Source organism: Brienomyrus brachyistius, chromosome 5, assembly GCF_023856365.1.
Source record: "Brienomyrus brachyistius isolate T26 chromosome 5, BBRACH_0.4, whole genome shotgun sequence".
NCBI lineage: Eukaryota > Metazoa > Chordata > Actinopteri > Osteoglossiformes > Mormyridae > Brienomyrus > Brienomyrus brachyistius.
In genome coordinates this window covers 19,537,320-19,609,408 of record NC_064537.1, presented here as the reverse complement: position 1 = coordinate 19,609,408, position 72,089 = coordinate 19,537,320, and the positions used below count along the sequence as shown (strand labels likewise).

Below are 72,089 nucleotides of genomic sequence, written 5' to 3'. Positions count from 1 at the left end.
AGTTAAGAGGAAGAGAACCAACAGCAATCAATCTTCACAACAATGAAGGTGCGACTGGGAAACCTGAAGGCCAGGGGAGCAGACAGAAAGTTCTGGGGGAGCGCCGCCTAGCTTGCTGCCAAGAGTCTACGTCAGCTTAACAGTACTGAAAGGTAATAACAGAGTAGGAAGGTGCTCTCTGGCTCACCTCGTTTTCCTTGCTCTCATACTTGGACGCGTTCTTTCCTTGGCTTTTCCTCCGCAGTTTCTTCAAGTCCGTCTGCGACCTCTCTAGAGAGTCCTGTTTCACTTTGTGTTCTGTCTGATATCTCTTGAAAGTGGCCTGCATGAGTTATTTTGGAGGCAAGAAATGAGGCTGAGGCATGTATGCGAATAAACGCACTCATACACCGGCACAACCATTTCAAAGGGGGAATACAAGAGACAGCAGCGTTACTTACATTCATGTATTTCACGTCCAGTTCCGTTTTCCGTTCCAGCTCGGCGATGATCTCCTTGTGGAACCTTTTGAACTGCGAATGGGAAACATAAGTTTTAGTTTTGAAGAGATGCTTTACAGTTACTCAAAACCATGAGGTAGGGAGTCTCAGATAAGACAAAGGGAATACCGCCCCGACTTACTGGTAAGAACTAGTCTTAAAGAAGGATTAAGAAATGTGTCACAGGCAGGCTTTTCCCAGAGCTAGGCCGAACCCCGACGCTCCAAGTATGGTGATCAAATTTCTGAAAGTACTGCCTTCATGAAGATTATCGTACACCTTTATACTAATTAATCTCACTTTGACAAGTGCCAAAACAAACATCCACAATGCGCCAGCCTTTTAGGCCCGCTTGTGATATTTTTTGTTGTTCTAAGTGGCAAAAATAGCACAATGCACAAAATCACACACGCTGGAATTCTGTGAAAATGTGTGCTGGATAAATATATAATGCGTTCTTTGATGACGGAAAGCTTTCGCAATCGAGTTCACTCCATCATTCAGATTAGAGTTTCGATTGCCACTGCTGATTAAACCCTGGTGTGTCATAGCAGCTGTGCAGGAAAAACCCAAGAGAAACTAAGTCCAAAAGGACAGAACACTGGGGGGGGGGGGGGGGGGGGGTCGGTTAGTCAAACCTTGCTTAAATAGGAATTAGGCCTCACTTTCTTGTACTGACCTGTCTGTAGCAAGAACCAGAGCCTGGAATGGTATGTCTCTGCTAGGGAGATTTTAATAGTACTAACTGTTGTAATGATCTCCAAGACCAGTGCATATATCTCCAGCTATTTCAAACTACATTCCACAGATAGACCGATGTATCGGTTGGCTGATCAAAACGGCTCATATTAAGGTTCCGCGAATTGTATCAGCATCGGCGGAACACCTTCTTATAAAACACCAGTAACGTCTCTTAAAAATTTATGATGCGAACAGGAGCCGTTTCACCAGAGAAAATGCTGAGATGCTATAATTCCTGCGTTATAACTCACCACTCTTAGCCTGGGAGCATTAGCACCTTTGGCCAAAGAGTTGTTAGTGATCATCTGGGAATGGGAATACATGTCTCACAAAAACGATACGACCCAAGGGATTTTCTTTTCATGTGTGTAAATGCAGTTCATTTATAAGGTGCTTTTGTAGTAAAAGAGGCAATTTACTTCAAACTTTGCACTTTTTGAGCAGCCCATGTTATTTATTGTAAGGCTGCTGTTTTATATTTAAGACTGAGCTTCAGCTATTTGAGTTTGACAAACTGATAGCCGTCAGTGAGTAAAGCAACGCAGCTGAAACTATCAGAGTTCACTTTTGAGCATACAAAATGATATCTGGTGATATTTTAGCTACTTAAAATCTGTAAAAAGTTTCACATGGGAGCCTCCAGTGTATGGACCTATTGGGGGAACAATACATGTTTCACTTAACTGTAAATGCAGGCACTCTTTGGAATATGTGTCTGGGCTGCCACACATGTACGCTGCACACATTAGATACTTAAGTACATGCCTCTTGCTGTTCCACCCTGCTAAAGTGCTAAGCGACGTGAGCGCGCGTAATGGCCACGCTGCAGCGTGCATGCGCTGACGTGCTCGGCGAGAGCATTGCGCTATTGAAATCCCCACAGGGCGACCGCTAAGGGCATGCCCGGGCACTCCCCTGCGTTCTAGACAGGAAAAACAGCCGTCACGCTTCCCATGAGACACAAGGAGGCAGGATGTGTACCTTAAGTCAACACTACTGCCCCTAATGAAACTGCACAGGAATGAATCAGAAGCACCACTTGGCAGCCGATTGCTTGGCTGGGGCTGTTTTTCTTTAATGACCAGCATCATGGGGAACACAGGATCCGCAGCAGCATGACAGAAAACGCAGAGTCGGGACACTTACGTTGTCCTCCAGCTCAAGGTGGAGCTTCTTGTGAACCTCGGAAACCTCCATGAGCACCACACCTGACGGGATAGGAAATGAAGCATAGTCATCCTAGGATGTGGCTGAAGGGCACGAGTCACTCCAGGTGTGACCCGGCGTCATGCATTAGCAGCCTCGGGTTGCAGAGGTTCTCGCGTCCCGGCCCGCTCACACGGGGAAACGCATTCGCCTGCAGAGACGCCACCGGCTCAATGAGACACTGTCATCGGCCACCTGCACTCTGCCGTCAGTCACGCTTTCGATGGGTGTAATTTGGGCCCAGGCCGCACAGGAGCCGACCTTTTCTCTGACCTTTTCCTTTTATGCAGCATATTCTTCTGAAGAAAAACGGTACCTTTCCAGTTCATTGCAGACCCTGCTGTGGATTGCATGCAACTCGTCAAGGCAGATTTCAGCATTAAGATAAAGAAAGGCAGTGATTAAGAAGAGCTGGGCCAAGAAGCAGCCAAGCGATGACCTTATCAGCTGGAACACGCAGCCTGTTTTACTGAGCTTGTATGTGGAAAAAACCAATCAAGTCTCAGGAACCAACAACTAACCAGGGTTAATTTGAGAGTTAAAATCTTCTTTTCCCCACTTTTTTTTTTTATACACAGCAACCAGTTTCTATGTGTATTTTTGAAGTATGAAATGACATTTCAGTCTCGCTTAATATTTCTGCAAAGCCATTATGATAACCAAACGCAGCCTGAAAAACAGGAGAGCAGCGCTTTCACATCTCATTAGCATCGCTGCAACAGCAAGTATCAAAGCTACTTGGTACATCTTTGAAGATACATGACAGAGCAAACACATGATATGCTAGATTTTTTTCACCCTGATCAAATTATGCTGTGGGAGCCTTTGAGTGAAAAGCGGTAGATACTGGAGTAAAGAATGCATACATTTCACTTAAGTCAGAATATTATATAAACATATATACATACACACACATAATCTAATAGATACGTGCAACACTGGCAATAAAAAGCTAAACAGCCATTCTAACCAGCATACTTCAAAGTCTGTGAGATATGTATATTAAAAACCTGTTTGCAATCCCAGCTTCCAAACAGATAATCGTGTGCAACATCATTTTCAGCAATTCCCAATGACAACCACAAACATTCGGGCCAAACACTGTAAACGAGGTAAAGCATGATGCATCATTGGCGATAAACATCTGCTGTTATGGACCCAACAGGTGGGACCAGTACAGGGGCAGCACCGGAGGTGGGCTGAGCCGGGCCGGGCTGAGCCGGCTGAAACTACATATATTCACAGCTTCCCCTCTCCTGGTACTATGCGGGGCAGATATATATGACAATCCAGTCTTTTTGGTATTATTGGTTCATATGAACATTGAACCAAAACCTTTACCCAGAAGCTATCAGGATTTGAAGGATGTTTCAGTCTAGATCCCTCTTCCCATTGAGACCATGGAGTCAGCAGAATGCATCTCAACATTCGCTACTCTTTTATGTGGTGAAGAATAGACTGCTTTTTGGCAGAGACGACCCGGAGCAGTAAGTACATGCATGTTAAGGTTGCTCTCCGGGGCTGGCATTTCACACGGCAAGGCTAGCACAGCCCCGCTATCTAAAGGTCAGCAGAACATCCTGCTAAATGCAGCCTTTGTACAGAAAGGGAGCACAGTGCACCGGCAGCTTTCACTGCATCGGGAAAAATCCAGAGGGCGTGGACCACAAAGGTTACAGTGTGCAAAAAGTCAACTGTAGGGCTAAGAAAACCCTGATGATTATTACAGCCAGATGAAATGTACATCTATATATACACATCGAAGGGGGCAGTTATAATCACCTTTGTGTGTAGGGGGGGGCAACTGAAGATCTGCTTTAAACACTAAAATATAGCAAAAGGTTACTTCCGTAACAGATTCCCTTTTTGTGCACCTGTCAATGTACAATGTACAATGTCACGAGCTTCGGATACGCATATAGTCCAGGTTAGGCGTATAATTCCTATTCTATAGCTATATTTTTTTCTGAGAAAGTTCTGAGAAAGACGGTAGCATCAGAACCATGCACCTAGGTCGAAAGTTACCTGCATCATTGTGCAACGCAAATGATTGTGCAAGTTCCCTCAGATTTTTTCATCATTACTAAATGTTGAAAATATTTCCCACTCTCGCCTTTGCTTGAATACATAACTTGGTAAAAACGGGCTTTTGAGATGCTTTGTGATGAACGTATATAGTTCCGTCAGTGTCTTGCTGTATATTTCTTCTTTATATGCACTATTTACTATATCAGTGTCTAAATCGATACATGTGGGTTTCAGAAACCCGCTTCCTTGTTTTCCAAAGGTGTTTAATGTTGCATTCATTTGCACACAAGGAGTTTCTACAGGAACACACCCAACTCCAGCAGGTCCCACCTACAGCAGCACTGTGAAGCTGAACTCCGGGAGAACCTCTGTTAGGTTGCTATGGATTAGTTGTTTCTTCTGGTTAATTTTACATCGGCGTGACTCAGAAAGGCAGTGTCCCAATACACAGTCTCGAGCCAAAGCACACATTCAATACCTGCCTGCTGTAACAAAACACCAAAATAACAGTAACAGCAACCAGGCAGAGCTTTGTTAGCGGTACGTCAGTACAGCGTCAGTGCGATGTCGGGAACCAAGCAGGCCGTGCTTCACGGTGCCTCTCTTACAGGAGCAGCCTGTGATAAATGGCATTCAGGTTTGAAACTAATGAGTATATCATATCTCTCTCTCTCTCTCACACACACACACACACACACACACACACACACACGCAGACCGGATACACCAAATGTGTGTAGTGAGTGACACACATCTAGGTCACTGGAAAAAGGGTATTGGTCAGAGAGAATAGGATTGTGCTATGCTCATGTCATCAGTGGGCTGATGACTGTTTGCCTAAACCATCCCCCACCCTCCCAACCTTCAGGACCATCTCAGCAAGTGCAGATTCACCAGTCAACACCCAGTAAGTGTGACAGCCGACTGCCGAAGCCATTGGTAATGCGCCTGTGCTTACTTGACCTGATCGAGTCTGAGGGGCATGGATATCTTACGTCATGCCTATAAAAGGATGAGTAATTCAGAGCTCAGATGGTCCAAGTCAACCATGGGGAGCAGATCTGAAGAGGAGGATCCTCGGCAGCTGGCCTGTGTTTAAGTGGCAAATTGTTAGCAAGTGGGCATCCAAGTGAGAGTGGGAAAAAAAAAAAAAAAAAACTAACAATCTTAATGTCAAGGTCAGCCATGTTTATGGTGAAATGTCTACGGTGACTGTAAATAAACATTAAACACTGAGGGGCAGGGTAGGGAGTGGAGAAGAGCTTCCTGCCATACTTTCAGCCACGGATAATAGTGAACCTGAAAACCACTGTAAATCACACATGAAAATGTGGATGATAATGAATATGGGCCTGTGTCACACTGCAGTTCGGGTTAAGCCAGCAGGACTGCAAGCAGTTTGGGATCATTGCTTTCCATGGTGTGGCAAAAATGTAAGGGGTATGAATGACCAAATGAGGGAGATGACAGAGAGAGCAAGGGGCCACACCCTGTATGCTTTATTAACGTAATATATGGCAGAACATACCGGCATGTTAATGGGTCGTATCCTACGCATAGGAAAGCTGTGTAATACCTTTACTTTACACCTTGGCCCTTGACAGTCCCCTTGAGGCTAGAAACTCAGCACTTTCTCAAGAGCAACCGCATGACAAAATGGTTCCTTTGACTAAAATAGAGGCACAATCAAAGGAAACACTATTCCTATTTAGGGCACAGTATGGAGTACAATAAAAAAAAAATACAGTTATTGTTTAGGATTATTTGCCATGGCTGACGGATCATAAATAGCCATAGGAAAATGTGGATGGATGGAAAACAACAATGGGGTTTAACCCAAATTTATCACAGCCATGCAGTGAAGTCTGATAACCACTTATCTTCTACCTTGTCTTCTGTCCACATCAAAAACTCAGCTAATCTCATAAGACTAAAAAGCTCTGGTTGTACACAGAAGTAATGAGGATTTGGGGCATAAGGTGACTGGAATATGGATAAGCAGAGCAGAAGCAGGGCAGGGTCTTGTAGCACATGTAAAGAGAGGCGTGTCACACCATATACTCACAATGGTGCTTTCAAGGTCACTGAATGACAGGAAGGAGACTGGCAGTCTGGGCCCAGCTTTGCCATTTCTTTCCAGCTTGTACGCTCGTTGTGTTCCATTGCTGCATACTAAATTGGCATTTGGTTGGTTTTGTTGACAACAGAAGGCTAGGGCTGAATGCATCATTACGACTGAAAATGCCACAGCATGATACTTGTACTCAATACCTCTAGTAAGTCTCAATGTTGTTTTCCTACCAATGATGGCCAGAGAACTTCTCAATGTTTGGATGGGCTTTGCCCAAATGTCTACTTTTATTGCTGACTCAGTGAATATATCCAGCATTTGCTGAATCCGGAAATACTATGACAAATTTGTTTTACAGCGGGTTTTGGAAAGGGGTTCATGTAAATCAGAGATAGGTACATTCAGCATGTACATTTGTGTCTGTCAGTGGTATGGATTGATTCTCAGTCAAAGCAAAAAATGAGATTTCAATCAGAAGAGTAACTCCTTAATGTGGGTGAAGCACAAACCTGAACCTTATCCATAACAGAAAGGTGACACCAGCAACAAACCGCCAGGACTCTAGAGGCAACGCCAACAAAACGTTCATCTCCAGTGACAAGACTGGTCTTTCTTCATGCTTTTCATGATCAGTCTTATGCACCCACAATATTCACTGAGCAAAGGAATGAGATATTCCCAAGCACAGGACCATATTCTGTAGCCAGAGACAAAAGGCTTGGCATAAAGTTAAAATGCACATCCCTGAATTCCATTAGCTATGATGTCAGCAAACACGCATAAAATGCTACATTGAAGCTGCACCCTCGCAGCATGCTGAAGGTTGCTTGATTTATTTAGGTACTGCTCACAAATACCACTGTGTCACTATTGCATGCATCTTTGTCATAATGCCATGTCCTGTTTCACGCCCCCCCCCCTCCCTGAAGGAAAGGGAAAGTACAAATTGCATGCTAAGTAACACTGACATTAAGCTTCAGAACTACACAGGCATTTACCTATAACTGGGAACAGTATCAAGAGCTCAATACTCAATACATTTAAAAGTGAAATTACAGGCAGTGGCGTACTGTGTCTACACTGTCAAATCATACATGCAACCAAAGCATTCTGATTACCTTTAACATACCATTTTCCTCAGCTATTGCCATTGCTATTTTGTCTCATCACAAACAGCTGCTCGGAGTGACCAGGGTTACATACCACTAAATGTTGCATGTGTACAACTGTGTATGTGACAAATAAACCTCTTGAATCATTGAGACACTTTCGCAAACTGTCTACAGTACTACACACGAAAACAGATACCTATTGTGGAACCTAACATTTCTGCTTAACAAATATCAACCAGAGACGTGAAAAGGCTGTACGGCTCAAACATTAAACGCTGCCATAACTTAAAAATGCTGAAAGCCTGACAACCACAGGCATGTCGTAATCAGCGCAACCCAGTACAGCATCACCTCGGTGCTGTACCAAGCCTGGGTGAGTCATGAGTTCACAGGCCTTCCTGTAAAGATGATTAGAAAGCTACAATCATGCCTGTCCTGACAACAACAGGGTGTGACCAGGATGATGGTAGGACACACAAGGAAAGAGAGTGAGGGAAAAAAAGGGATTTTGCCCTTTGGTTCCCATACAGTTAGTGTCTTTGCCAAGGGTAGAAAGAAAAGCACTAGCCAGTCTCGTTCGGCCAAATTACAAAGCAGTCCTGCTCTACACTAGCACAGTATGCATCCTAAGCCAGTTACTTCAGGATCAATCCCACATGCAAACATCCTCATGATTAATTCATAATGTTGTGGAGGTTTTTATTTAGGTTATCAATGTAGATGTGTTTGCGGCTCAGGAGGCGGTGTGAGGCTCTGTGGGTGAGGATTCGGTGTCTGCGAACAAAAGGTTGCTGGTTTAAATCCCATGGCTGGCATAGTGATTTCACTTAATCTCAATTGCTCCAGGGACTGACGGACCCTGCTCTCTCGATTGTATGTGGCATCTACCGAGTACCGGGGGGGGGGAACGTTATAAAATTACAAGGAATATAATTAGCCATTATATTTAAAAGAACGTTCACTTTAAAAGGTGATACACCAGACACACTATATGGCCAAAAGTATGCATACGCCAGCTTGTCCAGCATCTCAATCTGAAGTCAAAGGGTTTCTACTTCGCCATCGCTTCACTTAACCAGGGAAACTATAGCAGTTCAGAAATATAGCAAACTGACTTGTTGAAGAGATGGCATCCCGTGATGGTGCTGAAGATCACTAACCTCTTCCGTATGGCCACCCATTCGGCTGCCAGCATTGTTACTGGTGATTGGATGGCTGTGGTTAATTATACAGGTGTGTCAGCAAAGGGCGTGGCTTAATTAGTGAATTCCTCTAACTAATAAGGGTGTCCACATGCTATGCTGTATAGTCAAAAGTATCACAAGAATACAACTGGCAGTGTGCTGTGTGAATCACAAGAGGATGGGCACATTGTTATTTTGAAGACCACAATTCCTGGGCTGTAGCTAAGCCTGCAAGCCGGCCATTCCTGTGGGAACATTACACTAAGACTGCAGCGTGTGGATAGAGGGATAATGATTAGATCTTGTGCTCAAAGACCTGACAGAAGTTTATCCTTATTGTGGCAATAATTTATCACGGTGGATTTACAATGTCGCACTTGTATAATCAGCTGGAATACATAAACAAATGAACAAATAGCACATCTTTGCATCAAACCATATAAACAATGAAATATTACACCTAGATGAGTTAAATAATGTGCTACTTTTGGACAGCAGAATCTTTTTTCCTAATGCAAAAAAATATAGCTGTTGCTCAAAAAAAGCTGAACAATCTTAATTGCCTGGTTTTGACACAATAAGACCCTGGAAAAATCTAGTACAAGTTCCGAGTTCGGATAAATGTTATGCTGACAGAAACATTAAAATTTCCTTATAACAGGGCAAAGAGTACCCCAGGACAGCTTCGCAATAGGCCACAGGATATACCAGACCAACAGATTCATAATATTCCACAGTGAACACCTAACGTGATTCAGAGGTTCTGTCCACAAAGAGAAATGGATAACTTGTAACATGAATAAAGTTCCTCCAGACAAGAATCCACTCATTCTGCTTTCAAGAGCCAGCTGTGTCTAGACAAGCTGACTTTTGCACCAGTGCCTTCAAACGAGGGCCTGCGGTATACTTAAAGTGGCAGATGGTGGGGGGGGGAAGGAAAGCAGCCTCTCTGTCTGGCTGTTTGCTCTGCTTGTTTGCTGCTGCCTGCTGTGCAGCGTATGAGAGAATTCACACTGCTGCGTGGGGCGGCCAGGGAGACGAGGACTCGCACACATGGCCACACAAAGCCAGCGCAGATCTGCAGTGATTTCACCTGGCGAGTCGGCAGTAATGGAGGACAATCAGAAGCCGACAAGCTTAACAAGCCAAATTAGCAGGTGCTACTTCAGAGGAATTGGGATAAGGTCATTGATTTGCTCATTTGCTTGTCTGTGGTCAACAAGACCGATGCTCAGTGTGTTATAATAGGGAAGTTATCTGCAGTTGTGTTATGTGATTAAGATCTTCATGATTGGAAAACAGCTGGGAATTCTCTATGCCACTCATTTCTACTAATACCAGGGAAACAGAAAAAGACAAAATAAAATCAGGCATTAAGATGCATTTTAATAAAGCATGCATCACTTAAACGAAAAACTTCACTTCACTATATTGCAGTTCATCGATGGCGAACCAGACTGGGACATCCATTGTCTTGAAGATGCAAACATTTCAAAAATAAATTAACGACTGTTAGCACCCATAATCAACATACAGCATCAACACTGCAGTGAATAGTGGAAACTTGTGGTAAGATTAAACTGAAATTTTCATTCACTGCATACTACATTTCCATTAAGACGTTGACCAAATGCTTATGAATGATGCACTACCTCACAGCAAGGCAAGTCCAATAGATATTCAAAGATACGTTTCAACTGTTTTCAAAAGAGTTTTGGAATTTAGTTTCCTTTAACAGGTATGGGTCAAAACAGTTACCAATCTAATAAACAAAGCAGAATGTTTTCTGACCATCTACTTATACATAATATGGATAATATCAAGTTTCAGCCAGAGTGAACTCATCCGGGACACATCGGAATTCATTAATCACTTTGAAGCATTTGGCAATTGATGTGTAAGCAGAAAACTGAGCTCACATTGAAGTCAGATTCCTCGGCTGTAAACTCACCCAATTCCCTGGAGACTGGGGACACGGCTGCATTTTCCCCAATCTTCGAAACGGCATCAAAATACATTTTTCCAGCTAGGGTCATTGCTGCAAAGGAACAAATCCAGAATGACTTCACCAGCTGCCTTTCTATGGCCTCTTGATATGCCAGCTCATTAATATATGGGAATCTCTAGTGCATAAATAAGATAGAAATATGACTGCTTCTAAAATACCAGCTAAAAATGTGCATTTACCTGCCACTGACTTCTCATAGCTCTTCCCCAGGTTGACCAGGTTCCTGAGCCCCGGGTTAAACTGTTCCATGACATTCTGGGTGGGGGGAAAAAGCACAGTCAAAAATCTGATCCTGTAAAAATATTGCCACACTAGTGAGATTAAATGGTAAATTTGTACACTGCACCTCACATGAAAATGTAACAGGTTTGTTCACAATTTCATACAAAATTTGTTTACTTCCATAAATTATAGTCATTTCCTCATGCAACCAGTGATAATTCAAGTTCACTTTTGGGAGTTTATCTTCAATGGACATTTGGAAAATGGTTTGGCAAAACCAGATTAATTACTAGTTTACAGATTTGTATCCAAATTGAATCTATGCTCCCAAAAAGGACACATATTGAAATAAGTCAGTTGCTGAGCACGGACTTCTCTACTCCCCATTATTGCTTCTGGTTTCAATTGGACATTATAACTATATCTATTAATCTCTAAGTATTTTAATAGGTTCTTTTGGAGGTTTTTTTAAAGTCTTAAGTCTTTTTAAAAATATATTTATAACCTTGAGAAATATAGCCTCAGTAGCATAACAAATGAGGATTACTCAATACAAGACTTAAGGGGATTTAACAATAGATTTATATTAATTAGTGCAAAATTACACATATGAACCAATACATGTTATTTGCTAAAATGTTTTTGTAACATCTGTACAACGTAACTAAAAGATGAAAGATCTACAACAGATTTTATCAGGCCAATAATACCTGAAGACGAAAGTGAAACGAAACATTCCAATGAACCAAAATTACAGCTGGAAGTTTTATTGAAGCTACTTTTTTAAATTCTTTGCTCGGGGATCCAACAGCAAGTCCCTCAAGCAGAGATTTGATCTGACAAGCTTTTATTCTGAGGTTCAGATCCTAGTATCCTACACTGCCTCAAAGTGTGGGTTTCGCATAAAAATTGATGTCACTTTTGGCGAACATTTACCAAGGCTCAGGAATGAGTTAAAAAGCATGAAAACTACATGCATGAAATACCAATTTGATGAAGTGTCATTAAATATTATTAAAATGATGGATGACATGAAATGGGCAGATGCTGGGAAAACTGAACAAGGAATAACTGCCACCATAAAGCACAAATGATTAGCTACAGTTAAAATCAAAAAGATGATATCATGGCTCTGCATTTCCTTGTACTATATGCTAAGCTTGATTTTTTTTCGTCACCAGCCAAACTTGTACATTTCCAAGCAAATGGAAGTAAAAACTTTGAACAGAATAAAATGATCCCGTGTTTTCAAAGGGGGATAAAAACAATGAAAACGTTTTTATTGATTCGTATCAGAAGTCAATGAAGGAAATGCACGTGCTGCCAAAACATATTCGCTTTGTCAAATTTAATTCCCGACATCCAAGCAAGGGCAGTCAGCCAGCTAAGCCTTTCCTGTGAACTTAGACCCCCCAAAATATGTTAAGATGCAGGATACGATAACTTATAGCCTTAAAGCCTTGCATATATACACATCTCATCTACAAGGGAGATAGGCTGAATTTGGCTTTTGCTACCTTCCAGCACTGAAGCTCATGCTGAAATTGTGTTTTTTCTTTTTTTAACAGTAAGGGAACAATGGGACAGAAAACCATTTGTGAGGGTTATCAGCTTTATCGACTCTGCAGGGTTTCCTTTATATATTGGGTCACCCCCCCCCCCCCCCCCAAAGTAAAGCCTGTTAATATTGCCATGCTGAATGCAGTATTTACCTATAAGCAAAGTCACTGTAACTATTTAGAGTAACAAATGAATCATGTGTATTTACCAGAAACTCACATGGTGATAGATATATATTTTTTCTCCTTCTTGAAAGACAACGGGGTGTCTTGTAGATCAGATATCAGGTTTGGACAGGATCTTCTGGTTTCACCTCCTATTGTAGTCTACTTTCAATCTCAATTTCAACAGATTTTTTTTTTCTCCCCCGTTAAGCAAAAATCAAATAGAGACCATGATTATGACCATAACACTTGACCAAATCTCTCTAACATCAGACTGCTAAGGGTCTCAGAATGTACCAACTACGGTAAGCAGCTCAAAAGAAAAGTAATGGCAAACCTACGACTAGAAATCTTTCGACAGCACGCGATTGCAAGATAACGTGTATGGGAAATTCCGGAAGCACCTCATTATCTTTAACCTTGGACCTAAACCTATAGTGCTTGCCTGTAATAACAATGTATATTTTATGCTTCGTGATGGACCTGCTCTGATAGCGCCCTGTATTTGCCAGGGGAAGATTTAGATTACTGAGACACTAGCTGAGTGCAGCAAAAACAGGCAACTATGCACCTCTTATTATGTGACTAATTTCATATTATTACCCAACTTCATATTACTTGAATATGTAATGACTTTGTAATATAACTTAATACAAAACATGTACACGTTTGAGGTGCTTACCACTGGATAATTTCAGAAATGCAGTGTTTATCTGCGAAGAAGCTTGCAACCAAAGTTCAGCTAATGCTAACACATACCATGTGGTACCATCAGCTTCTCCGCCTCCTACATTCTATGCTTATATAAACTACTTATGAAACATATGCAGGAATAAAACATTTATATATATTTTGTACTTGTGAGTGAGTGTATGTGTGTGTGTGAGAAACAGAGAGACATCACATTTTGTGTTTACAATTTATGCAACAGGTCACATTCCAGGTGGCACAGCTGCCTACATACTGGGTAATTTGTGAAGTAAATTATTAAAAATATAAATAAATATAAAGTTAAAGCCACGATTTCAGCTGCTTCAATCGGGTATCTCATTTATTTCAAATGAGAATCAAACCCAAACGCACCCAAAGTGCCGGCATGTCACACATAAACCTGTTTTAATTATTAACTTTATTTTTCTTCCATACAGCTGTTGCTTGAGTGCAAAGTCCCTTCAGCATTACCTTAAAAGTTTAAATTTTATCGAAATGCTCCCCAAATAAAATGCTCGACAATTTCTCTTTGATTTCCCAAGGCACACCCTCTCTTAAACAATGATGAAAAAGTCATGTATCGCGTACACCCAGATTATGAGAGCAAACAAGTTTCTTCACCACGTTTAACTAACCGGTTGCCACTACGTGTAGGTGTTACACTGCCGAGATAAATTTAATTCGACACCTTCAAATAGTCGCCAGCCCTTTCTTCTACGTAAAGTTAACAGCAACGCCAAAGAGTTGCAAGGAATAATGACAAAACATTCAAAGTACATCCAAAATAAAGTTCCTATGTTAATTAACACATTAACACAAGTCGTCCCTGTCGAAACTACTTGGGTGTGCCACTGAAAAAAATGCTGGCGGAAACCAATGAGGCCAATAATGCCAAGCTTTCGTAATGCATATACCTGTTTATCAAATGTCAGAAAACCGAACGAAATGCGATAGATACACCAATAATGTAAATATTATGTGTCGCCAGGCCTCCTCTCATTCTATAAAGGTAACTTCAGAAATGCAATGCCATAAATGTAATCATATAACACTGTCCATACCGGAGGACCACATACTAGTGATGGGAAAGAATGCACAAAAGTCTGCTCCACATTGTCCCTTCAGCGGCCCCCCGAGATCGAATAAAACATGATTTTTCCATCGGCAAAACCAAAGGAAATGTCTCCCACACTCAACTTCCATCTCCACGGTGGATTAAATTAACCTGAACGCCAGAAGCGCAACAGAAACATCGCTATTTAACTTACGTCGGTGCTCCTAAAGGACACCGGACGCCAAAAGGTGGGCAAATGGAAACAGCCGGAGCGGCCCGTAATGTGACCGGCATGGGAGACGGTAATCGCGCGTCCGAAATCCGCCTTACCTTGTACGTACTCTCGGTGAGCTTGTTCACCTCTTCTGGATCTCTGGACATATTCGTATTCCTCTGCAGTCCTAATTCCCACGATCAAAACCAGCCGGTATCCTATTATTCACTTGAAAAAGAAAAAAACGTAACAAAACGTGCGGACCATAGATGAGATATTCTCGTTTACGAACACGAGGAGCGTTATCTGACCCGACTAAAACATAAGAACAAAAGTAATTATTTTTTAATAATTAAAACAAAACAAAAAAAAAACAGGGAGCAAAAGTGTAGGTGCCGAGACGGCGAGCGCGGACGGACGCCCGTCGCTGAAGGCAGCCTATAACGCAAACTGTCAAACTTCTGCGTGTGTGTGTGTGACTGTGTGCGTTTCAGTGTGGAGACACTAAAGGTGAGAGCTGCGACGTCACGGCTTCCTAATGCATTGCCGGTGCTGCGTGTCAACCCTGCGAGCGCCCCCCATAGGTGGCAGGTGTAACTAACCCTCCTCCCCCAGAATAAACAATACGCTGAGAGTGTAACATGAACCCCAAAGCGCTCGGAAGCACGTATAACCGGGTGCCAGTGCTTAGATACAGGTGAACGTCGCTCTGCATAATATCGCTGTACCAATAATATTCAACCTGAAATATGAAATATGATATCGCAATTAATATGTTATTGACATGATAGTGAAATTATTTTAAGCCGCTTTGGAACAAAATCAAGGAATAAAACTCAGGTATCTTCTAATCCATATTACTCGATCAAGCCATAAAATTCGAGCATATTAAGAAACAAATCTAATTCGTGTTCCCATCGATCCATCACGGTTACACAAACGTAATAGTAAAACGTGTCGCGCTATACTCTGCTCTGATTTAATCTTAACTTAAATACTTTAAATTTGAATGAGGAGGTGTTCAAATGAATATGAAAATGAGACGTTCCTCTTTTACTGAAAGCTTAGTATCGCTCCACTCGCTGTACAAAGCTTTGGTTCACGCGTGCATAGCGCCATCACTTTGTCATGCTGCACAGTCGAAAAAGGAATTATTGCAGCATTCTATACTGTATGTGGATCCCCTATCATGTGGTTTGAGTGGAGTGGGTGCTTCTTAATTGTAGTACAATACAGTAGTAAGTTTATGCCCGGCGAGGGATTGGAGTCCAGAGGAAACACCTATTATTCATAAAATTATGTAACAAAAGATTTTAACAGTTTAGTAGTTATACTCAGTGGGCACCTGCCTACATCCACGTTTATCCATAAAGCAGCCAGAATTTGTTGAGGCGTAGATTCATCAAGATGCGGGAAACTTTCCTTATGAAACTTTCCAACGAAATGTTTGCTCTCGGGTGATCTTTTGCTCTCATCAACAAGATGTTTTTGCCCTCAAAACTGTCACTGATACTTTTTTTTTAACTCTCACCATCCGCAATAAATTCTGCAAACACCGAAAATCCCAGTATAGTGACTGTTCCTGAGATACTGTAACCATTATGTCTGGCACCAACCATCACAGCACATGTCCTGCCCATTCTAAAGTAAAAGATCAGTAACAGAGCCTCTTCAACTTGAGTATTTTATATTTTGAGGCTCATCCACGTGATTCTGTAATATTATGCTGTTGATGTTAATGAGCAGGTAAACCTTCCAAAGTGTATATTTTCTTTTGGTTTTCCATACCACAGAATTTTGAACTACTCATATAAATGTATACATACTCTCCCAATCGACATGTCCCATAAAGAGTGGTCTGTGGTCCTTAATGATGGACACGAATGATGATTTTGATTACGTGGATGATTAGATTGTGGGTGATGTATAGATGCTCTTCTCTGTCGGAATCGTACAGCCTAATAACGACAGAACTCTTATGGGTAGCAGCCCCCTTTGTTCAGTGACAATAGCCATCCTCACCATCCGTTTCAATGCCTGGTTTAATCATTATTCAGTTACATCTATTTGGGCCTGGCATCTTATCCATGGTGTCCCCTGCCTGTGCTTCTGGTGATAAGCTCCAGGTCCAGCACAGTACTGTGGTTACGGAATCAGGCTGCTGGCTCCAACCTCAGCAGGCCCCCTTGATGTTAAAATCAATGGGCGGATCAATCTTGGATGCACTGCTGGCTGCCAGTAGATGATCTGTGACATTTTCAATATTCCCGCCTATAAGAAAATGACAATCAGTTCCCCAGCATTAACCTCTGTAGCGTTAGCATGCAGACAAACCACCCGTGGGTCATTATCGTGTCTGTGGTTTGATTTGATGAATCCAGATTGTGCTTGCTAATTCCACACGCGTTATGCTTATCCAAAAGATACGGTAATGAAAGCTAGGAAGTTAACGGTGCTTTCCGGATGGAGCGTTGGTTCTCAGATCAGACTGAGGAGCTCACATTACTGTGTGTTTGTGGTTGACTTGTGACTTGTCTATGGAGTAAGAGCAAAGTGCATGTCTAACACTGGGTGCGGCATCGAGCCTGTAACACCCACAAATCAGCTACAAACATGCAGTGATGAGCCATGTCCTGATGAATGCTGAAAGAGGAATGAACTGACTACAGTGCAACTTCACTACCATCAATGTTTTGGGCCTCTGACTGAATAGAGGTTAAATTCGGCCCTCCTCCTTTGTCTGGGGAGATTCACCAAATAAAAAGATAAATGCAGGTATTTAGCAACGGTTCGGGCTCACCTTCATTCTGTCTTTCTTCTTAAATAAACAGTATCGGTTTATTACATAGAAATGACATTCAGTTCCAGGCATGTATTAGCAGGCAAACAAAGATGTTTACTTTGCCTACATTCTTTTACTTTGTACTTTAAATACATGTTCCCCAAATGTTTTCCTTTTTTTTCCAACTGAAAAGTATCTCTTGATAATTCCTCCATTATTTTTAAATGAAAGGTTTGGAAGCATTGCAATTGTCCTGCTACAGCTTTCCCACATGTGTGTGATGTAAGGCTGACTACTGCTTCAGTTTAGCGAGTAAATTAACAAAACATCTTTATAAACACAACAAGAGAAAGCTATGTTTTTGGGCAACTTTGGGTTAATCAAATCATGACCTTTCATTTATATATGCTCTTTTTTCAATCAATAAAATGATCTGTTAATAAGAAAGCAGTGAAATTTTAGCTGTTACTAGAATTTGTTTTACTACTTTGTTTGGTAGCATATTATCTTATATAACATATTATCTGGGAAGGAAATGTCGAAATTCAATGTTAAAACTGAGAAGCTGTTATGTCAAATTTCTCTCTCCAAATTTCTTGCTAAATATTGCTTTCAAGCTGAATATAAATTAATAATGTAATACAACATGTTGGTTATTCTATCAAGCTATATGTAAAACATTTTTAAAAATAAATAACATAAACACACTTTCAAAAAAACATGTGAAAACATTTTAGCGATGTGAATGCTTGCTGCAGCGGTATGTGTAAACTTGAAGGTTACAGGGTAACGAAGCTGCATCATCACGATTGCGTTATCGGCGAAACAGCTGACCGATATGTCACAGGAGGAAGGAATTTGAACGTGGGAAGAGATTTTACATGACAAGACCAAATCAGCCCGTCTAATCAGATATATGAAATGAATCCTTTAATCTCCCTCAGGCACATGTTATGCTAGGATATGGACCTTGTTCACGGGTCAAGTGGTGACATGATTACTGTACCACCTACAGGATTTAAACCCACAATCCTCTAGAGGTGGGGACAGATCCCTAACCCTAAGCCTCTTAGGGGCACACCAGATCAAGCAGCATATTCTTAAATTTGTTACTTAGTTGCGGAAATTATTTACAGTGTTTCACAGTTTTGTATCCAGACCTAGTGGAGTGTTTGAGGAGCTGCCTCATTTCCTTTCTGTTCACGGGGGGCATCCTTCTGATTTCAGTGGTATTGTTTTCTGGTACACAGGCGGCCTTAGTCTGTACGCACATGCTGAGCAATGAACTGCCATCCCCTGCTGGCTGTATCACCGTACGACACGTGCTTCTGAGTGCAGATGGTGAACAGGTCGCATGGAAGTGATACAGAGATGTGCAGATACGTTTTAAGTACTTGAAAAAATGAAAAGCGATCGCTATCATCATGATTTGTATGAAAAGGAGCAATATGCCCTGAGATGGAAGTGAGTATTAAAGAGAGAGAGAGAGATAGAGAGAGAGAAAGAGAGAGAGAGAGAGAGAGAGAGAGAGAGAGAGAGAGAGAGAGAGAGAGAGAGAGAGAAAAGGGGACAAAGTGAACAGCCCCGCACATGTTATATACTTTTATGTGGTGGTGCAGTGATGCAGTGATGCAGTGGTGCAGTGGGAAACGCTGCTGCCTCACACCTCCTTGGGGCCCCATACTGGATTAATGTTTGGAAGATGGATGGCTTCACTGAGAGGAAATTGTGCTTGTCAGGGAGCTGGCTTGTGACTTGATTGCCACAAAATATCTGCGTGCTTGTGGGAAGGAGCATGTGATGTTGGTGGTGGAAGCAGAGCATGTGATGTTGGTGGTCTGCCTTTCTGAGCATGAGCTCACTGTCGGAGTGCAGCTGTTCTGCTTATTCTGATCGTGTTTATATTTAGCGTTAAATCATTCATGTTGAAAATGATAGTTTAGTTGTTGATTAAATGTTATGCTGTGTTTTTGTATTGCTTCTACATCATATTCCTTTCACAACAGAGTCACCCCAAGGCATTTGACAAGAGCGTCTGGCAATCCAATATCTTTCATAGTCAATTCTGGATGCAGGTCTGTGTAAGCTGGCAGATCATAGGCTGCCAGGTTAGACACAGGTGCAACACATGAGGGCAACCGGGCAAGGATGACTGGTAATTATGAATCACAATAGGAAAGCCTGACATTAACCCCCTCTCCTAAGGCATGGTGAATGCAGTAAAACACTGCCACCTGGTGGACAACCCCTTGGATGCGGCCTGGCATGTTACTTCCTGGATTCCGCCTGGGGTTCTCCTATTACGGCCTTCGGGGCAGGATTAAAAAACAAACCTGGATGGGCAATAACATGTCATCAACCAACTGGAGACGGGACTAGGGCCGGTGACTGGGAAGACTGGGGACAAGGGAGCGACGAAAGGACTAGAACGGATTGGAGATGCGTCTGGAGGTGATGGGAGATGGAAATGGGGTGGTACTGATGAGAGGAAGGGAGACCGGTGACGATGGCATGGGAGATGGGAGGGGGTGCCGGAGAAGACCGGGCTATGATCGGGGGCCGACCGGACTTGCTGTGCTCTTTGACTGGCTGATGTTGAGCATTCCATCACATGGTGGCCAGGCACGGGTACAGGGAGACCAGGATGCCGATGCAGAGTCCAAGCGGGTTTTATTGGCACATACAAAGTAGGTACGTGCAAGCGAGGAAACACAAAGACCACTGACACCTGCAATACTAGCCACAATTACATGCAAAAACAAATGCTCAACATACCAGCCCAGGCTTAAGACCTTACATACAAAGAGTAAAACACAGGTGCAACACATGAGGCATTCAGGGCAGGATAAATAATTACGAGACGCATCAGCGTAACATTATGTAAGCCTGACAGCTGCGTCCACAGTGTCGCACATGGTGGGCTGTAGCCACCACATCACAGTCTGTGAGCCTCATCTACACTGCCATGTTTCCAGGGGACTGAACCAGCATTACACCTTATTCCTGAAGCAATGTTCACATAGAAATTATTTCCCATATATTTATTCATAAGCTGTTGCTTGCGCCCCCTGTGTTTCGGAGGGTTACCTCCCTGTACTCCAATTTCCTCCTGCAGTAGAGATGCAGTGAGTCAGTGCCTCGTAGTCATGCTTGGTGCATGATTGTTTGTGGGTGTCTGACCTATGATGGACTATCCAGTGGGTCCCGCGCTCCATGCTTCATGATTTATACATTAAATCAAAAGTGATTCATATGCTTGGATGGGGACTTATTGAGGTAACTCAGTTACACAGCAGTGATCATTGCATCATGGTCACTTTTGTGCTCTAATCGACTCATTTTATCTAAAAATGGGACAATAAGCAGTTCTAAATCGCATATTTTCAGTCATTCAGCTCTCAGGAAACTCATTATTGCAGGTTCCCCTTAGTGAGCAATTCGTCAAAAGAGCTTCTGATTGGCAGTTACTTTGTTGGTGGAAAATGTCATGTGACTATACAATATATTAAAAAAACACACCCACATATATGCAGAAGCAGTCATACCATTATGCAAGAATTCCAGTTCCACCCAAACAGTGCTGGGAAGTCTAATTAGTACCAGTAAAGGGCAGCAACTATGAAGCTATTTGAAAGTTAATTAGTAATACTATGCATTTCACATAGGAAACTATGAAATAACACTTAATAACAATTCTGTCACACTGTTCTGTTTTGTGTGTGAGGTGGCCTTCCATTGTTTGGACAGATATTCTGGTTTCTTACTCCAAGACTCCCAAGACATGCTGTTACTGTAGTGTTTGTGTCTGTGAGTGAATATGTGCTAATGTCCTCACATACTGTCCAATGAATGCACTGCCTTGTGCCCTGTGCATCTTGGGAATGACTCCAGGCTCACCGTGACCCAGTCATCATGGTAAAATTAGCACTTTAAGTGCTGATGAATGTCATAAATCTTAAGGTTTTGGGACTTCGGGTATAATAAAGTTGTGTTTATATATATATATATATATATATATATATATATATATATATATATAAAAATCGAAGTTCTCATCCTTTCGAGAACTTTTATCAGTAGGAGTTTGTTGAAGGTGTGACATATTTACGGTTGGTCTCAGATTAGACGTTGCTGTGTAGACAATGGGTGAACTATGTATCTGCTGATCATCTCAATAAGGTTTAAAAAGACAGATACATTTTTAAAATGTCAGTAAATCCAAGTAGGAAAGGTTCAAGATAGTTCAAATTGAATCACATGAAACGACATCTTATTATTGCAGTAATTACAAAGTGATTAATGTCAGTCTCTTTCGATTTTGCCGTCTTGCGTTTGAACGGCTGTTGCGCAGTATTTACACTGTTGTCCACAAGGGGGTGCTCACGAATCACATATATGTAATTTAATCGTAAGGACAATGTGTGCAAAACCACAATTGGTTCAAAAGTTGCATACATATATAAATTCATTCATTTTCCAAACCATTCATCCTTCTGGGGTGTCTGGAGCCTGATAGCTATGGGAACAAATTGGGGAACAACCCAGGATGGGGGGCCAGCCCATTGCAGGGCACACTCACACACCATTCACACCTATGGACACTTTAGTAACTCCAATTAGCTTCAGCATGTCTTTGGACTGTGGGGATAAACCCCACAACAAGATGGGGAGAACATGCAAATTCCACACACGTGTAACCCAGGCGGAGACCATGTATATAATATATATATGGTAGTACTTACTTATGTTTGATAATCTATTAAAAGACATACGGTATATGCACAATCATTGTAGCTGCCTTATTATTATATTGTTGAAGTGTGTTCTGCTATCCCAATCAGGATTAAAGGTTGAACAGATGGATGGATGGATGGATGTGTTAATGTATGTTGAAAGTGTTCATCTAGCTTGCTCCAAATTTATGCATGTATGGACATCCTGATTTTCCCGAGTGCAAAGTGTCCCTGGGTCAGCGAGGGATGGGCTTACAGTTCACTTCTTTAACCAATCATAGTCTTCATTGTATGACATCACCACAATGGTCTGTTTTATTTTTTTTTCAAACTCAAGGCTTGCAGCCCTCACACCGGGGGGTGCCCTGTGGCTCAGCAGGCTAAACCTCTGCACCTGTGATAGAAAATCACCAACTGGAGCCCAGCCTCAGTAGAATAACCACATGTCTGTGTACCCTTGAGCAAGGTCCTTCACCCCCACCTTCTTCTTCTTATTATTATAAAGACACTCCCTAACATTGCTCCATACAGCCTTTGCAGGTAAGCATGTTCCTATGTTCTGTGTCTACTACCTGTCCTTTAACAAAAAGCATACACAATAAAATGGGTACCATACAAATCTGTGCACCTTGCCACTTAACAGAAAACACTGGTTTTAATGAACTCTTACACGCTCCTACAATAATTACGCGACTATGAGAAGTCCCCTGACATGTGCCTTGAGGTTAAGTTGACCCCAGGGTTGGTGTGAGAGTTGATGTAGTGATGTCATACAATGAAGACTGCGATTGGCTACAGAAGTGAAAAGCAAGCCCTTCCCTTGTTGACCCAGAAATGCATTGAACTCTGGAAAATCAGAACGTGTGTAAGTATACATAGGTGAGCTGGAACACTTCAATGTCACTTTAATTATACCATTGATCACACAGGCTGTGAAAAAGGAAGAGACTCCAGAGGGGGCCGACTGATGTAGCAGACCTCTAGTGGCTCATTCTTACATGTGTACCCCTGTCAGGGGATGGAGGGAATCAATCAAAATGTTCCCACACGCTTTTTGTAAGTCAACAAAATGATCCTTGTAATAGCAACTAGACAAAGTAAAGAAAAAGCCTGTGATCACACCCTCGAAGAATCAAGCTCTTTGTCTACCTACGTGGCTAGACTTCCTTTTTACTCTGCACTTAAACACTGAAATGAAGGAGATTGTTTTTTTTTTTTTTTTCGCTAAGAACTGTGGAAAGTTTCTTACTATTGATCTTTGCGGGATTGTGAATTCCGACCTTTGCTCTGTTCCCCGGAGGTGTCTTCTTCAAGCAGGACTGCAGAGCGGTAGTTTGCTTTTTTCCCCCATCAGATGCCAGCGTTGTGAAAATGTGCAGAGGGATGGCGGGCACCGCGGTTCACATCAGGACAACTGCTTTTCAAAGTTCCCACAGCTCCGGCAGTAGCAGCATGTTAGAAAAAAAGCAAATGCCGTATCCAGTATTCTTAAACATTCATTTGCACCTAAAAGGCATTTATCTGCAAATCACGCACCTGATCATACACGGTCATATTATTTGCTTTTAACTGGGTCTTTTTCCTTTTCTTTCGGTGCCTCACACCAAATATTGCTCGGCAATTTTTTTTTCTAGAATTTTCCTTGCATGTATATCTGGACACCATCTACTTTTAAGAGGCCTACCTTGCATAAACCCACTGAAGTCCTTATTCCTTTATAACAAAATCAATCCGGTTTATTTTCTATTTTCTATGTTAAAAATACTAACAATGACATACACTCAAGTACAGTTCCCCTCTTCTCTTAGCATTAGTTATATCTGTTGTTGACTCACGAGGTGCTTCTACAAATGTCAAATGTTTACAAAAATGTATGAATTATGGTGGGGCCGAGACGGCAGCCTTCCACGTCCTGTGTGGATTGGACGGGAATGTCTTACACAAAATGTGACATCATTCTTTCTTCCTTGTGTCTGCAACAGTAGCTGCCTTAGCTTTGGTGCAATTTAGTCCCCTCTTGTCCACATAGGTTCTCCCTTCATACGTGCTCTTAGCTATACCATCTATAGCCTATAGTTAAAAATGAATATCAAACTAATAAGAAAGAGTAACTCAAACGGCAGGCTAAGGCACTGGACTTTTCCTGAGAGGATCTGTATCTGCCCTTATCTGCCTCTAAAGATATTTTGAGTTCCTCCCCCATTACTCAGCGAAAGGATTAGCAATTGGCGTGTTCACTTAATCCAGGCTCTGTTTTGATTGACATGCTTCAAAAGAAGATTGCATATGTGATTGCAATTTGCCACTCCCTCCACAGCCAAATCCCATGGCTTTTGTAACATTACACACCCACACAATTAACCAACAAGCTGCACCCAAAATAACTTGCTTAGGTGTAAATACACATGAATTCTTCGCACCTTATTTTTAGCAATTTATCTTAATAGTCCTGATAAACATGAACAAACACTAAGCTCTCTTCTTTATGAATGAGAACTATGTCTTGCCAAGAAGCCTACTGACTGCTGAAGGCCGGTCAGTCCGTCCTCATCTATAAGCCATCTTTTGGCATTCACATATATCGTCATGTCTTGTCATCGTCTACTGACTCGACAGTCACTAATGGTCCTAATCCTTTTGTAACATCACACTACTACTGTCTGACCAGCACCACACAGGTTTCACTGCATATACTGTCCCCTCCCACCGACTGGGCCTGAATCTGCCGATTCTCTTGCTGATGATGTAATATCCCTGATCCTTCCCTTTCTCCTTCTGCATAGGAGACATATATAACCCTTAGGCTCCCATCTCCAGTTACAGCTCCAATGTCAGCTTTAGCCTCATTCAAAGTGTCCAGTTTCCAGAGTTGGGTAATTCAGGTCCAGAGAGTAAAAGTCCAGACCAAGATTTTGTTTCAACCAACCAGTTGAGCATAAAGAGTGACAGTCACAGAGGACTCATCTGTACTCTTACTCTCTGGACCTGAATTACCCAACTCTGTTGTATACTGTAGCTAATAGTCTTCCTCTACATAGGCCTTGAAACAGAAATATTTTCAAATTCATACATATCCCAGGTGCCTTGCCCTCATTCCACCCCTCTTCCTGTACTGCTTATAGTACTGTATGGTAGAAAGGAGTCTAATGTTGTTCCCCTTTGACAAAACACTACATCCTCCACCTTTGATCAATCTATTTTATCTTCCGAACAGCTTCACCCATCACATGAACGTCTCTATTGGCAGAGAAAAAAAGTCAAATTACCCCTCTAAATATTGTAAGACAGCCAACAGTGGATACTGGTTATTAATTGGATTTAGAATAAGCAAGCTATTTGTCTTCTGGATACATAGCTTAATCTATTAGCACTGAGCATGTCTTGACATTAATAACCTTGCTTGACTCCAATAAATGTTTATTGCCAACTTGCTCCATTTTTTTGCACTTTGGGGTCTTGACTGTAGGTGACCCACTGCTGTCTCTTCAGTATGACCTCCTTCAGTTACATCAAGATTAGGTGCATTTCATTTTCCACCTCATCAGTTCTCTTTGGCAGTGTAGCATATTGGCAGTACAGTTTGTTCAGCATCTAGGTGTAAATGTATCCTGTATATCCTGAAGGTTCTTATTTTTGCTCTCGTCATCGATTTGAATGGCTCTCATTAGGATCTTGCTATTTCTGTGAGTATAATATAGCTCTTGCTCCAATGCTAACATGCACCGGTTGTTCGCTGGAAGCTCAGCCAAGCTCCATTCACGCTTAGTTGGCTCTTCGACAGCGGTATGCTTATAATGCATCTGCCTCGCTTGCATGTCACTTTGAATAAAACCATCTGCTGCATAAATACATGCGACTGCCATTCCTTTATTGGACGTGGAACATGAAATGTGGAAGCTGCATCTTCACAGCCATCAAAACGCCCTTACCATGAGTACCTGTTCATGAATGACCTCACCCAATGCCAGAGCAAAGAGTGAGGGGCATGAACTTAATAACTGAACTGCCAAGGCCTATTTTTTTATATGTTTTTTTTTTTTTTTTTGGGGGGGGGGGGCAGGTTGAATAATGCCAAGTTAAATAGTGAGCCGCACACTTCCCCCACCGCGGTTCCTATGCCCCCGATCTCACCCATTGTACATTTTTCCTTTATTATCACTTGTGACTTTAGCACTCAGTACAGTATGTAGGCTCCACACATTTAAGCTTTGGCCTGACAAAATGACTGGCCACCCTTCCAGTCTGCAGGTGAGTTTGTAATTTTTTCAGCCAGTTAACCCTTTCAACTGATATCTGAATGTCATAGGTATGTTTACAGGGTGAGAAGTTAATGTTTGGGAATATGCATGATAACTTAAAGCTTTTTAAAATCTTTCCCAGTAGATGTAAATGTAGGCAGGCTCACTGTCTGTCTGCCTGTTATTGAGTCATCAGATGTGCTATGTTTTCAATGTGCAATGCTGAACAAAATAACAAACACTAATCTGAAGTTAAATATCATCTGGAATGTAGACGTTCAGACCTGCTATTGGGACACTCCTATGTGGCAGGTTATTGTTTTTTAATTAATGTGATTTTTTAAACTTTTTACAAGCTATTTACATGATTGTTCTGTGATTTGTTATAATCCATAGATTCAATTTATATTACATATCATTGACAGATGTGTTCTTGTAATAAAAACATATAATTCTGTCATTCTCATGTCATGCTTTCTACCAATGTAGGCAGAAATCCCTGACCTCAATTTGACACCAGCATAAAACATTTCTTTGAATTTTGTTCACAGAATATCTTAAGTTGTGTTGTATCTTGATTTGAGTACTGCACAAGTTTTATGCAATATTCATCATATGTTAATAATCCTGGAAAATATACTAATATCGCATTCTTAAATTCTTTTATTCAATAGAGGGATTGATTTAGGTATCTACCTTCCAAAAAATATCCATAGCATGTCCAAAACGCATCTTATTATACTGAAAATGTGATGGGGTCAGTAAACAAAATGTAATTGTGGTTATATATGAAGCTATTTAACCTTCCTGAAGGATGGTTTTTCCTTTAGGACAGTAAGGAGGGTGTTTACTTATCAGGTTTTTTACTTCAGTTTGAAGATGTGCGACACTGTGAAACATGCATCCTGTTCAGTTTCTGTGAGTCTCAAAAACGAAGCGATATATAGAAAAAAGGGGAAACTCCTCATTTTACACACAGCAGGACGGCTTGGATAAAACCCTAAAAGCTTGGAGAAGCAGCTCATTTTTCCTTTTTCTGTTATTTTTTTTTTTTTCTCGAAAGTTTCAGCCTCTGGAGTCTGATTTTATAGGAATGAATGACATTGAGAAACGGAGAGGGACTGAATTTGACTCCTGGTGATGAGATGTTTTCACCAAATTATAGCCTTAATAAACTCATAAACATATTTATAATACATACACAGACAATATACTGTATACGCATATGTCAATACATATATATGTAGCAATGGTTCTGAGTATATGCTAATCGAAGAATCCGTGCAATCGAATGAAAGTGTGCTAATCTGACCCCAACAATCTGCTTGACACAATATGGTGTCACCATAACCTCTAAGCCTAATTAGAATCTTCTTACACCACACATCTGAACTTTTCTTAGCCATACAGCTACTTGATAAATACTAAAAATAACTATTGTCAGTTGATAAACTCTAATGACGGCACCAATGTTGATTCCAAAAAAATGTTGCAAGTGTATATTCTGAAAAAAAAAATTACTAGAAACTCCTGAACTTTTTTCCTGCATTAGATGACATCTTCCTGTTCCAGTCATTTAACTTTAATTCATTATCTTTTTTGAATTACGTGGATCAATACAAGCCAATGACACGATGAGTACATGCAGTAGATGACAGCATCGTTCTGTTTCTGCAGCTTCCGTGGTTTTTAATTTCACAGTTTACTTCCATCCAATTTGTCATCTTTGCCTCCTTCTCAGTTGCTTGATTGCATTAGCGTCTGCCAGGATGTCAGCAGCAGCAGGTGTACGCTCTCCCAATTTGCGCTTAGCCTTCATTCCACACTATGAATCAGCTGCCGCTGTGTGGGGGCGACTAAGTGCTGATAGTAGGAGTAGCACAAGCCTCACCCCTGACAATAGGTAACCCCGGAGCATCTTACTGACCTTTGAAGACCGATTGCAAAGCGGCTCAATCATAACCACTCCTATTCTCTATCCTCCCTTCTGCAAAGGTTCAATAATATCTTCTATTCTTTTGCAAAGCTCCTAATACTCATTGCAGATGTAATGTATATGAAGACTTTTGGTTGAACTGTCCATTGCTGGGTTTTTTCAGTTTGCAACCATCTTACCAGCTCTGTCCAGCCAATCTCATTTCAATACCCATAAACCGCTCCATAATTAAAAAAAAATCTGTGTTTCTAAATCCTGGTTTAAACCTGGTTCTGCTTGTATAAGTCTACACTGTGTGGCAGGCAGCTTCCAGGCTCAATATTTTTAAGGCCGCAGTATGTAAGAAGAATGTGAAGCAGGAGACACTAGGAATGACCAAAAATCTACTAAGTAAAGGGCCAAGAGACTTTTTGCTGCCAGAAATGACCAGTAACTTTTCCATCAATGCCTCAGGAATCATAGGATAACATCAATTGACCTTCAAAAGGAATGGGGAACATGAAGTGGAAGTGTGAAGTGCACAGCTAGGACAGTTCATATGAGGCTCCTAGAAGCAGGACAGAAGTTCCATAAAGCAAGAAAGAAGCCCTTCATTAATGTGAAACAGGGAAGAGCCAGGCTGGAGAATGAATATTTTATTCAAAGTCATATCCATAAACTGAGAAATGAGTGAAACTGAAGATTTTGCAGTGGTCTCTTAATTTTTACCAAAGCTGTATAGTGGAATATTTCAAGCCTTGAGGGCTAATATTATGGTCAGGGTTGATCATAAGGTTCACAGAAGAAAAGAAACACAAAAATTAAGAACAAATCATATTTTTGGGTTAAAAATTAGATTTATGAAACTTGCTGTCATCTGCTGAGCATCTAGGATAAGCCTCCCCCCATGTTAATGAAAAAAACAGGCGGCAGCGGGGCGTCACGTGGAAAGAGACAGGCTGCAGTGGGGCATCATGTGGAAAGAGACAGGCTGCAGTGGGGCGTCATGTGGAAAGAGACAGGCTGCAGTGGGGCGTCATGTAGAAAGAGACAGGCGGCAGCGGGGCGTCATGTGGAAAGAGACAGGCTGCAGTGGGGCATCATGTGGAAAGAGACAGGCGGCAGCGGGGCGTCATGTGGAAAGAGACAGGCTGCAGTGGGGCGTCATGTGGAAAGAGACAGGCTGCAGTGGGGCGTCATGTGGAAAGAGACAGGCTGCAGTGGGGCGTCATGTGGAAAGAGACAGGCAGCAGCGGGGCGTCATGTGGAAAGAGACAGGCAGCAGCGGGGCGTCATGTGGAAAGAGACAGGCAGCAGCGGGGCGTCATGTGGAAAGAGACAGGCGGCAGCGGGGCGTCATGTGGAAAGAGACAGGCGGCAGCGGGGCGTCATGTGGAAAGAGACAGGCTGCAGTGGGGCATCATGTGGAAAGAGACAGGCGGCAGTGGGGCGTCATGTAGAAAGAGACAGGCTGCAGCGGGGCGTCATGTACAAAAAAAGAGACAGGCTGCAGCGGGCCGTGATGTAGAAAGAAAGAGACAGGCTGCAGTGGGGTATCATGTGGAAAGAGACAGGCTGCAGTGGGGCGTCATGTGGAAAGAGACAGGCTGCAGTGGGGCGTCATGTGGAAAGAGACAGGCTGCAGTGGGGCGTCATGTGGAAAGAGACAGGCAGCAGCGGGGCGTCATGTGGAAAGAGACAGGCAGCAGCGGGGCGTCATGTGGAAAGAGACAGGCAGCAGCGGGGCGTCATGTGGAAAGAGACAGGCGGCAGCGGGGCGTCATGTGGAAAGAGACAGGCAGCAGCGGGGCGTCATATGGAAAGAGACAGGCTGCAGTGGGGCGTCATGTGGAAAGAGACAGGCGGCAGTGGGGCGTCATGTGCAAAGAGACAGGCTGCAGCGGGCCGTGATGTAGAAAGAAAGAGACAGGCTGCAGTGGGGCGTCATGTGCAAAGAGACAGGCTGCAGCGGGCCGTGATGTAGAAAGAAAGAGACAGGCTGCAGTGGGGCGTCATGTGCAAAGAGACAGGCGGCAGTGGGGCGTCATGTAAAAAGAGACAGGCTGCAGCGGGGAGTCATGTAGAAAGAGACAGGCTGCAGCGGGGCGTCATGTACAAAAAAAGAGACAGGCTGCAGCGGGCCGTGATGTAGAAAGAAAGAGACAGGCTGCAGTGGGGCGTCATGTGGAAAGAGACAGGCGGCAGTGGGGCGTCATGTAGAAAGAGACAGGCTGCAGCGGGGCGTCATGTACAAAAAAAGAGACAGGCTGCAGCGGGCCGTGATGTAGAAAGAAAGAGACAGGCTGCAGCGGGGCGTCATGTGCAAAGAGACAGGCTGCAGTGGGGCGTCATGTAGAAAGAGACAGGCTGCAGCGGGGCGTCATGTAGAAAGAGACAGGCTGCAGAGGGGCGTCATGTAGAAAGAGACAGGCAGCAGCGGGGCGTCATGTAGAAAAAAAGAGACAGGCTGCAGTGGGGCGTCATGTAGAAAGAGACAGGCTGCAGTGGGGCGTCATGTAGAAAGAGACAGGCTGCAGCGGGGTGTCATGTAGAAAGAGACAGGCTGCAGCAGGGCGTCATGTAGAAAGAGACGGGCTGCAGTGGGGCGTCATGTACAAAGAAAGAGACAGGCTGCAGTGCGGCGTCATGTAGAAAGAGACAGGTGGCAGTGGGGCGTCGTAGAAAGAAAGAGACAGATTGTAGCAGGGTGTCATGTAGAAAGAGGCAATAATGTAGATAGCTTGTAGATAGCTTGTAGATAGCTTGTAGATAGCTTGCCCGATGCCGATGGCCAGTTATATTGCGCTGCTATTTGTCAGGAGGCAGTCTGACATGTAGAGGTGAGACAGCCAGCTATCGGTTCTTCACTTTCCTTCCCTCCACTACTGACCATGATGAAGCCTTTATGTACTGCAGAGTCTACAGTGACTAGGAGAGACATGGAGGCGATCCAGCTCAAAGACCTGATTGTGTCTGCTTTCTGCCCGGTGCGCTATTGCTGCCCTGATACCATCAACACTTTTGTTACTTGCCTGCTGATGGGAATGACTCTTCCCAGCTCTTTCAACAGTGCTGAAAAAGATCTCCTGAGAAAAAGGTCAGGGAAGCTTAGGAGGGACCAGAATGTGAGTTAGAAACAATTGTAAATTCTGTAAAAACTGGAAAATGTCAGCCATTTTTGATGGTCATATTCACATGTATTGTACGTTGTGTAGGTTAAAATTACTAAGGTTAATGTTAACAAAATCAACTTATTGCCTAGTATAATATAGTCTCACCTAGATACACACAAGCACACACACAGACACACATCTCACAGTGCCTCTCTACCATGTACCCGGACAATGTTATCAGCACAAACTGCATCTGCAAAGCAAATCCCATATGCCCTGTTCTTAACACAATATATATCATAGTCCTTTTGACAGAAGACAATACCTGTTCCAAATATAAAAACTAATCAAATTTATTGTTTCTGAAATAACATATTTTAGGATAGTGTCTACAGCCTCTCTCTTAATAGATGCAATCCTAATTTCAATTAATACTTCTATCTGGGAACACTATCTACTGATACAAAGCTATATCATATGGTCAATAGATTTCTGAAATCAGAAAATGGAATTTCATTAACATCGTCATTTGCCTTTCTGCTCTTCGGGGACAGGATGTTGCTCAGTGGACCAAGCCACTGTGCTTGTGATCAGAAGGTTGCTGCTTCACACCTGCCCTCACTACGTCTGCAGGTGCTCGAGCAAGGCCCTTAACCCTCAGTTCCCGGGGCACCACAGTAGGTGGCTGCCCTTCACGGCCAGCTGGCTCTCATCTACAGGAAGTTGGGGGAGGTGTAAAGACAGGGATCGATAAAATATTGATTTTATTATTTGAGTTAATAATTTCTTATTGGCTCAAGATTCTGCCCCCAGTCTAGATGTGGATTTTGCTGGTTCTCCTTGTCTGTGTCGGTGGGTTTTCTCCTGCAGTCCAAAGTCGTGGACTGCGGTGGAGTAGCATCCTGCCCCGCATGTTCCCTGGACAAGTGCTTGGAAGATGATAACGTCAAGGGGGCTTTTTTTGGGGGGGGGGGGTGCAGTGTTTGTTCAATTGTGATAACAATGGAGGTGAATCTTTATTTAAGTGCTTCATGCTGCCTTATCACATTTTTTTTTTTTTTTAATTTTTGACACAAAGATTGGATGGAAAGTTTGTGCAGGATCTGTCAAACAAAAAACAGCCATCTCCCTTTTTTCCGGTCTGCAGTTACAGTTGGTTCATCTACATAATTAAGTAGCGATCTAAATGACTTTTAATCACCAGATTAATACAAGAAAATACAGACTAGTTTTCTGGCTATACAGTACACAAACAACAACTATAATCAATTAATTTTTCTGGGAAAAAAGTAAAGAATACTAATAATGTAATTAACAAAAATACAAAAATCTCCCAAAATATATATTTTTTAATGTGTAAATGGGAAACTATAAAGGCAGTTTATTAATATACGGCCTTCATAGAATTTAAAAATGACCTCAATTTATTAGAGGATTTTTGACTTCTGAATCACTCCTGAGTGATCAATGGTGTCTGTCATTGGTAGCATGATAAATGTGATACATGAGAATTAGCCATCTGTCCCAGCCACACTTTTTCGGTCAAAATGCACACACCATGCCATGAATGTATAAGTAATTACAGTGACCTTGGGCGAAAGACACTGTGCACATGCTACCTGTGGCGTCGGAACCACTTAACATGCGAAGCATATAGTGGTGCTGCTGATAGAATAGAAAATAAGAATCGTTTTGATATTATTAGGTCCCCTAATGCAATGTAGATACCTACTTCCTATGTAAAAATAACATTCATCCGTGTCCATCTATCCAGCCATCCATCCATCCATCCATCCATCTACCCATCCATCCATCCATGCGTCCATCCATCCATCCACGCGTCCATCCATCCATCCATCCATCCATCCATCCATCCATCCATCCATCCATCCATCCATCCAACTGCTTATCCAGTACAGACTCGTAGGGAGTGCCTGGAGTATATCCCAGGCAGCAGAGGACACAAAGCAGGGGTACACCCTGGACAGATTCCATAAAATGGCTGATGGCGTCCGTGCATATCTGCCATGGTCTTCACCCGCATGGTGATGGGAACAGCCCATGGTCGACATACCTTTCTGAGATTCAGTCATGCTCATACGCATGTGCTCAGCCTCCCGTGAGCTGCGATGTAACGGTACGTATGTTATAATCAGCTCAGGTCGAGATTACGGGATTACTCCGCACATAGCCCATCATGACACTCTAAGCTGCTCACAGCTTGGGGTGTCTTAGCTTGAAGCATGTAAACACTTATGTGTTTTAACTTGAATTATTATGATTATTATAATTATCTATCTATCTATCTATCTATCTATCTATCTATCTATCTATCTATCTATCTATCTATCTATCTATCTATCTATCTATCTATCTATCTATCTATCTATCTATCTAAATTTCATAAAATAGCTTACTTAATAAAAGGGATGAGAGCCTTAGAACTGTAATTTTTTTACCTAAACAATTTGGACAGTTTATAAGAAAACACATGGCATAAAATCTCAAAAAAGTATAGGCAAGATGCACATGCAGTTAAACTGCCTTTTTTTCCCCATAAAAATCACTCCAGCTGTGCGACATCCCTGGGGCCTGATTTGGGGATTTGGGAGCTGTACTACACAGTAGGCTCTCATTTCTTGGTTGCATAGGCAGTGAAGTTTTCAGCAGTGAAAATTTTCATTTTTTTTTATAGATGTTTAATAAACATCCAGGTTACTTCCCTGCTGTCATTCACATATTGTTAGATATTCAGACTGGGAATATGTGTTAGGCAAAATGTAGGAAATATTAAAATGCAGCTGGTGCATAGACCTGACTTCACACTGCGCCCTCAAGGCGTGGATGTTCTTTTACTGATTTTCACACTGAAAACTAGGTTCCACCACACGCACGCGTCAAACGGATGAACAACTCTTGGAGAATGCCGCTTGACCCTGCAAGAACATAATCTGTGCAGGGCTGTGTCTGTCCAAGAGGGAAATGTGAGCCTGACATAATCCCATGCACAGTAGGAAGAGTGTAGATGGTGACGTCAAACATACTCTAGAGAGAGACTTAGGTACAGCCTATTATAATGAAAATGGCATGGCATTACAGGGTATCAGCCATCCAAAACAGTCACTCCTATACAGAATCTTGTTGAACTGCAGCAGGTGAATATATCAAGAGGCCAACTAATTTTTTTCCATCCATCCATCCATCCATCCATCCATCCATCCATCCATCCATCCATCCATCCATCCATCCATCCATCCATCCATCCATCCATCATCTTCCGCTTAATCCGGGGTCGGGTCGCGGGGGCAGCAGTCTCAGCAGGGAAGACCAGACTTCCCTCTCCCCGGCCACTTCATCCAGCTCCTCTGGGGGGATCCCGAGGCGTTCCCAGGCCAGCTGAGAGACATAGTCCCTCCAGTGTGTTCTGGGTCTTCCCCGGGGCCTCCTCCCAGTGGGACATGCCCGGAACAGCTCACCAGGGAGATGTCCAGGAGGCATCCTAATCAGATGCCCGAGCCACCTCATCTGGCTCCTCTCGATGCGGAGGAGCAGCGGCTCTACTCTGAGTCCCTCCCGAATGACTGAGTTCCTCACCCTATGTCTAAGGGAGAGCCCAGCCACCCTGCGGAGGAAACTCATTTCGGCCGCTTGCACCCGTGATAATTTTTTTCATAGAATTTAAAACGTCACTTGCACCTAAACCTTGAGGATGAAGAATTAACATATTGGGTGTGATTTTGAGTGATGATGGCGATGAACATGGAAACAAGACTATTGCTACAGAAACAGGCACCACAGCAAGAGCATTAAAGTTGTCCATCCAGAAATATTAGGAAAGAACAAGCTTATTTAAGGTTTCGTTAGGGAAAGAGAGCTTCATAATTACATTGAGAAGCTTATTTATTTGGTTAAACAGATCAAAGTTTAACCATCCATCCATCCATCCATCCATCTTCTCACTGCATGCCAGGCTTGCGTGGATTTTGGTGCCTATTCCAGACAGCAATGGGCACAAATTAACAGCGAATCCTACTGTAGCAAAGGACAAGCAATAGAAATCCACTATTTTCCATTATTTAATGTTTAAAGACAACTATCTATGTTATAATGTGCTGTGGGCCTGATTATTCTGCCAAATGTAAATATATTTGTCGGATAGGCCAGTGTGGTATTGGTTTAGATTTTTTAATGTTTAAGATGTCAGATCTGCGATTTATTCAAAGAAAGAGCAAAAGTCATCTTGTGATGCAAAATGTAAGATCAAAAAATATGCAAGAGGAGATGTTTATAGTTATAAAATTGCTGAAAGAAGATACATCATAGGAGATCTTTCTGTTTTCTCAGGAGATGTCTTTGCATCATAGAAATTATCAAAGCTTACATTCCCCTCAGAAAATTTAGATTTTGCTGAAATAATTTGTTTATGCAAATGATCACAACTGGCAAGCAATGAGTGAAAAATGGCATTGCTACAATCATTTTGATTGCCTTTGTGTGTGTTATTGTGGCGTCCAAAAAGTATTAAAATCCCATCATAAACCAGATTTCATTGAGGGAATCATCCTTCAAAGCCAAAGTGTTATCAGAAATGTTTTTAATCTGTTACAAATTCTCTGCAGATATTATGCAATACATGTTATGCCATAGTGCAGCTTATGGTGCCAGAAAGCATAACACATAGTAATGCATAATGCAGCAGTAATGCAGTACTCACCTCACAACAAACACCATTATGCTTTGCTCATGAATTGCTTCTGCAAAGGCATATTGACCACAGTCTGCTGCTCAATGTAGTTTTACTAAAACATTTTATTAAGCTGTACAATGGTTCTACCTTTCGGGGAGAAATCAATGTCTAAATTGAATTTGATTTATGTCAACAAACGAAGTTATAGCAAGGAACAGAATGAGCTGTGAAATAGCTAAATGTGTTTCCCAGAAAAGTCAATACAATTTTTAAAGGTTAAGGATAAGATAATGGGGTAACACATCACTTGACAGGGCACAGATAACACAGTATCATGCTATTACTTATGCATTAACTAACCACAAGCTAAGTCTTAGTTACATACTGATCTCATGTTAATTCATCATTAATGCATGTAAATTAATTATGCATTTTTTATCTCAACCAGTTACAATATTTGTTACTATATCTCTCATTTCTGTAAACCTTAGAGTAGCAACTCTATTTGTTCATAATTTAACTTCAATAGTAACTGAGTGGGGGTGGTATGGTGGTGCAGTGGTTAGCCCTGTTGCCTCATACCTCTGGGACCCAGGTTCGAGTCTCTGCCTGGGTTACATGTGTGCGGAGTTTGCATGTTCTCCCCATGTCATCGTGGGGTTTACTAAATTGAAATTAAAAGTTACTAAATTGCCCATAGGTGTGTGTGTGTGTGTGTGTATGTGTGTGTATGTATGTATGTGTACCCTGCAATGGGCTGGCCTGCCATCCTGGGTTGTTCCCTGCCATGGATGGATAGTAACTAAGTTATTCAAGCTCTATCAAGTAAAGTGTTCCCAATTATGGTTAAGGGACATTGACATAGAACAATTCAACACTGACACATGGTTAGAATTAGAGTTAGATTAAGTTTAGGCTTAAGTGTCAGGTTAAGATCCAGACCTCTGCTGAGATTGAAATATTACAGTTTATTGAGGTCAGGGGTGGAGGACAAGTTGACAGTGAGGTCAGGGTGAAGCTACATATGAAGTTAAATTTGAGAGAAGTGGGAGTTGACTTTGGGTTTGTAATTTGCAGGCAGTTCCTTCGTGGTACCTTTTCTAAAAGACCCCCGGCACGAGGTGGACGGGTTGCTGCATTCTGGAACAGCTTTGTTAATTTAGGTCACCTAAAACAGCTTAGTGATTGGGTACTTCACAAGACTGATGCTGGGAAAAAAAAAACACAATTTAGATAAAATGTGACCTTTACTTTGATCTTCCAAACCTTTATCCAACATAAAAATGGATAAAAGCATCTGATAAATAAATAGAATGTAAATGTGACAAGGTGACAGTGGGGATAGTGTATTAGAGTGACGCTGTCACCTAAATTCAGAGTGTGCTCAGCTTCCTCACACAGGACATGGGTGCCACTAGTAACCTTGTGCCCACGTAATGGGGGGGGGGGGGGGGGGGGGAGCTGATTGAAAGAATCTAGATGTTTCTACTTGAGGTTCACCTGTGTGGCCAGCCTGACACCTCCTTCACTTCCAGCTCAGAGGCAAGAAAATTAGTTGCAGGATTCCATTAAATGCAGCAAACTGAATGACGGATTATTCATCACAGCACAGGCAGTCTGCGAACAACCTACAATGAAGATACTGAATATAATTTTATTTATTTAAATTTTATTGAAAAAATAATGCACAAATATCTATGTACCATGATTGTACATTTGTGTACATGGCTGATTGATAAACATACAATGGCCAGACATCTGCTGTGTGTACGGTAGACATCAGGACATTTTTTCATTTGTCGTTATCATAATAGTTGGAGGCGCGTAGACATTCATTTACACTGATTTTTGATTAGATTCAGCCATAAGCTGGTGCATTTTATATCACTTGTAATTTCGTAACATTAATAAAACATCAACAGCAACAAATAGTGCCCTTTTTATCTTTTTAACTGCTGTCTGAAATGATTATAAAGAGAAGATTGCACATAGAGGACATCAGTATTCCTTCTATAATCGCCATGTGTTGTTTCCCAAAGTGAGTTTATTTAATGATTTAAATATCAATTAGACAATTTTACTATGTAGTCAAAGGGAGAAGCAGAGAGTACACCTCATCGATCTTCTTATATATTCTCTTCGAACTTAAATTGAGGAATACTACAAATAAAGGAAAGAAAAACTGCATAGCTATGTCGTTCCCACAGCTTGTCATGGGTAGACCCAGCTTCATGGCCAGTACTTTCCTAATTGGATAAGCTGTTATTGAAAATGGACAGATGACGGATTGTTCACAGTTTAAGCCAAAACTATTACGTAAGGTATTAGTGTTTACTTAGCTATTTCAGTGGAATACGATAATTCCCACCAAGGGTGAGTCTAAGATTGAGGTCGTTCCCTTAGGCCGCAGATGTCAGCAAGATGGGGGGGGGGGGGGGGGGGGGATGTGTTCAATTACTTCAATGTAGCACACTTCGTAACACGCTCTATTGGAGACTGCTAATTTCCTTGACCATTGCAGTACGATAAAATGCACAATGGAAAAATTATCAAAGATACTGATCTAGCAGCCGAGAGGCTACAACAGGATCTGGATTTAATTAGCGACTGGGCTGATGCCTGGCAGAAGATATTTAAAACAGATAAATGTAAGGTAATAATCCATGCAGGGAGCATATTATGAGAAAGACCTCGGTGTGGATGTTGATGCTTCCATGTCCCACTCTCACCAGTGTGGGGAAGCAATAAAAAAGGCCAATAGTATGTTGGCTTGCATCTCTAGGTGTGTGGAGTTTAAGTCAAGGGAGGTGATGCTACGTTTATATAATTCCCTGGTAAGACCCCACCTAGAATATTGTGTGCAGGTTTGGTCACCATACCTTAAGAAGGATATTGTTGCCTTGGAAAAGGTGCAACGTAGGGCTACGAGAATGATTCCTGGTCTTAGAGGAATGTCTTATGAGGAGAGGTTAGCTGAGCAGAATCTGTTCAGCCTCGAGCAAAGGAGACTAAGGGGGGACATGATCCAGGTATATAAGATTCTAACAGGTCTGGATGCTGTTCAGCCAAATGGCTATTAGTGTAAAGACTAGAGCTCGTGGCCATAAGTGGAAACTAGCAGGAGAACATTTTAAAATTAATTTTAGGAAGCACTTCTTTACTCAGCATGTAGTTAGAGTATGGAATAGTCTTCCTGCTAGTGTAGTGCAAGCTAAAACCCTGGGTTCCTTTAAATCAGAGCTAGATAAGATTTTAACAACTCTGAGCTATTTGTTACTGTAAGTTCTCCCCAAACGAGCTTGATGGGTCGAATGGCCTCCTCTGGTTTGTAAATTTCTTAAGTTCTTATGTATGTTCTAAAGCTAACATGCCTTTTCGCATCAGTGACCTTCAGTGTTGCCCATCTTTAAAAGGTGAACTATGGCAAAAACAGAAAAACTTAGATCATATTTCTGTCTCAGCTAATGAAATTAACGAGAGTCATCCAGTCAGTTAAACCTTCGGAATTAAAAATTGACATGGCATGAAACAGCTACCATCTATATGCTTCTCCCATATTTGGTAATCATTAAAAATGAATGAAATGAAATGAAAATTAAGTTTCTATTTTGTTTATTATGGATTAGAAGCTTAAGAAACGTAAAAAGTTTATTTGTTTGTTACATAAGTTAAATAATTTTTTCATCTTGGTTTTTTTGCCATGTTATTCAAGATTCAAGAATCGGGATTGTTTTTAAGAACAGCTTTCACCCTACTGCAATAGGGTAAAATAGAACTGTGTTTAGTCATTTAATACATACGGTGCTGAATGAAAGGTAGGGCTATGCTGCACTTTAGTCTATGTGCAATATAAATTTTTGTGTAATTTTTATTGTTTTAATATAAAGATCCCAATTATTTATGTATTTAATCATTCTATCTGTATATGTGTTTAAATGCTTAATTTGCACTGAAGGGACTGCATCCAATGTCATTGTACTTGGTATAATAACAATAAAGATTCCATCCATCCATCCATCCATCCATCCATCCATCCATCTATCTATCTATCTATCTATCTATCTATCTATCTATCTATCTATCTATCTATCTATCTATCTATCTATCTATCTATCTATCTATCTATCTATCTATCTATCAAACCCTTAGTTCAGTCTTATTATTTACAAAAGTTCTCGACAAGTGGTCTTTCTTTGAACTGAACATTCAGAGACAGATATGACAGTAACTGAAGAGCTGTCATGTCGATGTTACTGAATTTTTCATTTCTGTCTTTATGGATACTGCTGATGATTATGATGAATGGTTGCTTAGTTATTTAGGTGGCTTACAAAGGCAGCTTCTGTTGTCTTAGGATGCCCCTGCTATCAAAAAGTTTTACTTTTCCATTATTCCACAGATCAAGGACATTTTCTTTAGCCGCCTTTAATAAGAGTCGCTAAATGTCATTTTTTTTCTACAGAGAAGGAGAATGTGAGAAATCTTGCGGGCTTGGGGGATGCAAATGTTTTGGCATACCCAGGAGTACACGGTTCCCTTCTTATTCTTTCATCTACGTTTTTCCCCATTCAGTCAGCGGTTTTTTTTATATCATGTTTTAATGTTTGAAGCCTTCAGATGAGCATTTTGCTTTTTTCCCCACGTAGTTTCGCTTCCCCTGCCAGCAGTGTGTCTGCCCGTCAGTCACGGGTGTGTGAAGATAACACCCTCCCTTATTTTTATTTTGCAGCATTTTCCCCAGCATGAACTATGCAGTTTTGGCACACTGGCAACCTGCAGGTTCCAAGCTGAAAATCTATAAACCGCAAGTCTTTTTTATTTAGGAGCAGCGGTGCACTGCCTCCCTGGAGAGGTCTCTAGCTGGGCAATGGAAACGTTTTGCTCTGTTTGAGTGCAAGATGCAGTTCCTTTGTCGTATTTTTGTTTCCATTTCCATTTTCTCAGTTCTGTGCCTCTCGTCACACTATAGAAAAACTGAGATGCTGCATCTAGACAGAATTACAGTTAAGTTTCTTGCTCAAAAGAAGTACAATGTCCATTTTCCTGCAATACGGCCATTTGCATATGAACCTGTTACTCTTTAGGCGTCAGTGCAGTTTCTGAAGTGCAGATCCACTTCACCCATCTTGTGTATGACCACACCAAAATGGACCGGGCTTACTGCCAGTTTTGGTGAGTCCTGGTCTTATTCTGTCCTATCAAAGACATACAACACACTACTGTGCAGAATCACAAAGCTTTCAAAAAAGCATCCTGCCTCCCTTTGACTGAAAAGTGCTCCACCGATAGTGTCTGTGACGACATACATCCCAGTGGCTGGTTTTCCTCAGCAACAAAATGCAGCAAATTCCATGTATGATACTGCTGTAATGTGACACATATGGAGCAACCGGGACCATTCATGATGGAAATTTCCAGGGTGCAATGAGTTTTTTTGTGTATTGAACTAATCTTGATGTCTGAAGATAAGAGACCATAGTGATACTGCTGTATGTTACGACTGGTGTCCCCAAATTGATGTTTGGTTTTAAATAAGACCGAATTCATATATATGTATATATATTATTCATAGAAATCTACTTCAAGATTTTTTTTTACATTTTAAGGCTGCATTCTCAGTTTCTGACTGGGCAGAATATACCCAGTATACTGGAGGATGTTCTTGTTCACTGAAACTCTCACCATGACACTGAGCTGCCTGCATCCATTAAAATAATATCTTGCTAATGGGAGGCCACCTGTTTAATTAACCCCTTTAGTGTGCTTTAAAATGCCCAGCCAGTGAACCTTTGTACCAGTGCTGCTTTATCCCCCAGTGGAATGACAACATGCTGGTTGTCATGTGGAAGTAGTTCTGTGCCTCATTCTGGAACCAAACCGCTGTCATCACTACATGTGCCGCCTTGATCAGGGATGGAGACTGGGGGGCTTTTACTTCTAATTGCTGCCCTGGGCTGCCTCTGTTTTTGTCGTATGATAATAGTGCAAGTGGTGTAATGGTTAAGAACAGGGAGGAGATCAAATCTTTAACAGAAGGGGTTCTGCTTTAAACCTTTAAAGTCATTCTATCTTGTATTTTATGAACTGGGAAATGTATTACCAAGAATTACTCCATACATTTTTTGTTGCCTTGGTTTCAATGCAGAACATGACATCCCCTTCACATTCTGGTACAGCCTTCACCACCAAACATTTTTATACTGGCTACTGAAAGTAGTTTTAACGATATTATTATTATTATTATTATTTTGTTTTATGTTTGTAATATACATTTATTTATACTGAATGAGAGAATTATGAAGAAGAAAATAATGGTGAAACATATAATAAAGAGCGTGGGTCAGCTTTGAGAGTGAAGAGGAAAATTCATCCTCGATGTTTTTCATAATCTTGCATTTATTGTGGGTGGCTGGAACACATTTCTACAAAAGGGCCACATCTCAATCCAGGGAAAATTAATTAACTCTTCAGCCAAGCTTTCAAATTAACATTCTTCCAAAAAAGAGACAGGCGTCACCATCCTCCAAATCTCCAGTAAACCAATTATATAGACAATATAATACAGTTTCCATATCATAATCTCATCATTGGCAAAATGGTGCATTTGAGTCAAACAAACACTGAAATAGCATTTGGCACAGATAGGGACAGAAGCCTATTCAGCTAACATGTGGGTATAAACCATGTTGGAATATCTATAAATAAGGGATAACAATGTGTTGTACCTTGCAGTATAATAAATTTGAATTAAGTCTTTCAAAACACATGAAGATAATGCCGGTTTTATGAGGCACACCACTGTCACCAGGGAATCCTAATGTTCTGTAATGAATTACTGGTAGATTACATTGTTATGACCACAGAATAATAGGGCTGTTCGTGATGAGCAGGGCTACTGTGTAGTGGTGCAAAGCTATAGAACACCAGCTAGATAATCATGTGTGGTGATGAGTCTGGCTGCTGCACGCAGTGGTTGAAAGTCAAGCACTGACAATGGGCCCGGAACATTTTAAAGGGCAAGCACTGTAACCCATCTACTTTCACGTCTCCCTGGCATTCCATTGGCTGATGGAAATCAGTGGCTGTGCATTTGCAACAAAGAGATGTGGGAACTGACCCTGAAACTGCCAAGGAAGAGCATTTGCTTGGGGGTCAATGCTTGAGATGCCCATCGGCTAAAGACTTCAGTCATGCTGAGGAATAAGGAGGCCAAGAGAATTATCTAACAGGTAAATGTCCGCACAGTGAATTCTCTATTCTCTGTTTACGGTACAATTTGTGAAAAACGGTGTGGAACAGATTACAAAAGATACATTATCAGAACATGTCAGGAAAATAGAAGATAGAAACGCGACATCTGTGACCCGTGCTGGCAAAACGAGTCGGAATGCGCACAGGCTAATTATGAGCTAGAGTCAAAAATGTCAAAGGTAATTTTCATCTAAATTGAGATTTTCCAAAAAATTAGTCCATTAAGTCATCATCTATCGATCCCAATAATCAAAATAGCAAATAAATACCTTGAACCACAATAATTTGAATGTTTTGTACGGGCTTTGTCTTCAGAAATTAGTCCTTTATCTTAAATTTTCTTAGAAAATCCATGTTTTTCTCCACTCACTTGCGGCATGACTGGGAATCCCCCCACCGATTGTCTGGTATCACCGTGAAGCGAGGCTCACCTACGTTCTAAAAATTTGTATAGAATTTCCAATGATGTCACTCTGAACCAATAGAACTCGATTTTATAAAGCCCTGTTGATGTAAACAACTTCTAACGGATGTAAATCAATCTAAAAATAAGAATAACTCCATTTTGAAAATTTCCTCATTCCGACTCATTTTGCCAGCACGGGTCACATTTGGCATCAAATAGAAAAGGGAGCCGGATAAAATTAAATACCAACATATTCACGTCATTTTTATAAAAGCAGGGATATTTAACTAAGGGCCATTAATTGTTTTGTGGTTTCCGGGTTAGTCAGATAAGGGGCTACATATAGCTGAGATAAAAGACTTCAAGTTAAACAGAAATTTCAGTATATTGTATTGGTAATATACATTTCAATATCAGCTCAGCGCACTTACAGCATAGCTAAGTTAGCTTACTTACCGCTGTGTTTTATAATCGGCAATTTCCTTATAACTCCCAGCCTTGGATTGTCATGCTTATAAACAATACCGTTTTTTTCTTATAAGCGCCTACATCATCCAAAGGTCATTACAAGAAGGACCAAAAGACACAATGTCAAAATTTGCGGAAAAATAACTTGAAAGGGATGAATGCAGTGCAGGTTCATCAGGTAAGGCATTTTCCATTATATACACTCCTGAATAACTGGAGAGAAGTCACACTGATTCTTAAAACGATTAAGCAAATCTTAGCAACGCATTTGTCAACATTATTAACATTATGTTAATTACCCCATTAGAGTTCGTAACTTCCAGGTTTTCTCTCGAATGACTAAAGACAATCATCAAAATGACTCAATTAAATCCTTGGTTGATATTCTGAATACCAGGTTCCAAACATGAGTTTGGAGGATGTGGAGGGATGGACTCAAATTCAGAAAAAAATCTTTTGTTGCCTTGATCTTATAAGTCAAAACAGATCAACCGAGAGAAACGAAAATCCACCATATTCACAGGACTTAAACGTTAGATCAAAGACTGAAAAATGAGGTGAAATATGCAAAGCACCCAAACAAAGTCAACATTTTGAAAATGACACATATTTTCAAAGCATCTTCTTGCTGAGTCCTTGGCCACAGTGCATCTATAAGCGGACGAGTACAGTAATGCGCAGCCCAGAATGTTAAAACCCGCCGCCTGCCAGCTCACATCGGGACCATGCTGACTTTCGTATTCTCCTCAGCAAGCCCAAGTCATATCTACTCCGGCCGGCAGCTCTTGGAGAGTGACATTAGTGTAAGACCGCAAGAGCCCAGCTACTCAGTGCACTAATCTTTATACCTTTGACCAAGATGACAGAGAAATGCAACATACCCATCGCCAAATCCTAACTCCCCGTCTGTAAGTATGAGCATCACCCGTCACCAAGCACGACCACGCCGGCAGTATCCTCGTCCCACTTCCCTGTTTTATGAACTGCTTCTCTTTGCTGTCTCCCCTCTGGTAACATTTACTTGATGCGGAAAGATCTCGTAACTTTTTTTCTGTAGTGGTGTGTCTTCATTTAGCACTGTGAGTGCACAGGTATGGACAGAGGGAACCGGTGTGTAGTGAAATTTTCATGAACTGAAGCTTTAACTTTCAGAATCACTAGCAAATAGGGAGGGAACAAAGGGTTCCAATTACACAAACTAAAAATGCTAAACTTTTGGACCAGCATCCACTTACAAACCCCTTCAGCTTTTCAGTTTGGGCATCGATTTTAGCGTAGCCAGAACTGTGCCCATAAGTCCTTGGGTATGGCCCTTTTGAACAAATCAGGTAACCTGGTTGGGTGCTTTAGTCAAACACTGGGTGGTCAAAGGGGTAAAACATACGTTTGTAAGACAATAATGTCATTCTGGATTAACCAAACAATGTAATTTACAAAAAAATATACAGAAAGGTGCCAAGAAGCAGAACAATGGCTGACAGGAATGCCGAGTCCAGAACAGAAATGCACAGTGAAAACCTTTTGCCTCAGTCGGTCCCCAGTACTTGATGATAACTCTTCACTACTGACCACAAACCACAAGTGTGTATCTTTATAAACCGCCGACTGCTGGGCCTCACAGAAAGAAGGCTGGGGTGACTGCTTCCATCCATCTGCAGGGGGGGCTTCTAGGAGCCCAGTAATTGATCCTCACATATTTCCAGGGCTACCTTGGTAGCACCACCGAAGATCTCCACATTGTCATCGACCCAGGGCACGATGTTGCCCGGCATGTACGAGGAGCAGTTGGCCATATTCATGATGTCTATGGGGCGTAACACACGATCCCACATATTGAAATGGGTTATCTCCCCGACAAAGGCCTGAGTGGCATCGAATCGTCCTCCTACGGTGTCCTGTCAGGACCGTAAAAAACAAAATTTATTCTTGGCGAAAATATGCCTTGCTAAAAAACAGATACAGTTTATTATCCTAGCAAATTATAACATTTATCACAAAAAATATTATTTTATAATGATAGTTTATAATTAACAGGTGACTGCAGTACGAAATAGTACTTAACAACAATGTGCATTTTAATTAAGCATCATGTCAACAATAGTCTTCTAAGCACCTGAGGGGCCTATATCCAGTGTGTCACTCAGGAACTCACCTGCTCCTGACCCAGAATAATGACCCCGCCGGGCTTTATCGGGTGCCATGGGGCCAGGTTCTCCCCAGATCCCAGCTTCTCCCCATCCTGGTACGCCTCCCAGAGGCCATCTCTGGTGGTCCAGGTGATGCAGATGTGGTGCCACTGCCCATCTCTGACGGACAGCGGCAGCTGGGCCACCTGTGCAGCCCGGCAGGGACGGGCACAGACATGAAGAGACAGAGAGAGGGCAGATGGGCTCCAGCTGTTCTCATGCCGTGCCAACAGGCTCATGTTACACCCAAAAACACTGCAAAAAAAGGGAACACTTTCCCTTTGATGGTTTTCCGTCACTCTTCCTCCGATTCCTTTTTATGAGGCGCATGGTCAGAAAATTGCATTGCGCTCATATTTAAATCAACATTCTGTCAAACGACAAATTATTTCAAAGAAGATCAATATAAAAGGATCTATTTAAAAATCCTAGCGTCACTATTACAGCCCACTTTGACAGAAATCTAATCTAGATCATGAATATCACTACCAAAGCTAACTACAGCGCAAACATATTTAGCTTACTGCACACCCCTGCAAACCTCGATTCACCGAAAGCCCTTACCTAACGGCGGTTCGACTGCACAGCACTGCGCTTAAGGCAGCTCTTATGAGCACAATTAAAATTAACCACCCATAAACACAGTAAGAAAAAAGAAAAATACATGATTTTTTGAGTATATGGAATTATACATATTGTGAAGGCTTTAAGTAAACCATCCATCCATCCATTTTCCAAACCGCTTATCCTACTGGGTCGCGGGGGGTCCGGAGCCTATCCCGGAAGCAATGGGCACGAGGCAGGGAACAACCCAGGATGGGGGGCCAGCCCATCGCAGGGCACACTCACACACCATTCATTCACACATGCACACCCACAGGCAATTTAGCAAGTCCAATTAGCCTCAGCATGTTTTTGGACTGACGGGGGAAACCGGAGTACCTGGAGGAAACCCCACGACGACATGGGGAGAACATGCAAACTCCGCACACATGTGACCCAGGCGGAGACTCGAACCCGGGTCCCAGAGGTGTGAGGCAACAGTGCTAACCAGTGCACCACCATGCCACTTCAATAAACCATCAGGAAAAGAAATACAGCATGTAAGAGAATGAATGCGGTGAGCGTCACGCTTCCGCGGGATTGGTGGAAATGAGTGTGTTTACACTAGGCTCTAACAACAAGACCTTCACTCATGGTTGTACTGCATAAATGTGTCTCCGTAACACCATATGTACGCGCAAAAAGAGCTCCGCTGTCTACCTTGTCATTGATGAGCAGCTCTATTGGGTTATTTCCCCATTCGATCAGCACAATCTCATTGGCTTGCCCTGGTACGCCGTAGGAGAATGGGGTCCCGATGCCGGGGTTGGCGCTCGATTTCAGCCACATGCACACGGTGAAAGCGTACATCTCCGGTAAGCTCTTCTTGACGCGGCCATACAGGTAGTTAGTTCGCAGGGGGAGGGTCACCTTGAAACCCTCTGGGGACTTAAACGGGCTGCTTCCTGCAGGCCAGACAAGGAAGGACAGCGTCACATGCTGGTTCAATACTCCGGCGCACCAATGCATATGCATGGCTGTACCCTCAGAACAGGAGTTTTTAGTATGTGTAATGTATTCCAACATTTACGAACACTCTCCTAAAAAGGAGCTATTTTATTTTTGTCTTCAGCTACCTGATAATCTGCACTCAAATGAACTTTCGCCAGTGGTTTATGTCTAAAAGTACTTGTGATTTTTCCCACATTTCAAGATCTATGCATAAACCACATTCAATTAACATTCGGACCAAATTGTTCGTGTAAAACTGGGGTTCTCAAAGCCCACACTGCAAGCTAATCTGGACCCAGCCGATAATGCACCCTAAGAGTCAATATAGTTAACGTAAAAAGGCTTAACGTGGTTTGAAATCCAAAAATACAATTTTAACTTGTCAACCCTGCCCCACCCAATAAAAGAGTGTCAAAACAGTCAGCAAGCATTAAAAAGGTCCCATTATCTTTATATATTGATGTCTAACATCGAAAGTTATTTCTAATTCATTAAAGTCCATGAAATGACGTTTCGTTACTGAAATTCGTTCCGAACCTCTGACTTTGAAGTAAAATCTGATGAGGACCTTTGATCAAAAAGTCTACTGCTGTATTTTGTTGGTACATACAGTTAGAACAACATGGAGGCATTGGGGCGATCAGCAAAGGCAGACAGCCAATAATATTATTAACATCAAAATTATTAATAACATTCAGCGATAATCTGAGAAGATATTTCTCAACATCAAATGAAGGGTACAAGGCAAGTGAACACTATCTAAATGCCTAATAGAAATATACCGGAATGAGCTTGCAAACAGTGTTTGTTGGGCTATGCTAGGCTTGGCAATGACAACACTACACACTGCTAACAATAATGCATGCTGCGCAAATAAATTCCCTTTGCAGCACCTCTGGTACAAGTGAATGAATTGTAAATCATTATTTGTATTCCGCTATCTATCCCGATTCACCAAGATGTCTGTTCAGCACCGGGGACAGCGGCAAGCCTCACCCATAATTACAGTGGATGCTCGCGTGTAGGTGTGTTTTTCGTACCTGTGTACCTGTGTGGGATTGTGCAGAGGGCAGGGACAGTCTGGAGTGTGTGAGACGACCGGACAGGCACCTTTCTCCAACTCGGTGATCCTCTCCAGCAGAGAGCTGAGGGTGCTCTCCGTACGGTGCCGGTGGGCGGCTGTCTCGTTGTACAGCTGAGTCTTCTCCTCCTCCAACTCCGTCACTTTCTTCAGGAGCTGGTTCTCCAGCACTCCCAGTCGACGCTGCAGCAGGTCTCGCAGTTCATTAGGGAAAGATATGCCAGACAGATTGGCGCGCATATGCTGCTGCTGACAGAAGAAAGGAGCCATAAAAGTGCTTCCGCCTTACGGCATTCTGTGCCACTGTAACTCTCTGAAGTCATATCTGTTTAATAATAAACTGCTACACATTAATTAAATTTCTATTCATCTCGAAATAGTGAAATAGTAATTGCACTCCAGCTAGAGCAGAAAAGGGGATTTTGTGCTTTTATGCTAATTGTTACACAATATCATACAGTATAATCACACAGTTGGATATTCACAGATAAAATGTATCAAATTATCAATAGAGAACAAAGAGAACATAGTAACAATGCATGTTTATATGCACTATTTATTAGAAATATTTTTTAATGGTACTGGACAAATGACACTGCCTTTGTACATGAAGCACAGCACTTTCTGACGAATTAATCAAATTATACATGCTGACATTGATGCACCTAAATTATTATTTTGATAAGTAATAAGGACTGAATGAAAACTGAACTCTGTAAAACTACCTCTGTAAAGGTAAAACTGGAATTGGAAGCATAGTATTACAAACATGAATTATATAACACGCATAAGCTTATAAATTGCTTTCACGTCGGTTCTCATCAACTGTTTTTAAACTGCTACCTGAGAAACTTTAGCGTATTTTACATATATTTCATTTGATCTCCAGCTTAATGGATTCAGGGAACCTTTTAGAATAGGAACCCTTGATAAATCGGATGTACGTGAAACAAGTAATCTATTTTTAGAGATAATCTCTTTAACTATTTACATCCGGAATAACAGAAACATTTGCACGCATGTATAGTGCATTATATTGAAACAAGCCACACGTTGCATTAAAAATATTTTTAGTCTACAAAATAATTAAGAAATGTGCCAGCCAATTGTACGACGTTAGTCAGAGAAAAATATTACTTTCATTGCATATGGAATGAAATTTATCTATTCTCAGACAAGGGAATTTTCTTTTTCTCTGTTACAATAGCTTTGTTTATAGCTAATATTTGTGGAAAGATTCATTTTATTACAGTGAGGACAATGAATGATCCTTATATAATTTTACTAATAGAGTCCTATTAACATGTCCGAAAAAGGGCCATGAACAGCCTAATTCGTTTAATTTCCTTGTCGAAATTCAACATCTTTTAATCACACGGATAACAAAGACAGGAAAACTGCTTTATTAAAGCGTAGTTTACCCCTGACATGGAAAACGGCACCCTTTTCATTTTTTCATAATTTTATTTGCGTAGAAACTAAACTGAATCAGCCATTAAATCTTACCTCCAAGTTTTCCAACCGGCTCCTTAGATTTTGCATGGTCTTTCCGAGGTGATCAATGGTCTCACTGGGATCTCGTGGAAGGTCACCCATAGTATTCGTACCGTCTTTCCTCCATGAACCTTTATTCCTGTATTTCCCACCCAGAAACGATTCTCCAGGGGCCGATTCGCATCGGGAAAGTTTGGAAGTAAGCTCCTTTATTGTTCCTACTTGATCGACAATAGTCTCCTTCTGGTGCAGAATGGTCTCTCGAAGTTGAATGACGGTGTTTTTTAGATCTTCCTCCTGGACACTTGAACTTTGCAGCGGCACAGCAGGTATGGGGCAGCTTGGATCAGCATCTACAGGGATCGCGGTACAAATGAAGCGCGATCCTTTGGCATTCTGACCGTGCACCACTCTTCCACTACCCAACGCGGAAAAGCACAAGATCGCAGCTAAAAAGGCAAACATAACGGCCAGATTTTTTTTCTCGAATATCGGAATAATAACGCAAAGAACAATCGTAATATAACCTACAAAAAAATATTAGGATTACACAAAGAATAAAGTAAAGTACGTATATTTCATATTACGCGCAAGTCCGATTTTTTAAGAACATAAAGAAAAACATATAAACTGGTGATTTGTGTGCACAATAATATAGCAGAACGGTTAAAACATACCGACAAAAATACTCGTGCAAAGATAAAAAAAAATTAGAAAAATCGTCCTTCAACCAAACAATTATGATAAGAAGTTCTTCGAAAACTGGGAATGATATGAAAGACGCCTAAAGACATCCGTAGGCAGCTGCGTCTATGAAGCCGTGTTACTAACCTTACCGCGACTGCAGCTCCCACACCACATTCGCTTTCTGGTTCTGAAGAGACGGAGCAAACGCGTCTTCGGCGGATTTTGCGGAGCGTTTGTAACTACGGACAGAAGGATTTGATTGGCTACCATCGAAACGTCATCTCTGTTTAATGCAAATCTTGTTTACCAGTTCGTAGAGGCTCCGATTGACACACTTGATCGGGGACAATTTTTAAATGGATAGTAGCCGGGGGCTACATCTAGGCCAAATACACATACGAAATATTAATAACATGTAGCCAACCATACACAATGAGTTTCAGTGATGTCACTTTATGTATTGTCCCACATTCATGTAAATGAAGATTTTTATATTGAAAAAAATACAATTTTGATACGAACACAAGATATTACCAGTCTGATCTCTCTCTCTCTCTCTCTCTCACACACACACACACACACACACACACACGCACACACACACACACACACACACACTCTCTCTATCTCACACACACACACATACTACTAGTTTTGTCATACAGGAACTTTCCTGACATCCCATTCCAAATCCATAAGCATCAGTATGGAACCGGCCCATATTTGCAGCTATAACAGCTGCCACTCTTCTTTCCACGAGATTTCGGAGTGTGTCCGTGGGACAATTTGCCCATTCATCCAGAGGAGCATCTGTGAGGTTGAGCACTGATATTGGACATGAAGGCTGGGGTTAATGCCAGAGGAAGTTTGTAACTCTGCAGTTATTGAGTCAACAGACTTTACACACTATGTACCTCAGCAATCCCGCTCTGCTACTTTATGTTGTCTACCGTTTAGTGACTGTGTTTCTGTTGTGCCACTTTGCAATAATACCACATGCAGTTGACTGTGGAATATCTAGCAAGGAAAACATTGGACAAACTGACTTATTTCAAAGGTGGCATCCTATGACAGCACTTATACCACGCTTGAGTTCTGCAAAACAACCCATTCTGAGATAGTCCTGATACTGGGGCCCGGGGGCTGCGGAGAGTCCGATGCAGATGACGGTGTCCCGGCACTGGGTCATGCCAACGTGGGGCTTCATCCTTCAGACACTGTTACAGGCCTCATACTGGCGTCCAGATGATGATTCGTTTGGACATGGCCAGATGGTCCCAAGTGGGAGGCAGAAGGGAAAGCAGAAGAAAATTTTAAGTTAAGAAGTAGAGGTAACCAGGTGCAATGCAGAGGGACCCCAGTAAACTGAAAAATGGCGGCATAATAGAAACTGTCAGCCTGAGGATATATGCAACCATGGGGGAGATCTGAAGTCGTCAGCACGAAAACCCAGCAGGAAGCAGCTCGCAGGGGCCAATCAAATGCATAATAAGTGTAATGACATCATCGGTTTGGCTCACAGGCAGGTTCTCTGATCAGAACCTTAATTAATCTACAGGAGAGACTCAACTGGGTCATTCTATATTCTTTATAAGAACATGCTGTCTTCTTAATTTTGGACAGAGTATGATATAATGCATAACGTACTTGAGAATGAGGCTCTCTAGAACATGTCAGTGCCAATCTCTTTTCTCCTAGGGGATGCAAGGTGAGAGAACCCAACCCGTCATTCATTACAGGCTATATGTCAAACAGAGCTACACATATATGCAACATAGTAATCTTATACACAGTACATCAACTGTGCAGCACACAAACAAATTACGTATCCTGAGACCCCACCAAACCAGCAGTCATATACAGTGTCACAAAATGACCAGGGATACCTCCTTAATTCAGTAAAAATATTGCAAATTTACTGGATTTATAAAGCCATTACTTTCTTCATTTAGGAAAATATACTTCACATTAGAAACAGAAGTTTTAAGTAAAACGTTTATTTCAAGTCGTAATGAATTGAAATTCAAATTATAGTTATTAAAGAGCTGTTCCAGATTAAAAAGTTCATTGACAAGCATGCTAATCGGGTGATTTTTAATTAATAATACATTTGCAATAACATAAAACATAAAAATTTCTGTTTAGCGTCCATTTGGGAGCCACTGACCACAATTGCAATTAATAGCCAAATAGCAAGAAAGGAAAGAATAGTAAAAAGAAGCTATGTGGAAGGTTTGTGTAGATATGTTAAACATTACTGTTCACCCAACAAACCTGAGCTATTCCTTTTGATCTCTGAATAGTGAATTCCATATGTAAATATTTTCACCCAATAATCAAATTCTGTGCATTGTATAATTAGTCATGGTCCTGTGATCTTGTCCAGGATAGGCAACAGGAAGATTTATGATTAATAATTATGTACTGTAATAATTCCAAGAGCATTAATAAATCTCATTAGTTTACTGTGGAAATTAATCGTTCAATGCAAATCTGTAATGTTTCATGACAAACATCAATATCTTAATCTCTTCTCCTTTGCACCACTTTGAAAAACAGAGGTATGTAATCTTCTTTGTCTAATTATTCATTGGTGGTTCCATTTTCATACCTTTAAAGTGCTGTGTTTAGAGGACCGGGGGAGGTATATTGTGAAAATGTCAGACCAAAATTCTGTTTTTATAAAGTTAAAGATTCCTTTGAATGTCTTTTCCACTCTGCTTTTCGCCTTTACTCCTCCTATATCTCTTCATTCTCTTGCAATCCCTGAAGAGATTGTCTGGTGTGCTTTGTTCTGGAGGGAGAAAAAAGGAGACCGGTCCTGCTCCTCCTTTCCGCTCTGTCTGATCATGTGACTTCTGGACTTCAGCTTTTCCCCCGTCACTCCACAGCGCGTGTTAATAAGGTTCAAAATAAGACAGACCAAAATGGCCGCCGCTACTTTTCACTCATCATGCTAACATCCGTACCTCCTCGATCCTATGAATCACGAATTTACTTGATAATGTGTGTATCGTTTGCAGTTATCACTGTATAACTGAAATTACATTACATACATCACAGCAAACGCAGCACAAGATATCTTCTTCTCTTGTTGCTATAGATATTTATCGAACAGTATCGGCCATTCATTGTTATAAAGCATAAGTACGTTTTACATAAATAACACTGGCTAAGACTGAAAACATCCCATTAATATAATTTCCAGTGGTTTGTAGCCAGTCCCGTCAAGCAGACCGCTAACACCTCTATACCCGAGTCAGCGATAATCACTTACAAACAGCTCTAGACGTTCATAGTCAGAATAGAAAACAATGTAGCGTGATACTCAGGAGTAGCAGACAGCTCCATCTGCCTTACACAGACTCTGGCTGCTGGGGTCACCATGGGGGAGATAGACACTGAGTTACACTGACAAACACAGCGGGGGAGCAAATTCTTCTATCATATAGGTACAGACTCAGGATGGCAGAGAAGGTACCTGTGAACGGACCTGCTGTGGAATGCAGCTGAGTTTCTGCAAGCACCGCAGTGAGAGCACTGATTTCTATCCGGTATATTTACATAAAAACAGCGTGTGAACATTGGCTCCGGTTATATTTCATGAAAGATGCTCTAATGTAATTTTCCTGGGGTGCTTTGAAAGTCTTTAATTCAAGTAATTAATCTTGTTGACATTTTCAATAACGTGTTGCCTCTCTTGACTATTGTTGCTTTTATTTATTCACAGGTTGAAGTCAAAGAAGCGGCACTTCTATTGCGCTCGTAAGACTGCTAATGCAACGTTTCAAAAATTTTAATTTTTATGAAGAATGCGTCTCTGACATTACAGTGCAAATGCAGTTTAGGATGAAGTGCCTCTCTGTTTAGCTTATTGCCATTGTCTATATCGTATTTATTCTTCCAGGTACATCCATACCTCCATATCTATATTAATGTCTATTTTAGGTGTTGTCCTATGTCCTGCTACTGAGTGCTTGCCCTTGTTATCCTGTGTTACCTAGTGTGGAATTACCCACTTTGAAAGAAACCCACGAGTAAGCATCTCATTGGACTCAGTACAAATGACAATAACCCTTTTGAATCGTTTGAAATTCCTTGAAATGTAATTTTCAATTAAATAGACAATTTAATGGCTAAGAAACGGCAAAACAGTTGCTCAGGGGCTTAACAGATGTTTATATTATTGACTATTTACTGAAGGAAGAGGACAATGACCACAGTGGCCTTTTCTCACTGCAACAGCGAACAGAGATGCCTAAATGAAGCAAAGATTCATTCACTACCTTGCGGGGGTAAACATATTAATGCTTCATGATGGGTTTTCAATATGGAACATGCAAGTGTTTACAAAGCCACAGTGCACAGTGCCATTGATAGCATGAATCATGGGGGGGGTGTGGTTATTAAAATGAATGAGAGCACAATATAAAGTTTCTATACTGTTTTCTTTTTTTTTTTGGGGGGGGGGGGGGGGGGGTTAAGCTACCATATTGCATATGATTCCAGCAACATATCCAAGTTCGGTATGATTGTACTGACAGACAGTTCTAGTCTTATCAATAACTCTCTCTCTCCACTACTGGTGTAATTTATTGGAAAAAAAGAAAATATTTTCAAACTGTCAGTTTTGACTGATTGTAACCATGCATTAGCCATTAAACTACCTCACAACCACAATTAGCATAATGTTTTCCTTGTTCATTTAGGATCTACCTGCGTGAAGAAATGTATTCATTGATTTCATTGCGAGTTCTGAACCAAAAATAACACACCCAAAATGCACATGATGAATATGTGTACTGTTATGACCTCATATTTAATGTAATCGGCTGTATTAACTAAATCTCAACATGCATTGCGCGGCAAAATCGTCAGGTGAACAGACTTAAAGAAGCAGAAAGAGAGTTTTTTTTTTTTATATGACCCTATATGCTCCTATATGCTCCCCCCAAAATTTGATGTGTTCAGTGTCCTAGGCATTCAGTAATAAAAATTCATGTAAAATATATGTAGACATGTCCGTTTTACCTTTCCGTGTTTTCCCTGTTCACAAAGAGGTACCAGGTTTGAGGCATGACACCCAGAATTATATTATACATTGGCTCACTTGCAGCTTCTTATTTGCTATTTATTATTATTTGGTATCTGACAAAAGACATTTGGTTGGGAAGTTATGTAGATCATTTTCATTAAGTGAGATTTCCACTTTTCACTTTAATGTGCACGACATGCATGGTACAATGATTTGCACAGAGTTTTCAAGTAGCAGGTTCCAGAAAAGGGAAGCATATGATTGTGGCTCAGTGCACAAAGCATTGTCCTTAAAAACATGGTAGGGTGAGTTTGGTGTGGAAGACCATGGCCGGTCTGCACAGAGCCCTGACCTCAACCCCATCAAATACCTTTGGGATGAACTAGAATGGAGATTGCAAACTTCATGTCCAACATCAGTGCCTAACCTCACAAATGCTCTTCTTGGTGAATAGGCAAAAATGACAACAAACACACTCGGAAATCTTGTGGAAAGCCTTCCTAGAAGAGTGGCAGCTGTTATAGTTGCAAAGAGGGGATGAATTCGAAATTGATGCCTATGGGTTTAGAATGGGATGTCAGAAAAGTTCCCATGGGTGTAATGGCCAGTTGTCCAAATATTTTTGTCCATATAGTATTCCAAGGAGAAGTATTCTCCTCATACAAACTCTCTCAGAAATCTAAACATGTGATTTTCATTTGCATTGTCCATGCGTGTTACTAACGTCACAAACAGACAGTGGACATACCACTTCCCATTCTCTGTCTCTCTCACTGTAATTCGCAGACATTTCTCTGATCTTATTGTTTTGCCACATGGTTCAAGTGCCAAGCAGAAGGCAGCTTTATTGACAAATCTAATTCACATGGTTTCAGACCAGTTTGCTGAAGAAGAGCAGAAAGTAAGATGTTAGGGTTATCTTCTTCTGAAGATACGCTGGAAACCAACCAGTCTCTGAACACAGAACAACACGGACAGCTGCAATGACTTTTTACTTGCTGCAAGGGAAGTCCGGTCCTGACTTCGAGGTGTCATTTCACAGAAACATGCACAACCACCCACTGCATCCCTTACTAGCTAGCATGGACACATAGAAATGTTGTGATGCAATGGACCTGGTCATCACTGAGTACTACTGTGTGCTGATACAGGATACAAAGGTGGAGTGGAGATGTGTCACCTGCTGGGGGAGCTAGGCTGTCCTCTCATGGGCATCCATCACACTACCTTGATGAGTTGCTTATTTTCCCAGTAAATAACAGACACATGCACACATTTTTCTCAGCATTGTGCACAGTGTGACAGATGAATGTTTTTGGATTGACCTGTATGTAGCTCAGTTCCTCATAGACAATGACATGTGTGTGCTCAATGGTATTCCTCTCTCTCTCTTTCTCATTGACTCTCCTTCTGTGTCTGCAGTGTCCTGGTACTGCATTTGAAAAGGTTCAGCTTCACCATACAGTTTGAGCTGGTGAAAGTGCAGGACCCGGTTCTCTTCTGTAGGGAGATCACCCTGCTCCCCCACTTCGAGGAGATCTCCCAGGTCACAGGGATGCCCCAGTCAGCACAACCTCATCTCAAGGACACCCAAAACACACAAGTCAAAGTCAAAGTGAACTTTATTATCATCTCCACCATATACAGGTATACAGAGAGACGAAATGGCGAAGCTTAGGGACCACAGTGTAAACATAACTCGCAATAACAAACAAGACACACATATATAAGTTATCTGCAGGGAAACCTACAGCAAATGCCCAAAAAAGGGCAGACACATATTCATATGCATTCTAAACGTGTTTTAAAAAAATGACAATTTATGTAAATAGACAAACAATATTTACAAACACATATGCACATGTAAGAACAATAGTCTGATCCCCTACAGGTCAGTTGAACTACCAGAGGATACCCCTAGGATGCTAAGCAGGGGTGGTACAGGACTGATGGAGGAGAAGAGCCTCACCGCCCCCTTGCAGGTACACCGCAAAATCTTGGACTCAAACACATAATGAAGTACAGTTTCACAAAATTATGGGCTGGTGTGGCAGGAAGGGCTACTGTCAGAACAATCTACATGCACTGGCGAACATCTTCACAGGAACGTACAGAAGCAGCTTAGGACACACTTCCATTGTAAATAATTATAATATACTGTACTATACAACAAATTATATAGAGGAATTAACTACAGTTCAAAGAATTTCAAAGTGGTAGTGGTGATACCAGCAAGAGTACATTAACTCCACACAACACCTACTGCCAAGGTAGTGGGATGTTCCTGGACAGACCCCTGTCTCTGGGCAAAAGAATGTTGCTCACCACACTGTTATTTTGGTTAAACCACTTATTTTATGTATGGCTCTAGCCAGGGAGGGATTACGGACCGGGCCAGCGGGGCCGCTGCCCAGGGGCCCTTGGGGTGCAGGGGGCCCGTGGGGCCCCTAGCCCAAAACAATTTGCAACGCTTATCAACAATGTATTTTCGTTTGTCTATTTTAGAGGGCCTACATTCTTTGATCCTCTGCCTACAAGGGCCCCTGACCCTATAGGGAGGGTGTTTGGCTGCCAAGGGCCCTTGAATTGTGGTGGTTGTGGTGGTGGTGCTGGTGGTGGGGGGGCCCTCATGAACGTTTTGCCCAGGGGCCCACACAACCCATAATCCGTCCCTGGCTCTAGCAGAAGTGTCATTTTAGTTCCCTTCTCATTGTGTTTGGTGTCGCCTGTGATTCGCATCACCCTTAAACAGACAGACCTGAGACACGCAAAGAGCAGCAAACACTTGCACTGTTGAGGCTAGAAGGAGTTAGAGAAAGACAAGTGAGAGGGGGAAGGAGTGAGTGAGAGGGTTAGTAAGAAAAGAGAATGAGGGAGACTGGAGATACGAAGAGCGGTGGGAGCTACCTTGGAGGTAGATGAAGTTCATGATGAATTTTACCTTCAGGTAGAGAAAGCAGCTTCTGAGATGCCAGAAGGGCAGCCAGCCAGACACTGATATCGGCTCGTCGCTGTTCTCGGTCACCTGGCCCCCAGCGCCACCTCTGGTAAGATACGTGTAAAGACACACCGACCTCGGGAAGGTTTCGATTTTTAAGAAGACCTTCTTGCACAACAAGAAAACAATTTTAAATATTATAATGTTCCCCACTGCTTTTACTTTTGATATTCATTTACGTAGCAAAAAAGTCTGGTTCGGAAAATGCTCATACTAGAACAGCTAATCAAACGTGACTTTAGTGAAGATGCTAAATAGTCATGTGACATAAAAGACATATATTAAAATATATAACCAGAGGATGGCCTACCTGTCTTTCTTGTAGGTCACTATATCAGCAGTACCTTTAGAAATGAAAAGAAGGGCTGGCTGTCTTTCAGTCATGACATAGTGAAAAGGTCAGATGAGCAACAGATGCTGAGAAATAAGAGCAGCGTGTACATGCTATTCGACACCCATCAGGTAAATAAACACTGAATACACTCTGTTATATTACATCCAGCAGCTAAATACACACTTAATCTACAATTTCCCCCTGCTCGAAACACAGTTACAATCTTGTCTGCAATATGTCAGACCTTCAGAAATATAAAACTGAGTGTTTTGTATTTTCTACTACACTAATGAAGGGCTGCCTGTTGTACCACTTGAAGCATATGTAATGTGTTACTTTGTAGGAATCCTTGGATGGAAGTACACTGATGACTCCATATTTGGGACTAATACAGTGGAATCCGCTTATAGCAATCATGGTTATAGTGATCAACTGCTTATATTGATCAATAAGCTTTGTACAGAATCATTCCTGTACAAATACTGTTGAAATAATTTGCTTATAGTAATCCACTATACAGTGTTTATTTTGGGTCTTCTTATACATGACAACATACGGAAAAATGAAAACTACGCTAATTCTTTTTTTTGTTAACTTTCATAAGCCTACTTTGCATTGGGGTAACTCATCTGCTTCTGGCTAGTTACCTGAGGCTAATGCTGCGTGCACGGAAAACATGGCGGGAAAAAGGAAGTAATTTTCTCTTAATGACAAATATAGACTCATGGAAGCTTACGATAAACTGCAAAAAATGAGCCACCAAGATGCACCGAGATGGAAGTTACACTGGTCAAAAAATAAGCCTGAATTATGTACCTGTTTTGTAAAATAAAAAGGTATTTTTTATGATAGGCAAATTATACTGATTTCTCAATGAGTGTTGCGATTTGAAAATTACCAATCAACTATATTTTGAGAATGGATAATGTACATATTGTGTCATCGGCAGTATTAGCCAGTTCACAACATACATTGTGAAACAAAAAAAGTTTTTTATGAGGTGAACAGGCTTCGACAATTTTAGGAAAAAACAGAAAAATATGCACCAGGCTATATATGTCTGAGTTTTCCCAAAAGCAAGTGGTATACAGAAGTAGATGTGATTTTGGGGAGGGGTGGTTCGAGAATGTATGTTAGATGGCTGAGTTTGTTGCATTAATTTATTTTATGTGCTCATGGTTTGATAGATGACTGTTTTCTTTCTTACTCTTTTCCCCAGTACACTAACCTCAGTCCATGCCTTACCATTTGATCAGTCTCTTCCACAACGCCATGCCTAACTTTTTCATTTGTCCATCTTGCCAGAATAGCATTTATTTTGGTTTTTTCTTTTCTATTCCTGTTTTCCAACACTGGATTCCATCCCTCCTTTCTTTCTGAATACCCCGTGTCTATATAATCCAGTCCTTTGTATATTATAGTTCTGTTTAGTCTCACCTTTTGAAAATGTTACCTCCAAACTTTAAAATAGAAAAATCATCCTGAGTTCTACTGACATATATGATTGAAAGTCAACTTTGATATTTGCTCAGAACCACAGAAGTAGTCTGCTTTATGCTCTGGGTTATAGTGTCATATTCAAGACAGCACTGGAATAAGTTATAAATGCCATCCAATTGAGAATGATCTCAAATCTCATTACAGTATGCTATCAAAGACTTTTGTCATTCACTACAAGGCTAGTTGCCTGAAATGGATAGGGACGCACGCTGACCTAATTTCAGGAATGAAGTTCTGCTGCTCACTCTGATGATTACTCTGTGAGCAAAGCCAATCATTTCAATAAAGCATCTCCACAAGTGGTTGTGCTGCTTGGGGTCGGCTTCTTGCATTGCCTCAGGCTCTTGAAAGCTTTGCTGATTCACTGTAACTCTCTTTCAGGACATCGGTCACTCCAGGGAGAGCTCCAATATGTTGTATCCCTCATGTGCCTGGAAACCACTGAAGTGACCAGTTCCATTAATGGTAGCTTGTGTTCACACTGGCTCTTCACACTGGCTCTTCATCCTCTTTGAATTCTATGACAACTGTAAATGAAACTTGCCACAGTTGCATAAAATATAAATCCACAGATGTCTGAGTTTGGCTGAACAGAGGTGCGGAGCCCAATGGTTTATGAATTTTTTTACTTTCATTCTCATTTAAGGTTCATGAGTTTAAGTTAAGCGATCACAATATTTAAAAACTGGCTAACATTTAGAATTAAAACGTATAATATGTAAAATGGGTAATTTACGTTTGCATTTTATTACTTATAAGTATCTGGATTCAGATCTAATTGTGATTGTTCATTATAAGAAGCTAGTGAAGTAGCCATATCCTTCCTGTTTCAGCTTGGAAGAAACCACACATTGCCCCAGTGCATTTAATTTCATTCATCATTTTCTAAATGTAAATAAACTACATTGAAAATCAGCTTTAGATAAGGTATAATATTATTCCAAAATCTGCCATTGCTTCACACAGAGTAAACAGCAGGCAAAACTGTCTGTAAAATGATTATTTGCTTGCATTTCAGTTTAATAATAAAGGATTTACCTAGAAGCCAATATAATATGAAGAAAGTATATAAACAGCCTTTATTATAAGGCACAATGTACACAACATTTGGCTGAATATATATATAGGAGCTTTTTTACATTTCGAAAACTGAAAAAAATTAAATGCTGTGATTTGATTAAAAAAATGTGTAAGATCCTAATAAAAGCAATTTAAAAAAATGAAAGCCATTGAATAATCCATTTTAGAATTTAGGAAGGTATACAAATGCTGATCAATGGGATACATGTGTATACTATTACAGGGATATCCTAACTGCCAAATAAGCTAGAAAATAACCGTTTTACCAACCTGTATTGCAATAAAAGAATGCAGAAATATTAAAGAAGCGAACCAGTACAAGCACTATAAAACACCACATTTTGACTGACCATCTTAAAAGATACGAAACTGTCCTTAAGCCGGGCATGTTGTGTGTGGTAAGTCCTACTTTATTCTCTTATATACTTTAAACAATAAGATGTATGCCTCCTACAGTACAAATTGTCACTTCGTAGTACATTAATAAGATGTAACATAATCAAACAATAATAACAACAGGAACAGCAACACAGACAATGAATAGCAAAAAATGATAACACTGATTCACAAATAACAAATGAGAATAGGAATGGTGGAGTATCAGGGTTGCCAGCTCATGCATCTGGCATGGCATGCTTTCAGACTCTCATGCTTTTGCAAACACCCTTATGGCAAATCTGTATTATTCCATTATAAACCTAAAATTACCTATACATCAAAAGCACTAGGACTGAAAACCCTGCAGACTATTTACAAGGTAATAAAACTCATACATATATGTAAATGCGTGTACATGCGTGTGCAGACTTGTCTCAAATTGATAATCGTACTCCAGTCAGCTGACCAAAATTGGCAACCCTGGAGTATGCAAGTGATCAGCAAGACATTCTACTGCGCTCTTATACACTGCAATTAGCAGCGGTAACATAGCGTTGTATCTTTGGTGCAGAAAACGTTTATGAACCTTGTGCTTGTTGACCTGTACAAGTTGATTGGTTATGTTCTACACCTGCCCCCTCGTTAGCCCAGTAGTCTTTGTCTTTTTAAGTGCCTGCCTTTGTCCTCCTCCTCCATCTGCCATTGTGCTTTGTTGCTGCATGTTATGCTGTTATTTCTCCTGCTGCTGTTCCCCATGTTGCCTATTTCCCCTTTGTATGTCAGTTTGTTGTTTTTTTAAATTATTATTGTAATGATTAATTCTGACCCCTCATGGTCCCTTTTATTTTGTGATTTCCCATTGGTGTTCTGATTTTTGTTAACCCTAGGATGCACAAGTGGGTCAAAAATGACCCGGTGAGGTTGTTTTCTTGCAGTATCTTTGTAATGAAAAGTTTTTATCTTTTCATATTCCAGGTATTCCTGAAATTACATGTTTTTGATATCATGTCATTAAAATTTTTAAGTTACCTCTTATACTTTTTAAGAAATTGTAATATTTGTATTACTACCCCAAGCTTCCATAAGTGGGTCAAAAATGACCCACATGCATTTCCCATACAATTTCTTGGGAACCTGTGCTTCTTATCAATTGTGGCTGTCAAGGATACATTTACTGTGGACCACACACCCTATGTTAGAAGTGTCACCGTTCAGGAAGATTATTTTCCACAGCAAGACCTGATACATGTAAGTATTATTTTTTTATCTCAGAAAAAAAATTATATATTTCACCATACTTACGCATTCATGAATATTATGTGAAGGATTATTATTATTGTTGTTATTAGGTATTATCAAATTATCCTACTTTATAGTTAGCTAACACTTGCTAGCTAACTAAGCTAGGTATCATTACTGTACATTTATTGTGTGAGTGTGTGTATGGGTGGGGTTTGAGGAGAGAGTGTGTGTGTGAGAAAGAGAGAGAGAGAATGTGCATGTGTGCATTTATTTACATAGCTACATATTGATTGTCATTCAAAACATTCTCTTCCTTTTATGTTTCCTCATCTAGTGTCATGACTGCTAGGTTTACAGGAGATATGGTCATCCAGATGCCAAACAAGCCCACCAAGTATGGCCTAAAAATCTTCTGTGTTTGCGATGCACGCATCCCATATGCAATAGATGGGATGGTTTACACAGGGAGACAACCAGGGGAAGAAGTTCAGAAGAATCTGGGGGAAAACATTGTCCGGCAGTTGTGCAGTAGATTCAGAAACACAGGTCGCAACATCACCACAGATAACTTTTTCACCAGTGTGCCTCTTGCACAGCATCTCCTGGAAATGGATCTCACTATTGTGGGGACACTATGACAGAACAAGCCAGACATCCCTCCTCTGATGAAGGCTTCTAAGTCCAGGGAGGTTCACAGCACAGTTTGGATTCAATGGCAGCATTACCATGGCCAGCTATGTCAGAAAGAAAGGAATGGCTGTTGTCCTCCTGAGCACGATGCACCACGATAAAACAGTGGATGAAAACAGCAGAAAGAAAAAACCAGAAGTCATCACCTTCTATAACAAGACCAAAGGAAGTGTTGACACCATGGACCAGATGGTTGGCACCTACACCTGCAAGCGACAAACACAGAGGTGGCCCATGGTGCTGTGGTACAACATCCTTGACATCGCCACCCTAAATGCCTACACCTTTTTCACGACTCAGCACCCTGAATTCAACAGAGGTATCACCAATGCACGACGACTCTTGCTCAAAGAGCTCTCAAGGGAACTTATCACACCACACATGAGGAGTCGACTGGAAGGCTGTCCACAACTGCAAACCCCGATCATTGAAGCAATGGGAAGGTGTGGGGTGACAAAAGCCACAACCCAGCCACAGGACAGAAGCACACAGGGCCAACAGAAGAGAAAGAGGTGTCAGATCTGCCCAAGTAATAAAGATCGCAAAGTCAGCAATAGGTGTGGGAAGTGCAATGTGCCTGTGTGCAATGATCACAGCCAGATACAGGTAGTCTGTCACAACTGCATGCAGTGAGGAGACAAGAAGGCAAAACAGGGACTATCACATCAAAAGCTTCAGCAAACACCGACACTTACCTGCAAGAGAATAGAAAAGAGAAAGGAACTGTCAATGACCGGACATTTACCCACATACACATAATGAATGTTCACATTGTTCTGTTGCTGTTCTGTGCAGTATTCATTTTTTAATTATCAAAATGTTTAAAATCTGTAATAAAGTGGAAAATAATAAAATTTCAAACATGAAATCATTCTTGTGTGGTCCAGAATGTAATACAGACTATATTACAATTCATTATTTGTAACCAAAATGTCAAAAAATGGCATGAAACACATTGATTTTTATAAGTGGGTCAAAAATGACCCACTTATGGAAGAGTGTAGGGTCATATGACTCATGCATCCTAGGGTAATAAACCCTTTTCGTCTTGGAGCCACAAGTAGATTGTCACCTTTCTCCAGCCTGCGCCATGCTCCATTGTGACCGCTGTGTTTATATGTTGCATCCACATAAGTTTACCTATGATTGTCTATCACTCTGAGGAAAACAGAGCTTTCCCACCAATGTAAATAGGATGTCTCCCACTTCCTGAAATCATCGATAGCCTCCTTGAGCTTGCTGCCAGGATGTAACCTTTTGTCTACATGCTGACTCAGCGTGGTTGGTGATCAGGCCTATAATGGCAGTTTTGTCAGAAAACTTGACACTAGAACTGCTGGACATCAAGAGGAAGAGATGCTTATGTCAAGGATCAGGACAGAGGATATTGTAGGTCCCACCTGCACATGTTGGGTTTTGCCTTTGAGAAAGTTCCAGCTGCATACGGAGGCAGTACTAGCTAATAACTTGGTAACAAACCTTCAGGGGATCACATTGCTAAGTAGTGAACTGTAGCCTATGATCACAGCCTAAGACAAAAGAGTTCTTATTGCTTGTAAGCCAGTGATTCCACAGAATGGAATGCATCCGCTGTGGATCTGTTGTGGCAGTATGCAAACTGAAGACGACATAACCTGCCTGACATATTGCTTTTTATTTGTCCCATCGTCTTTCAAAGACCTTCATGCATGCCACCAGGTGGAAGTCATTTAGACCATCTCATTTGTGTCTTTTTTTGGAACCTGGAATGATTGCAGTGTTTTTAAAACAGATGGGAAATGTGAACTCCTTCAGAAAAAGAGATTAAAAAGTAAAATTAACACACCAGAAAGTTCCTCAGGCTTTCAATATGCATCCTGAAACTCCATCTGCTTTGTGGGTATTAATCTTTTTTTGTCATGGCTACTTTGGAAACAGGGAAGCTGGTGCATTAGGTCAGCAGACAGTTCATGTTTTTGCTCCCTCCAAAAAATTGTGGACCTCTGTGGGTCCCCAAAAGACCAAACTGGGAAACACTGGGTTAGATGCTACATCTAAGCAAGAAGCTTTGCTTGCAAGATCAAAGAAACCATGAAGTGCATTCAGGTTGTCAGGGAGGGAATTTGCTCTGGTCATGACCAAGTGTGTCTTTTGTTTACAGTCTGTGAGATTGTGAATGCCTTGTCACGTTTGACATTTGATTTTTAGTGATTATAACTGATGATTACAGAACAATTGCTCTGCAGTTAACTCACAGGATTGCCTTACTATTAACTTTACTATTAACTTACTGTTAGGTTCTAGATAAGCGAAAACACAAAACCAAACAATATATGATCTAGGCAATAAAATGTACAATTTTTCTGTCAAATGTCAGAAAAATCTGAGTGCCATTCTAGGCACATTAAAATGATATAGCAATTCATATATCTCAGAGCTCCTGCTCTATTACAGTGAAATGTCAGGCATTAAATTTTCAGAGAGGTCAAAGTGGGATAGCTTCTTGCTATTTTGAATTGGAATGGTTGTAGATACAAATATGAGAGCAAGAATGATACAGCTCCTAACACCTGCTGGTGAAGACGTGTTCTGTTTTTACTGCCGTGTTCAGATTAGTTTGCCATTCCGCACACTGGCCTTCTTTGAGATTGCTTCCTCATGGAAGAAAAATAGAAATGGCAAAAATGTGTAACCAACACATTACCTAAAAGTACAACTTACGTCAGACTGCTGTCATGTCATGTTATTATTTGTTTCCATTATATATTTCAGTGCCATTTCGTGGTGGTTTAATTAATTATTATAATATGTTATTGGACTTTGTTTTGTTATTGATGGGAGGTGCCTAAAAAGGCGAAGATGTGATTCAGGTCTGAATACTTTAAAAATGAGAATAAAAGACTGAAGTAAGAACCCTGTACAGAAAATGAATGAGTGTGATGAATAAAGCATGAACATTGCTATATGGCTGTCGAAAAACAACCACGGAGATGCAGTGATGCATGCGTGGTTCCCTTTCATGAAAGTGGAATGGTCTGAGATGATCTCATTCACAAGTGCTATTCATCTATGTTGAAAGGAAGCTTTGGAAAGCAGGAGGTGTGCTTTTAAATCTGTGGTCTACCCACTGCACCGGCGAACTGACAATTATTTATCAACACTTATCACTGATGCACTGTTACTATGGTTTTACCAATGGTGAAGATGATTCCGGAGCACAGTCATCCATTTTTCATCTTGCCCACATGTGCAAGTAATCAGCATCCACACAACCAATAACAAGTGAGCATTTTGCAAAGGGCACAAAATCAATCAATCAATCAACCAATCAATCAAAAAAAAAACCTTTCAATAACCTGCATTGGGAATGTAGTATACAAAATTACATATATCAGGTTGGCTTCAGTAAGTATCAAATAACTTGTGTTAAGTAAAGATGGATGATATGGACTGTGGTAATGCTGCAGTTCTGCAAGTTTCTCTGAGGTCGGACTTATTTGTTCCTCTTTGTCATAATTGTTTTTGTGTGTATTATATAGAAGTACGTTTGCAGAATTACACTGCTTTCCTGTTGCCTGTCCAGATTTCTATGCATTAGTCCATTTACTGATTTTAATCTGTGTATGAATTTATTTCCACAAATGTATTCATGGAACACAGACATTCCTGTTTAGAAATGCATTGCTTGTTAACTAAACAAAACTAGAAACGATTAAATGTCATGTGAAATCCCCAAGAGAATGTGCTCTGCCTCATTATAAATTACCAGTAATAGTGCTGAGCAAGGCTGCTCATAAACGTACATGCTACCAGAGCACCCTAGGTCAAAGGTCAATGGTTGACTTTATGGTTGCGTCATCTGACTTGAGTCCATTTTGGAGAATCAGATATTGTTGGTGAGTTGGACTCTGCATTTGGGGAGGAGGATGGATAGACCAGGACAACCCAGACAAGCAGTCAGGACGTGCAGGGAAAGTCTAGCCAAAAGTTCTATACAAAGTTTCCCGCATACTGACATCATTCAATATGATATTAATATACACAACTTCAGCAGGCTTGTTTGGCAAAAGCGTTTGCTGTTTTCCATTCCTCCTGCTCGGCAGAATACTTAACTTGAGCTGGTCTCTCGCTCCTCACTCTGATTTGACTTTATCATCAGTCTCCCCAGAAGTGCACCGAAGCTCTTTCTGTGAAGCGTCCTTTGCAAAGTAGATTCATGTTTACGGAAACCATGCTTTAAAATGTGCGATGCGTTACCCCAGAATTGAAATGCTAATGCAACCTTTTGCTGCTGCCGGGATGGAGTTGCTTCCCTTGTGCTCCAAATGCTCTGGGCGCATCTGAAAGCTTAGTACGATTTTTGTTGAAACACGCTGTTCACAAAAGGAAAAACAATTACCTTTCAAAAATATAATGAATAGGACACAAGCTGTATTCATAAAAGAAGATGTGTTTTATTTTCGTCCATGCAGGGTTTCCATCAAAAGCCATATGTGGATTCAGTCATTGTTAAAAGATTATGAAAATGCGTTTGGAACTGAGAGGAATTTTGTCCTCAACACAATGCGCCAAAAAACTTATTTTGATAGAGGTTTTAAAGTGGAACGATTTATTATTTGCTGTTTTTTCTTATTCAAATGTGTAATTTTTTTTTTTACAAATAGATTCTCAAAAGTTTCCAATACATGGTTTATATTAAAATGAAGCATTTCTGGCATAGACACTACAACCCCTCTACTGAATTAAGCGATTACTGGGTGTAATTATTCAACCATCCCAGTAAGAGGCATTTAATGGGAACAGAGAATAGTGATACTAGACAACCACACAATTATAGAGAAAGCATTAAACATTTATTTGCAAATACTTTTTGGCCGGAGACATCAGCAGGATATGGAGATAAGATGACATCCAGCGGGGAAGCAAAGACGCAATAGGAGAAGGAATATTAGCAGAAGATACTAATGTGCCTCTTCAAGCTTCAGCAGGAATAAATGACAGCACCATGCAAAAGTGTTAAAAGCAAGGAGAGGACACAGGTGTAGTACAGTCACCTGACAGAACCTTTCTGAGAGCAGAAATGGACCAAAACAATGGCGCAGCCACTGCTAATGGTGTGACGGTTAGGCTGTACTTTTGGTTCTTCTTTAGATAGAAGCCATTCTTGGTATCCTGGTATCAAACGATTATTCTGGATAACGGAATACAGTTTACAGCTGTCTGATCAGGTCATGTTGCATGTTTCCTGCAGCAGAAAACCAGAAAATACCTCTTATACCGAAAGAGCATCTCATACTAATAAGACAAGTATGGGCCTGCAGTTTGCTAACCTCGTGAGTAATTTTAAGTAGGTAATTTAGCACACAGGTTTCCAGTGTATGTATTACACCAAACTTTGGATAGGTCAGAAGAGCAGCTATTTGTTTGTACCTAGTATAACCGATGATTCCCCCCCCCCTTACTTGACGTAACAGATGAGAGGTGTTTTCTTGTAGTCCATGTGACAAATTCGGGTCATCCAATGTTAAACGCAGCACTAAGCAGCAGAAATATAAATTGAATAAATAAATAGGTAAAAACATAAACAAACAAACAAACTAATGCATACATACATACTGTATATATGTACATAAATGCTATGATCACATCTCGACAAGCACTATCTCTGTCTCTAAGATATGAATTGAAATGGTTTCTTGGGAAAAAGAGCATTACATTGCTTAATAGCAGAATCTTTAAGTGACAAACTGCCTCTACTCTCCTTTCACATATAGGTACTCTGGATGATGTCTTTTCTTGCCTCTCATGAGTTTCTGGACAATCGCTGATGACCACACTCGAGCACGGTCATGGTTTTTGCCAGAATGTATGGTCCACTACTGGATTAATCCACTGCAAATAATATCCATACAATGCAATACTAGTCTCTACCAAAGTAAAATTGTCAAAACATACTCTAAATTCTTATTGGAAAGGAGTGACTTTGAAGGCTTTCCTTTGAGATTTAAATAAGGATTTTGTCTTTGCAAAAAGTGCACAGTACAGGAAGGTCTTCAAACTACAGGTGTTATTAGAATATAAGGCTCCCAGTAGGGCTTATGTTTGATTTCCATATTGGCAGGGACCAAATCCGCCCCGCACCTCCTTATGAAACGCATACATCTATTTAACTCTCCTGAATGGACTCCTTTTTTTTCCCTGATACGTTTAATCTTCTAAAGGGAAAGATAATAGGCAGAGTCTGTTGACCTTGGATTGGAGGTCCCCGAATTACTTTGGCCAGGTGATGGATTTCCTGCCGATCCTGACAGCCTGCCAGGGCTGAGATGGGAACAGGCATCATGTGACATGAGGAGTCCTTCCAAACCGGACTGAGCTCACAGGGAGTGATGCTTTCCCTGTAATATGCGATATCAGCTGCAGGCCCATTACCAGGCAGGGTGGGAGGCATAGTGTGAATTACATTACCATGTTATCATTTTCTCCTATTTATGGGTTTCTACCAAAAAATACTGAAATATTCATAGTTTACCAATTTTAAGTAATAATGTACAGCAGTTACTCACCTGGTTCATTTTGCAACTCATTTTATTTCTAACGCATCAGCCGGTTCCCAAAGAAATAGCATCTTATATTTTTCAATTTTCTGATAACATCAATAATTTCATTGATATATGAAACGATATTTAAAAAAATAATTATCATGTGGTGGTTGATAGATGACTATGTCCAGAAGGTTCCTTTTTCTCAAAACAATTACATTGGTTGGGTGGATTATTTTAGTGAGGAAGTTATTGTTCTAGTAAGTGAGACATTCAATCTTCTTATTATACAAAACTGCTTATCTAAGCCAGAATGGGAGACTGGACCTCAGTGCCACTTTTCTCGTTGTCCTTGGTAAAAGACTCAGGTGACAATGGCTGGAGCTGGCAAGCTATAAAAACTGCAAATAGCCCTCTGCAGGAGAACAAAACCAGACCATTATGTACGTACATATTATCTATCTATCTATCTATCTATCTATCTATCTATCTATCTATCTATCTATCTATCTATCTATCTATCTATCTATCTATCTATCATTACAGCTTATTAAAAATAGCAAAGTAAAATTATATAATTTTGGTATTGTACTGTTAGATACACCAACTGGCCACAACTTGATGAAAAGTAGCAAGCCTGGACTTCCCAAAAGATGGAGGAACACAATCAGATTCGGTCCTTCTAAGGTAGACCAGGAATAAGGACAAGATCAAGCAGCCTCAGGAAGCCCAATGACTATACATCCAGCAGAGAAAAGGACTCCCCCCTTGGGGAGGAAACAGAAACCAAAGACTTCAGACAAATGATCAAAGTACTCTTTGTAAAAGCGAAACACAAAGAGGAAAAGCCAGTACATCATGGAAAGCATCAGCTGTTCTCTGGTGCCCTAAATATATCAAAAGATACGTTCACAATTCATGCGAGCAATATTGTTGTTTATGACGGGCCCATCTCCTACTTA

The 72,089-nt window shown here is 41.1% G+C and overlaps 2 protein-coding genes across 5 annotated transcripts in view; both read right to left on the bottom strand.

Moving 5' to 3' along the window:
• Positions 1–15,250, bottom strand: part of baiap2l1a (BAR/IMD domain containing adaptor protein 2 like 1a) — a 27,687-nt gene extending 12,437 nt beyond the window's left edge. Inside the window, exons 1-6 of the mRNA XM_049013200.1 lie at positions 14,871–15,250; positions 11,009–11,084; positions 10,773–10,859; positions 2,367–2,428; positions 441–512; positions 188–322 (exon numbers count right to left, since the gene is read on the bottom strand). Of these exons, the coding sequence (XP_048869157.1) occupies positions 188–322; positions 441–512; positions 2,367–2,428; positions 10,773–10,859; positions 11,009–11,084; positions 14,871–14,921 (483 nt within the window). The 5' untranslated portion in view covers positions 14,922–15,250. The remainder of the gene's footprint in view (positions 1–187; positions 323–440; positions 513–2,366; positions 2,429–10,772; positions 10,860–11,008; positions 11,085–14,870) is intronic.
• A 27,367-nt stretch (positions 15,251–42,617) lies between these two features.
• On the bottom strand, positions 42,618–51,548 carry nptx2b (neuronal pentraxin IIb). Of its 4 annotated transcripts, none has more exons than XM_049014856.1 (6): positions 51,494–51,548; positions 50,675–51,015; positions 49,198–49,417; positions 47,797–48,041; positions 46,500–46,679; positions 42,618–46,242 (listed from the first exon to the last, which is right to left on the bottom strand). In XM_049014856.1, exons 2-6 carry the CDS (start codon positions 50,762–50,764, stop codon positions 46,015–46,017), a joined length of 963 nt encoding a protein of 320 aa, XP_048870813.1. In that variant the 5' UTR covers positions 50,765–51,015; positions 51,494–51,548; the 3' UTR covers positions 42,618–46,014. The 4 variants fall into 4 exon arrangements, with proteins under 4 accessions (XP_048870813.1, XP_048870812.1, XP_048870810.1 ...); XM_049014855.1 differs by having other exon boundaries at positions 51,499–51,536; XM_049014853.1 differs by lacking the exon at positions 51,494–51,548 and having other exon boundaries at positions 50,675–51,333.
• Between the last annotated feature and the right edge of the window lie 20,541 nt (positions 51,549–72,089).

Bases quoted from the DNA above. Each gene is read 5' to 3' on its own strand.
- nptx2b (XM_049014853.1), bottom strand. From the start codon at position 51,127: ATGTTTGCCTTTTTAGCTGCGATCTTGTGCTTTTCCGCGTTGGGTAGT. The intron at 49,418-50,674 runs GTAAGATTTAAT...TTCTTCTGTCAG, and splicing joins GCCGGTTGGAAAACTTGGAG to CAGCAGCATATGCGCGCCAA. The intron at 46,680-47,796 runs GTAGACAGCGGA...CGGGCTGCACAG, and splicing joins AGCTGCTCATCAATGACAAG to GTGGCCCAGCTGCCGCTGTC.